This window comes from Hevea brasiliensis, chromosome 16, assembly GCF_030052815.1.
Source record: "Hevea brasiliensis isolate MT/VB/25A 57/8 chromosome 16, ASM3005281v1, whole genome shotgun sequence".
In the NCBI taxonomy this organism is placed as follows: Eukaryota; Viridiplantae; Streptophyta; class Magnoliopsida; order Malpighiales; family Euphorbiaceae; genus Hevea; species Hevea brasiliensis.
In genome coordinates this window covers 41,178,237-41,250,325 of record NC_079508.1, presented here as the reverse complement: position 1 = coordinate 41,250,325, position 72,089 = coordinate 41,178,237, and the positions used below count along the sequence as shown (strand labels likewise).

Sequence of the window (72,089 nt, the reverse complement as noted above, 5' to 3'; positions counted from 1 at the left end):
CTCAAAAGATATTTAAAACTTAATTTTATATATAAATAAAATTAACCTTAATGAATTTGAAATAAATAATATAGTTTTAGAGACTTAATAAATTTTTGTCTCAAACAGTTCATTATTAAAAAGCAAACAATATAATATTTAGACTAATAAGTTTTTATCTCAAAAAATTCATTAAAGATAAATAATATAACATTAATCTTTAATATAACATTTAGAAAGTAAAAAGTTTTTGCCTAAAAAATTCATTTTTAGGAAGAAAAAAAAGACTGAAATCATTTTACTTTAAATAATAGTTATTAGTAACAAATATTTTATTTGTCTTAAAGTATATGTCTCTAAAAGACAATACTATAGTAGTTCCTACATTTTTAGAATATATTTATTTAATCGTTGATATTTTAATAAATCTACATATTTTCCCTTCTTAGATGTATATGAATGTAAAAGAATCCATATTATTTTTTTTTATTTTTTTGTTAGTTATAAAATAATGTAATATAATATAATATAATAATAAAATTTTCAATTAAATTCTTTTAATTCAAATATATAATATACCAACAATATTGATAAAATAAAATGATAATTTTATAATTAAAATAATAAATATTATAATATATAAGGACTATTTTATAATATAAATTTATAATATTATTTTGATATTTTTTATATAATTAAGGATAAATTAAACAAAAAATTAGATGAATAGAATAATATGTAGTTTTATTTAAATGTCAAGGATCAAATAGATGAGTTTTAAAAATATATAAACTAATTTATAAATTTTATTAAATTATAAAGACTAAATTATAATTTATTTTAATTTTTTTTTATATAGAATATAAGCAATTTCCCTTCTTTATTAGTGAAACAAAGTTCACGATATCTTTTTTTTTTTTTTTTTTTTTTTTAATTTAATCTCAGAACCTTACCTGACAAGTGCTTCAAAGCATAGGATAGTAAACTATAATTTCTTCTAGATATTAAATGATAGAGGAGGAGCCAATAGATATCAAGGATGATTCTTTGAATGACTAGTGGGCTCTGTACTCCATTTGCTGCTTTAATCAGAAGAGAAGCCCCTTCAAAGTAGTTTATCATACCTTTATTTAATTTGAAAATTCAACTATGTATCTTATTTAAGACACTTTTTAATAATTTCTCACATAATTAAGTTAAATTAATTTATCAATTCAATTAATTAAATCAATCAAATCATATATAAAATAACCTTTTTATTTTATCATATTATAAATTTATATCAGTTCATTAATTCAGTCAAATGATTCAGTTTGGATGTCACAATTATGTCAATAAAGTTGCTTTAGATGATAACTAAAAGAAGAAAAAATGGGCACTCGCTTTGTCAGATGTATCACGGGTATATAGTATTAATAATTAACAATAATTACATAATAACAATATTTAATAGTTAATAATTATCATTATCATCTCTTTCTTTGATTTTGAGTTCTGAGTTAGGTCTTACTCGGGATCAATTGCGTATAAAAAAAAATTACGCTATTTTTTCACATAAATCAAATAATAATAATTTTTAAAAAGAGAAAAAAAAATTCAATTTATTTAAAATTCAAATCTCATCAATATAATATTTTCTCCCCAACATTAGAAAAAAAAAAGATAAACTTGCCTCAAGGAACACTATGTATATTATATCAATTATAATAAATGAAATATCACATGTGAATGAGTTTTAACCACTAAATATATATATCAATTATTGATTAATCAAGTATAAAATACTTGGAATATGTGTCGCTCATTTTTTTCATTAGTGCAATTAATTAATGAAATAAGACATGTCCCTCCAGAATGCATTTATTTTTTTTTTTTAATAAATTCTATACTGTAATTTATATTTTGTATGCAATAACATATTTTTTTTTACTCAAAAGCAATATTATGCTATATATATTATTACCACAATTCGAATTGCATTTTTTTTTATACTTGACTTTGATGAGTTTGAAAAGTTTATTTCTTTTTTAAATTTAAAAGGCTGTTTTTTTTAAAGTAATTATAAATATATTTTTATGATTGTACTATAATTTTGTAATTTTATGCCATACTTACACATTTATAGTTATATTATAATTGGTTTCTTTCATAGAAGTACAATTTAATACTCTATACATTTATATTGTTTCAACTCGATTGAAAATTTTTTTATGATAAATAGATAATTGTACAACTGTGCTGTTAGCACTCTAGGGATTAAGGGCCTGTTTGGATTAACTGTTGAATACAATCGATAATTTGTTAGTGATAAATATTCTTGTTAGGTGATAGTGATAGCGATAGTGATGATAATCGCTTTTATATTAAGCGTTTGGTAAAATTATATTTAGGTGTTGCTGTTAATATGTGAAATGACTAATAAGGGTATATATCATATAATTTATTTTATTATTTAAATAAATATAAAATTATAAATTTATTACATTATATTATTTATTTTATTATTAAATTAAATATATAATTATTAAATTAATATATTATATTGTTTAAATAAATATATAATTATTAATCTTTTATATTATATCATTTATTTTATTATTGAAATAAGAAAATAATTATTTTTTTAAGATAATTAAATAATTTTAAAAATATAGATAAAATAATAAAATAATTATTATTGTTAATAGAAAAATTTATAATTAATTTTAAGTTTTTGGATATAAATAAATATTTTATATTTTATGTTATTAATAAAAAATATTTTAACAAAGTTGAAATACGTTAATCAAAATGTTAAAATTATAAATAAAAAAATAAAAATATTAATAATATTAATTTTTAAGTTAAATAAAAAAGGATAATATGGTCAAAATAAAAAATAAAATCAGATCAGCTATCACCGGTGATGAAAACTCTAAAAATAGAGTGATACAACCGCGGTGATGGGTATCATATCAGCTGCCCATCAGCTATCAGCTCTATTTTTTTAAGCTTGCCAAACACCACAATTTATCTGTTTGGATGTCTATCAGCTGCACCCAACAGGTAAACCAAACACCCCCTAAGTCGCTAATACTGTTAACCACAGACTTGGCATGCTGATCAGATGATAAAAAGCAACTTTAGAATCAAATTGAATTATGAACTCTAAAACTTTCTAAATAGCCATTAATTTAGCTGCATTCAAATCTTCTATTGATTGGTCATGAAAACAGTTGTATATCGCGGAAGTGTGTAAACTGCAAAGAAAATAAAACAAACACATAAAATATAGATATTTATATAGTTCACCATCTCAATATAAGGCTATATCTATGGGCATGCCATCTTCCACTATCATCAATAATGAATCATCAATTATAAGTTCAAACTATGCTATCCATCAACCCAATTACGTCTAAGAGAACTCATATAACATCAAACTACTCATAGTAAATATATTAGTTAGTCCCTCTCAGTCTCCTCTAGACATAAATTAATATATTTATTATTATAACACTATACCACAAAGGGTTTTTTTCAACTATATGGGCAAGAGCCCTCTTACCAATAGACAAGAATCCATTCCTCTTAAATTCTATGTCCTTACACCACTTTAGGCTGAAGCCTCTCTCCACTGCAATAGGCAAGTGCCCCTCATCAATGGACATAGCCAAATCCTCAGCAATTGGCAAAACTCCTCTCTACAATGAGTGACAGCCTTACTTCATGAGCTGAAAGCTATTCTATTGAGGAATATTTCTCCTACTCAAATTAGAAAAAAAATTTCTCTCCAAATCCCATTAGGATTTTTAAGTCATAATTCTAACAATCTCCACATTGACTCAAAATCCATCAACAATTACAGACCTCAAATTCTTAGGTATCATGCAATCATCAAATCCTCATGCTTGAGCATAAACCCTTCAAATCATCAATTCTTCAATCTTCATCTTGGGTGTAACTTACTTTATTCTTAAAACAATCTTCATATTATCAACCATCTTGATTTTCATCAAGAGCTCCACCTTAAATTTAACTCTCCACTATCACAATTATTGCATGTGCAACTTTAACCGAACTCACCAAGATCATCTCTATGCTCTGATACCAATTTGTTGTGTACCACAGAAGCGTGTAAACTGAAAATAAAATAAAATAAACACACAAAATACTAATATTTATGTGGTTCACCCTCTCAACATAGGGCTACATCCAGGGCATGCCATCTTCCACTATCATCAATAATGAATCATCAATTACAAGCTCAAATTATATTACCCATCAACCCAATTACACCCAAGAGAACCCATGCAACATCAAACTGCTCATAGTAAATATATTAGTTAGTCCCTCTTAGTCTCCTCTAAATATAACCCAATATATTTACTATTACAACACTATACCATAAAGGGTGTTTTCAACTATATGGGTAAGAGCCCTCTCACCAATAGACAAGAATCACTTCCTCTTGAATTCTATGTCTTTACACCACTTTAGGCCGAAACCTCTCTCTCCACTACAATGGGCAAGTGCCCTTCATCAATGGGCAAAGCCAAATTCTTAGCAATTGGTAAAGCCCCTCTCTACAATGGGTGACAGCCTCACTCCATGGGCTGAAAGCCATTCTTTTCAATGGGTAAAAGCCAACTAACATTTTTCATTATTCTTCTATTTATAGTGTTAATTCCCTCGATCCTTATCTAATTAGGAGTCATACTCAATTTAGGAATAACACTAAAATAAGAGTTTTACTCATTATAGAAAATATTCGTTCATACTTTTCTCCCACTCAAATTAGAAAAAGTTCTCTCTTCAAATTCCATTAGAATTTTTGAGTCATAATTCTAACAAAAACATATATGGTAAGTTGCTTGATCAATCACGTAAAACCCTCTTATAGCACATCTATAATATTATAAATCTTTATCTGATTCATCAATTGAATCATACGATGCCAAAATAAGGTTGCTTTAGATAACTAAAAGAAGAAATTCAAATGTATCACGTGTATACAGTAATAATAATTAACAATAATTACATAGTAACAATAACTAATAACTAATAATTATCATTATCATCTTCTTCCTTTTTTATGATTTTGAGTTTTCGAATTCAATCTCACTTGAAATCTATCATAAATTAAAAAAAATTGGCGCTATTTTTTTCACATGAATCACATTATTATTATTATTATTATTATTATTATTATTATTATTATTATTAAAGGAAAAATAAAACTTATTTAAAATTCAAACCTCATCAATGTAATATTTTTCTCCTTAAAATTAAAAAAAAAAGTAAAAAAAAAAAAAAAAGATAAACTTGCCTAAGGAAAAATACTTATCTACACTAAATATATATATCAATTATTGATTAATTAAGTATAGAACACTTGAAGTATGTCACTCATTTTTTGCAATAGTGCAATTAATGGAATAAGAAATGTCCCTCCTAAATGTATTTATTTATTTTTTTTATAAATTTTATACTATAATTTATATTTTGTATACAGGTACACATTTTTATAGTCAAAAGTAATATATATATATATATATATATATATATATATATATATATATATATATATATATATATATATATATATATATTATCACATTTTGAACCGCATTTTTTTTTATGCTAGACTTTGATGAATTTGAAAAGTTGATTTTTTTTTCCTTAAATTTAATTATAATTTTTTTATGATTGTATTATAATTTTATAATTTTATACCATACTTACAAATTTATATTTATATAGTAATTGAATATTTCTTTTTAGGGGAAGTTATAATTTAATCCTATGTATTTTCGCGCTTTTTCATTTATAGGATTGAAGAAAGTTTGGCAACAAATCGATGATTGTGATACCACGCCTTAACATTTTAGGGATTAAGGGGGTGTTTGGTTTACCTGTTGGGTTCAGCTGATAGCTGATAGACACCCAAACAGGTAAATTGTGGTGTTTGGCAAGCTTAAAAAAATACAGCTGATAGCTGATGGGCAACTGATATGATACCCATCAGCTGCAGTTTGTATCAGCTCTATTTTTAGAGCTGTTTCTCATCAGCTGATAACTGATCTGGTTTTATTTTTTATTTTGACCATATTATCCTTTTTTATTTAACTTGAAAATTAATATTATTAATATTTTTATTTTTTTATTTATAATTTTAATATTTTAATTAATGTATTTCAACTTTGTTAAAATATTTTTTATTAATAACATAAAATATAAAATATTTATTTATATCCAAAAACTTAAAATTAATTATAAATTTTTCTATTAATAATAATAATAATTATTTTATTATTTTATTTATATTTTTAAAATTATTTAATTATCTTAAAAAAATAATTATTTTCTTATTTCAATAATAAAATAAATAATATAATATAAAAGATTAATAATTATATATTTATTTAAATAATATAATATATTAATTTAATAATTATATATTTAATTTAATAATAAAATAAATAATATAATGTAATAAATTTATAATTTTATATATTTATTTAAATAATAAAATAAATTATATGATATATACCCTTATTAGTCATTTCACATATTAACAGCAACAGCTAAATATAATTTTACCAAACACTTAATATAAAACAGCTATCATCAGCTATCAGTTATCGACTATCAGCTAACAGTAACAGCTATCAGCTAACAGCTATCAGTTGTATTCAACAGTTAATCCAAACAGGCCCTAAGTCGCTAAGACTATTAACAGCACTGAGCATGCTGACCCAAAGATAAAAAGGGATTTTAGAATCAAATTCAATTATTAAAAGTGACGACAGGCCAAAGGAGGAGTTATGAGTGCAGGATAACTCCAGAGCTTTCTGAATAGCCATTAATTCGGTTGCATTCAAATCTTTTGCTCCTGCCAGGCATGAAAAGATACATAAGAAATCGCTTGATGAATCATGTAAAACCCTCTTATAGCACACTTGTCGAGCTTAGCCAAAAATGAACCATCAACATTCCTTTTATACATTGCAGGTGGCGAACGCAGCTGATCTGATCCCATATGCAAAAATGATGGATTTAAGCCCTTTAACCAAATAGTGAGGCGATGGAGAACAAGAAAGCTAAGTGTGACAGCAGATGAGTCATTGCCATTAAAATTCTTATCATTCCTGGCTTGCCAAATAGTCTAGATGATAGCATAGAAGAGATTAACCCAAAAGGCGGACTGAAGAGTACCATGGATAAATGATTTCCTTTACTTTTGAAATTAGGGTACTGAACTCGGTATGTAAAAACTTAGCTCCTACCAATTTAAGAACCAACATCAAATATAATAGGACCTTTTGCAACTAAAAAAAATGTGTGAGAGAGTTTCCATTTCCTCTTGTCAATGAAGGCACATTCTATGGGGGCTGGATAATACTAATGTCACATAACCAATCTTTAGAGCTAATTCTCCCTTTACAAATTAACCACAGGAGAAGCTCCACTTTTGAAGGTGCTACGCCGGGCCATACTGATGGGGAAGAAGAAAGTTGAGCTACAGGTGAGTTGTTGAGACATTCATATAAAGATTTGACTGTGAAAGAGCCATTGGTATGGGGTGTCCACACAAGCTTGTTAATCCTTCCTCTATGAAGCTTAAAAGGCATTAATATGTTCAGTAAATCCTCTAAGAGCTGTGGTTCCCATTGAAAGAGAGTTCTTCTCTTGATAAAATTCCAATGCCAAGAATCATCACACCAAAAAAATCATCTGAGCAACTAAAGCCCTCCTAATTTGCAGATAGGGTGAACAACCTTGGAAACCTAAATTTTGAAGAGACATCTACTCCCCATCTATCATGCCAAAATAAGATTTTTTTTCACCATTCCCTAGTCCACACTAAATGCTATCTAGAATGGAGAAGGAACTGCTATTGTTTATGGCCAAACGATATATTGCTTTCCAAACTAAAGAGGCAGAATTCGTAGATATTAATGGAAGCCCATTTTTCATATGAAAATGGTCCCTGTAACAAAGTAATTAAAACCAAATAGAACTTGATTTCTGTTGAGCCCTATATAGCCACTTAATGAGAAAAGCTTAGTTTTGAGACAAGATGTCTCTAATTACAAGACCACCCCTTCAATAGGCAGCATCAAAGTTTTCCAGTTTACAAGATGAAGTTTTTTTCAGAAGAGTTACGTCCTGACTGGAAGAAATTTCTAAAGAGCTTTTCAATGCGTTTTGCCATTAATTTTGGAATTCTAAAGACTGAAAGAAAATAGATAGGTAAGTTTGATAAGCAATACTTAATTAAGTTAACTTCGCAGCCATCGAGGGAATTCTTCCCTTCCAAAAGGATAGCGTATTCTCAATTGACTTGATGACTGGGTTTCATGTGGAGAATTTTCTTCCATTAATGCTCAGTGGAAAGCCTAAATACCAAAATGGTAAAGAACTAATTTTATAGTGAATAACAGATGTTGCTTCCTCTAGTAATATCCCTCCAACATTGATCCCATACTAAACACTTTTGTGGAAGTTTACTTGTGAACCAAATATTTGATGAAAACAAAGAAGAGTTTTGGAGAAAGCCATAATATAATCAATTTAGGGTAGGCAGAAAAGGATTGTATCATTAGCAAATTGTTGATGAGAAATATTCATTTGACCCAAACCAACTCATATTCCACTAAATTTTCTCTTCTTGATGGCCTCATTGATTAGTAAAGCCTAAGGGTTCAGTTGCAACGATAAATAAAAAAGGTGAAAGTGGATCACTTGGGTGGAGACCATTTTTCATCTCAAATTCAATTGTTGAACTACCCTTAATCGATAAAGATACTCAAGCATGCCATAAACAAGCCATAATCCAAGCAACCAGCTTTTCACCGAAACCCATGTACTCCATTATTCTTCTAATATGGTCCCAACTATAGTGTCAAAGGCTTTATCAAAGTCAAATTTAAAGAGAAAGCATTCTTCTTTCAACTGCTTGTAATAGTCAACAATTTCATTGATAATGAGAAAGCTATCCATAATTTGATGACCATGGACAGATGCATTATGATACAGACTGATGATACTTGGCATGACATTTTTTATTTTGTTTGCTAAGACCTTTTCCAGAATTTTATATGTCGCAAGGTATTTTGCGGTCGCCTGGACGAACACTCACCGAAGTGGGAAAAGTGAGGAGTCGCCACTTTAATTTTGAGGGAAATTAAAGAAAACTATTTGTGAAAGTAAGTTAGAATAAAACCACTTTAAAAACAGAGATTCTAGGTTCGAGGTCCATGAATGGGTGGGAAAGGTGTTAGGCACCCCACCTCGTCCCTCAACGAGGGTAAGCAGATTTAACTTCGCGTTCTTCATAGTTAGGAGGGCTTGAATGGGAATGTTAATCCTTTTGACCGAAAGGAATGTTTGATTTTTCACTAATCCGGGTTACCCATATACATAAGTAAATGAGACGACCTTAGTGAGTTGCGGTTGCGTATTAATTTTATTTTAGGGGGAATTATCTTACGTATTTGTTGAAATTTAATTTGAAAATCGGATAAGAACTCTCCTCCGATCTCCTTTTAAATATTTATTAAAATTTTTAAGCTTGAAAATCGGATAAAAACTCTCCTCCGTTCTCTTTTTAAATATTTATTAAGAATTTTAAACTTGAGAATCGGATAAGAACTCTCCTCCGATCGCTTTTAGATGTTTATTAAAAATTTTAAGCTTGAGAATCGGATAAGAACTCTCCTCCGATCTCCTTTTCAATATTTATTAAAATTTTAAGCTTGAGAATCGGATAAGAACTCTCCTCCGATCTCCTTTTAAATATTTATTAAAATTTTAAGCTTGAGAATCGGATAAGAACTCTCCTCCGATCTCCTTTTATTTTAATAGGGATCGGATAAGGACTCTTCCGATCTCTCGAGACTTGATTATAGCTGCCCGTCACGAAATCCTAGGACTAAGGGCTTTGGCATTTAAAGATGCAGGAGCTCGGAATAAGGCTTCTTTTAATTCATTGGTATCTTGTATCTAATCAGGAGATATCAAAACGAATTTTCCGACCTTCCTATGTGGTCGCCTTACCAGTACCTTTTGATATCCGATCTATCCCATTTATCTATCTTAAAGTTCGGTTTACTCTGCCTTGTGTTGTTTTACTCAATTGTCTTTTGCATTATTCTAGTGATTCGGCCTTACTATTTTCCCGACTCATTGCTTAGACCTTTTACTATTTTTTAAAGAGACCCTTTAGATACGGTTACCTACATTTTACCCGACCCCTTATACATTACTCAAGACTAGAAGACTTGCGTTCAGAAATAACAAATATTAATAAAAAGAATGGACTGATCAACAAAGAAGTAAACCCGAGAGTAACCTTTTGGTATTCTTTAGCGCAATATAAACTTAGGAAAAAAAGAAAAAAGAACTACATATATAAAAGAACAAAGGAAATACGAAAAATGCAAACGAGCACTTAATAAAAGGGCAATACGAACACTCACCTGTAGGGAGCCGAATCTACTAAACTAAGCATTGAATCACAAAGCTTAATAGAACTGCAGGTTGGTAACCGGAAGATTAAGGTCCGCCTTGAAACGAAGGATGCTTTGCTAAAATGTAATCGGGTCGAAATAATACCCGAGTTTAAATGAGGTTGAGCCTAGACAATGGGAGTGGAACTAAATAAAACAAAGAGCTGAAAATGAGAGCACCACAGGATAATGAACGAAATGAAAATAGAGAGTTTCAGTATTCAAGAATCCCTTTTTGCAAGAAAATATTTTAGAAAACTGGTTTCCAAAGTTTTTCTTGTGAAAGCTTCAAAAATAGCAGAGTAACGAGTTGAATTGAGTTTCAGAGTCCTTCCGCTATATCCACTATCCTTTTTTCGTCCTCTCTTGAACAGTTTTTCATGCAGGTATTTATAGGAACCGGGTGCTCCCCATGAAGGGTCAGGATCTGTTTTAGGGGAGATGGAGGGTTAAGATTTTGAAGGACATGATCTAAGGGCTCAGGAATTAAAGAGAATCAGAATGAACGATTAAGATCCCTTCCGGAGTATTTGTCCTTTTCTCTCTTCTAATTTGACGGCCCAAAATTTCTTGTCAAGAGCGATCTGAGGGCTAGGAGTGAAAGGCGCTGATCTTGTCGTTTTCTTCTTTGATCTGAGGGCTCCGAGCTCGTCCTTACAACTAAGATCAACGGTGGAGATTAGGATGTACAGCGCTGTCCTGACGTACTCTGGCACATGTCAGTAGTGCGGGCGATTCTGGGGCGTGCGGTTGAGATTTCACCTGCAACGCTTTAACTACCTCGGCTCTGATTATGACGATAATCGGTAGGAGCTGTCTTATTCTCTTTGTCTTTCGACCTCCCTTCCTTTCCGGTCTTTCCAATGTGATCCTTTTCTGATCTCTCATATCGGGTTCCTCCCTTCTGATCTCCCCTGACACGCTCTCTCCCGATCTTTCATGCCGGTCTCCCTTCTACCGATCTTTACCACACCAGTCTTCCTTTTTATCGAGTTCGGTCAAGTCAAAGCATTTATTTCCCTCAATTCTCGAGGTGTCCGCTTCATTTTCTGCTTGCAATAACTGCTCAAATTTTCCTATATATACCTTCAATCGGGAAGCCCTACCTCACTTGACTTTCTCCCTTATTCTCTTCATTTTCCTTGTTCTAGCTGCTCCGGAAACAATCCCGGACAAAATGACCGCCTTTAATCTTTTTCCGATTGTCCTCTTTTTTCCTTGCCTGAAAATTTACGATCCCGGTGATCGAAAAATTATGATGACCTTATCTGATGACAGTGAGAGAACTGGACTAATTAACTAATTTGGATCGAGGACCTCGATCGCGCCGATCTCAAATCGTTCGCCTGATATAATCGGTGAACTGGTTTCGAGCAAGAAGACAGCTAATATTCCCCTCAACGCCGGTGACTGCTCTTTGGCGTTCATTTGGCTCCTCTCCACACTGGGTGTTCCGACAGCGGCTCGGTTTCGAGCGGTAACTTTGATGACGACCTCTCTCATTCTCATGAGAGTCATAGTCCCCCTAGCCGATTTCCTGGTCAAACACATCTTTTGACTCAGCCACGAGACTAGGCTTTGACATAGGCCTTTTAGATAGGATGTTCCACCGGTCTCTAAAGATCGCCCTTATGATGTAATTAGACCTTTAATGTAATCCGATCTTAGAGATCGCCCAAATGATGTAATTAGACCTTTAATGTAATTCGATCTCCAGAGATCGCCCAAATGATGTAATCAGATCTTTTCGAAAATAAAATTTATTTTGACAACTTTTTTTATTATTGCATTGATTATTTTCCGATCTCTGAAGTATTTATCCGATCCGACTCTTAATTTGAATGACACTTATCTGATCCGTAATTCGAAACACCTTAATCTGCCACTCTATAGTCAACCGATCTCTTTATGGAATCTCCGGAATATTCATGAGACGTGTCAGAACAGCTGGCGAGTCCCGCTATCCGATGCACTACCTGGAACATCGTGAGCATTAAATGCTCGAACGAGTATAAATAGGGGTGGGGTTAGCCAGTTGCTCCTTTATGTCATTTTCAGTCTCTCGTAAACAAATTCCAAATTCTCTCGTTTTCTCAAGTTCCTCCGACACCGATCAAGCTCCGGTAAGGGTTTTGATCTTTCTTTTAGTTTAAATTTTCCGTTTCCTTTGAAAATGAGCGATGCAGGGTCGAGCGATAAGCCCCCTTCCATTCAGTTCTCGTGGTCGTCCAATGAGGTAGAGGTGGTCGGACCAAGCGCGCAGCCTGAACTTCCTAGGGTCTCCGCTCCAGCTCGAGGACAACTAGCACCATCAAGGCATGTGCCTTCTTCGGGGAGGGAAAATCTTCCCATGGACGAGCTACCGTCAATCTTGCAAGAAACCGACCTGCAGTAGTTCAGCCAGGAGTACAACATCCGGCCTGATTCCTACGAATTGATTAAGTGTCACGGCGATCTTCATGCTGATCACTTCTTCGAGGAGAACGATATGATCATGGTCTACGAAGAACAATTAAAGGCCGGTCTGCGGTTCCCTTTGGACGACTTCTTCAAAGAAGTTTTGAAATACCACCAAGTGTGCATCGCTCAAGTTCACCCAAACTCGTGGGGGATCTTGGTAGCCTTCCGAGGCCTATACCGAGCTAAAGGGCTCCGACCCACGGCTAAGGTGTTCGCTGAACTACACCGGTTAACTCGTCGCAAGGACGACGAGTATTGGTTCTTCCAGGCGAAATCCCATTGTGGGTTTTTTACAGACCTACCTTCCTCCTTGAAGAATTGGAAGAACCGTTTTTTTTATCTTGAGGAGCAAAACTCCGAACAGCTTTGAGGGCTTCCCTTGAGTTTGTTGCATCGAGTCCTTTGATTACGAAGCACATCGCCCTAAATAGGGAAGAGGGTGCAATGGTGATGGAGTTTAAGGAACAGGAGTCCAGAGAGAAGTTCTCTTGTTTTGATGCGATGGCGGTAGAGCTACACCATTGGACTATGCAGCTGGTCACCGGTCAAGATCGCGGGCTTCAGCTCTCTAATCTCGGCATCGGTATTTTCCATATCTCAGATCTTTAGACCTTAGCGATCTCACTGACCTCTTCTTTGTGCAGGTATGGCAAGTGGCGAAGCTTCTAAGGATAGCCGGAAGCGGAAGAGAGAGATTTCTCGGAAGGTACGGGAGATGAAGCGTTCCGAGCTGCTTCAAACACCTGGTCATGAGCCCGGGGAAATACAGGGAGGCTCGTCTCAACCTTTTGGGCCTCCGGTTATAGAAGTAGTCCCATCACCTCCTCGCCGAGAAGAGCCGCCTCCACCTCCTCCAGTTGCTCCGAGTGCGGAAGGGGGTCCTTCCCAACCTCCTGTAAGGTCCCTTTCCCGCGGTGCCCAAGTGCTGATCCACTCGTTGGAGAAAAATCGTACGGTTCGAGAGAACCCTGGTTTCGCCAAGGTCTTGGCGTCCTCCATCTGTCTTCGAGAAGATCGGGATAGGCTGTCTCCAGATAACCTTGATGATATCTTGACCAGATCTATGAGCCTGAACGTGGAGTGTTTGGTGAACCAGCACATGGTCTGGGAGAAGGCTCATCGCCTGGGTAAGGAAGTCGAGAGGATGAGTCATGAGGTGTCTTCTCTCCGATCTCAACTTTCGTCCGCTCAGGACTACATATCTCAAATTGAGGGACGAATGAAGTTCTATGAGGACAAGCTGGCCGAGCAAGCTCATGTTCTGGCCGAGCGAGATCGTATTCTCGAGGGAGTTCAGGAGCTCCGAGCTGATGAAGCTGCTCATCTCGCTCATCTTGCTGAGGAGCTCAAAGCAAAAGAAGAAGAAATGGTGACCGGAGTGGCCAGCGCTTATGTGAATGCTCATAGAGATCTCCTGGCTGAGCTCAAGAAGCGTTATCCTGAGGAGGACTTCTCCTGGATGGCCAACCTGGCTCCCGAGGACGAAGGTGAGGATAGCGAAGAGGAGGCTGAAGGTGAGAGAGAAAATGAACAACATGTAGTTCCGGCTGAGGGCGATCCCCCAGCCGAATGACTTGTATAAATTTTGAAATGAAATGAAATGAAAGCTTCCCTTTTGTTCAATGATTGAATGTGATCGAAAAGTTTCTAAATTGCGTAACCACTTGATTGTTTGAACATATTAGAATGACAACTGAAAGTGATTTTCAATCTAAGTATAGGAGATCGGAAAACACAATATGCATGAGATCAGTTACGAAACGGGACTTAATTAAAATTAGAAACTTGGCTTCGAACACTTAAGATCGGGATCATCTTTAAACCGAGTTGAAACCTTTATCATTTTCAAATTTTTAAATGAGAGACCGGCAACAAGACTGGTGGTACGAAGGTCTTATGTTGGTTCAATCTTATTTGACAAGAAAGATCGGAAATATGATTAAATGATCAGGGGACTCGAGAATTGGTTTGAGGGATCGGTGAGGCTTTAAATGACCTGGAGACTTGGTATTAATTAAATTCCTTTTGAGGGGAGATCGGAAGTGTGGTCGGTTGTCAAAGGGGGATCAGCTTCAAAGTTTATTAATTCCGGGGGATCGGCCAAAATATGGTGTCAACATTATACAAGCCATGTAGAAGGCTTATAGGCCGAAAGTCTTGAACTTTTATAGCCCCAACACATTTAGGGACAAGAGAGATGAAAGACCAATAGGTATTGGAAAGGATGCTGAGGAGTGAAGTTCATTGATTAGATATAGTACTTCCGATTCTATGAGAGGCCAAGCCTTTTTATAATAGTAGAAATTCACCCCTACAAGGCTTGGTGCTTTTGAGGATTTGCATTGCCACATTGCCTTCTTTATCTCCTTGAGAGAAAAAAAAAAAGATCCTCTAGACTATGTGCTTTAGAAGAACTAAGATGAGAATAATGTAAAAAGGGGGCCTTACATAGCAACTGCTGAGTTCTACAAAATCTTTATCTGAAGTGCTCCAAGATGACCCACTTAATGGAAGACATATCAATGTAAAGTTGCCCATTTTTAGATATTGCATTGATTCTATTATTTCTCCATCTGTTTGCACCAAAGCCTTCTATCTTATTTCAATTGCTATATTGAATCAAGATTGTAATACTGTAACAACCCGATCCTTCCTCACCTAGTCAGCGCGCTTTTGGGAATGAAACCTCCCAAGGGACAAACAGCATCTCTCCCGTGTTTTGCCGATGTGGGATTTGCCTAGGGTGTTACAATCCACCCCCCTTATGGGACTCAGCGTCCTCGCTGAGGTTTGCCCCACCATCGTTCAAGGTTGCACGCGGAGCGGCTCTGATACCACAAATGTAATGGCCCGGCCCACTAGTGATATTGTCCGCTCTGAGCCGAAGCCCTCACGGTTTTAAAACGCGTTACTAGGAGTTACGAACCACCAACTTATAAACCCAGCATCTCTCCCGTGTTTTGCCGATGTGGGATTTGCCTAGGGTGTTACAAATACCCACACCTAGGGTAGTTAGAATCTACACCTAGAGGGTGAATGTCCCATGAAATCCAGAATAAAAGAATGACCAAGAGGAGTGATGTGTTTGGAAAAAGGGTAGGAAATGAGGGATCGAAGTGGAATAAGCTTGTCAAGGCCAGTTTGGCCTCTAAAGTTGGTATGGAGCATAATATATAAACTGAAGGGCTAGATTTCCCACTTGCTCTCTCCCTAATTTCTCCCCTTCCCTTCCATTTCCTTTGCTTTCCCTTTGCTTCTTTTATTCCCAAACCTTAAAACACATTACCTTAGCCTCTCCATGAAAGAGAACAAACCTAAAATCTCAAAAGGGGTAAGAAGTACCCTTTTCTCTCCTCCCTCAGGTGGTTTAAAGAAGAACTAGGAGAAACTCCTCCCTTGGAAACCATCACAAATGAGGTAAGCTTTGTTCTTCTTCTTTTTAGCTTGTTTAAAGGTTTTTGAGTAGTAGTTAGTAAAAGAATTAACTTTAAAATTGGTTTAATGTTATTTTAGGGTTTTATGTAAAATAAGGGATTTGAAGTTAAATATAAAGTATTAGTTTTATGTAAAATGATGTTATGAAGCTAGAATGAGAACCTTAGGACTAGATGTTCGAATTTGAGGGTTGAAACCCTAGCATTAACACTGTGGATGAATTCTAGGTAAACTTCGGTTCAGTTGCCAAACCATTAATGTTTGGTGGTCAATTTATGTGAATAATCACGTAACAATGCATGGTCAATGTTCAATCATCGAAGTCAAGGCTTTGGCTGCTAAACATGAATTGATTAAGAGCCTAATAGTTATGTTTAAGCCCTAAACTAAGATCTCCCTTGTAGCGACAAGGATTAGATTTTAGGACATCCTAGATTAACATTCATCTAATAGAACCAAGCTTGACAAGCTTCAACTCTTAAAGTCTTGTACTCCCACTGACCATCAATGATATGAACTCTTTTCTTCTTATAATTTCCACCAAAGTCAATTACATTAAAAACCCTTGGTATACTAAGGTGAAAAAAAAAAAATTTTGAGCACGCAAGCCCAAATAAATGAATTTAGAACCTAGGATTAATTATAGCAACTTTATAATACATACCCTTAGTAAATAATAAAATTAATTATTACAACCCCTATAAAATAAAAAAAAATAAACCAATCAAGTAGGTCAATCTTAGTCCATGATCATCTTTCATGCACTTCCATATTCAAGTCTTGAATAAAAACATTTTCAAATATCTAATATTAAAAATAATTATTTTCCTTTTGAATCTCATAAAAAAAAAACATGTTATTTTGGTTAGAATTATGATTAAGCACTTTAACCATAAAGAAAAATTAAGAAAAATTAAAAAATTTGAAAATTTTGGATTTTCCAACAGAACAAAGCCTGGGCGTGTTCGATAACACGGGCCATGTTCTAAAACGTGCCCCATGTTATTGGACATGCTAGGTAAAACATGGCCTGGGCATGTTCCATTACACGGCCCAAGTTATTGGACACGCCTAGGGCATATTTTCTTTTCTCTAGAATTTCCAATTCCAATAGAATGTTACAGGGCCCGTGCTCCAGAACACAGCTAGGCAGTGTAACAGTTTTAAAGCTCAAAATTTTTAATTTTCAACATTCCAAAATGAATTTTTCTTAATTCTCAATCAACATATAACATGAAATCAAGTTCCTAATGGCCAAATAGGATGGCTCCAATACTAATTGAAAGAAAAATAGTACTATGGGTGTAAAATTAGCAATTTTAAATTTTTAAGCCCTAATGCTTCATGCAACATACAAACTCTTTATACTATTGCAAAAGCACATATTTAGTTACAACACTTGTCACACCCCGGCTTAGGGGGCCCCAGCTCAAGCCCCTCTAGTGAGCCTTCTTGCCAGCGTACCCTTCTAGAGGCCGGACCTGCGACTCACAAGGTACTGTCCGCTTTGTGGAAATTAAATCCCTTAAGCCTGTGAGCTAGGATTCGAACCCTTATCACCTCACGGTTTTCCTCGCCTCTTACCAATTGGTGCAGCTCAATTGGTAAGAAAGCAATCGTGGTGATATGGGTTCGAATCTAACTCTGCGAAAGATTAACTCCACAAAGCGGGCGATCTTGTTGAGTGCGAGCGGCCTCTGAAAATGCTCTGGCAAACTCACTAGAGGCTTGAAACCTGCCGAGTGTTTAATAAAAGCGCCTTTTATTGTCACACCGGCAGGGGCCCGGCTCAAGCCCTCTAGTAAGCCTTCTTGCCGTGCCCTTCTAGAGGCGGGCACGCAACTCAAATCGATCTTGTCCGCTTTGGTGGAGTTAATCCCTTGGCTTCTGCAGAGCTAGGATTCGAACCCATATCACCTCACGGTTTTACTCGCCTCTTACCAATTGAGTGCGTGACAAGATGCGATTTGAGTTGCGGGCCGGCCTCTAGAAGAATGCTGCAAGAAGGCTCACTAGAGGGGCTTGAGCTGGGGCCCCCTAAGCCGGGGTGTGACAAAAATCTTATGCCTATCTAAATTGTTCTTGATAAATAAAGCTTCTGGCCAAGACACATAGACTTATTGAAAAAAGAGTTTCTAATTGAAAAGGTCTTGTTAATAAAAAATTGGAATTAAGATAAGGATATATGATTCTAAGCAATTAGGATTTGAAATAATCATTGAGATTTTATAACGGAGAAATTTTAGTGCATGGTATGTACGATCAATGTTCATGAGTTAAATATAAATTAATTCATCACTAGTTAGATAGTCATGGTATACTATACTAGGTGTCAACCATAATTTATGAAACTAGGAATGATAAGGGAATTTCACTCTAAGTATGGAATAGTTCCAATAACATTAAAGAGTTAATATTATTCTCATTACCTATTAGTAATGAACCTAAAAAGTCACACCATAAAAATAACATGATAAAAAATAATTAATTTCATTAATTAATTAAATAGTTTAATTAATTATTTATTTTTTTTTTTATTTGCAATTAGATTGCAAAGTCCCTAGTATGACTTGAAAATAATTTCATCAATGGAAGTATTCAAGTTAATATTTAAAGTGTTTAAATATAAATTTGATTAATTAATTTATTAGGTAAGATATTTTAATTTGGTTAAAATGACTTGAGAAGTCATAAGAGAGAAAATTAATTTATGGTTAATTAGTGTTTTTCATAACACTGATTAATTATTCTTTTAATTCCCTAATTAATATTAACATGACAAGTGGCCAAATTAAAATTAGAAACACATTTAATTGGTGAATTAGATTTGGACACTTGTAAAGTTGGTAATTATTAATGATCAACTACTAATTGACTTTAAGGGAATTAAAATCTCTAATTGTTAGAGATTGGAAAATAATTGAGTGAGTTAATCTTTTCCATCTTCCATTTTTTCGCTCTCAAGCCAAACTCTCTCATCTACTTTCTTATGCTTAATTCAAGAGACATTTGAAGTTGTTACTCTTGAGTTAAAGGTAGAGAAATTATTTCCCTATACCTTCATAAGCTTAAAACCAAGAAAAAACTTAAATTCTATCTTTGAGCAAGCTCAGCCAAGACAAGGAGAGGAAGCACAAAGGAGTTTTGGTTTAAGATTGGTGCTTTGGTCATCTTGGTTCAAGATTGGTGCTTTGGTCATCTTGTTTGTGTGGAAAGAATAGAGGATCGACTCTTTTCGATCTTAGCTTCTCGGATTTGGGGTTGAATTTGATTTTGCATCTGTTTAGGTAAAATCCTTAATTTTATCTTGCAATTTTTAGGTTTTAGTTTTCTAATAGCAAATAGACTTTTTAGCAATTGACTTACAAGTGTTGTCACACCCCGGCTTAGTGGGCCCCAGCTCAAGCCCCTCTAGTGAGCCTTCTTGCCAGCGTACCCTTCTAGAGGCCGGGCCTGCAACTCAAATCAGTACTGTCCGCTTTGGTGGAGTTAATCCCTTGGCTTCTGCAGAGATTCGAACCCATATCACCTCACGGTTTTACTCGCCTCTTACCAATTGAGCTGCTCAATTGGTGAGAGAAGCGGCTCGCCGTGGTGATAGGGTTGAATCTAACTCTGCGGCGAAGGGATTTAATTCCACAAAGCGGAATGATACTAATCGCGGTCAGGCCTCTAGAATGCTGTTGGCTCACTAGAAGGCTTAGTGAACCTGCCGGTGTGTTTAATAAAGCGCCTTTTTAATTGTCACACCCGGCAGTGGGCTGACTCAAGCCCCTCTAGTGAGCCTTCTTGCGTATTGCCCTTCTAGAGGCCGGGCACGCAACTCAAATCGATCTTGTCGCTTTGGTGGAGTTAATCCCTTGGCCTGCGAGCTAGGATTGAACCCATATCACCTCACGGTAGGCGAGTAAAGCGGTGAGGTGATATGGGTTCGAATCTAACTGCGATAACTCCACCAAAGCGATCTTGTTGAGTTGCGAGCCTCTAGAAAGAAGGCTCACTAGAAAGCTGAAGACTTGCCAGTGTGAATAAAAAGCGCCTTTTATTGTCACACCCGGCAGGGGCTGACTCAAGCCCCTCTAGTGAGCCTTCTTGCGGCGTGCCCTTCAGAGGCGGACTGCGACTCACAGTGCTTGTCGCTTTGTGGAATTAAATCCCTTAAGCCTGCGAGCTAGGATTGAACCCTTATCACTCACGGTTTTGCTTAGCCTCTCACCAATTGAGCTGCTCAATTGGTGAGAAGCAAACCGTGGTGATAAGTTCGAATCTAACTGCGGCGAAAATTTAATTCCACAAGGACGATACCTGTGATCGCAGTCAGGCCTCTAGAAGTGCGGCAAGAAGGCTCACTAGAGGCTTGGCTGAGGCTCCTAGCGGGTGTGATAAAAGGAATTTGGTATCAGAGCTGGACTCCCTCTAGTACAGTGTGTGGTGCGAGGACGCACCAGGCGGAAGCTGGTGGGCTTGTCATGACCCAGGGATGGGGTTGGGACATGCTTGTTCAACCAGCTACGCACTGGGGTAGAAACTTCGTGTCCCACATCGGAAACGGGAAGAAAAGATTTGGGCCATATATGTGGGAGCTTTCCTCACCTGGTCAGCGCGCTTTTGGGAATGAAACCTCTCAAGGGACAAATCCGTGAGGCCCATGGGCCAAAGCGGACAATACTAACTGGAGAAGGATCGGGCTGTTACAATTTTATTCCTATTTACTTAGGGCAACAGATTCCATCTTGACTAAACACCTATCTCCATATATAACTAGTAAGAGCCAACACACACCTGTATACCCATACCTAGTACAAGTATGTAAGCAGTATCAAACTCAAATCACCTATATACAAGATAACTGTATTATGTTAGGTTGAGAGATTATATGCACTATTATGATCTAGATGAAAATGTATTGATAAGAGTAAACTCTATGTACATGTCATCTTTGTGTCAGTGTTTTGGCCTACTTATCTTATAAGTGCCCATTGTATTTATCTTGACATCCTAATGTCAAATGGCATGAGACTTATCCTTCTATTTCTATTAGCATCTCATACTAATCTGTGGAAACAAATAAAGATGACAGTCTAACTAGATAGAACATGTCCAACATAGTATCCTCATCTGTGAACCAAAATTTCTAATACTTGCACTAGATTATTTCGTCCCTCGTATTCTTAATATTTTAAGAATGAAACATCTAAAAAGTTATTAAAGGATATTTTTAATTAAATTTAAACAATTTAAATTAAAAGAAAATATATATGCCATTAAATAGGAATTAATATTTACAAGATACAAATTATTAATTATGCTCTAGGGCATACTACTAATATATTCGGAATTTTTCTAAATCCCAATTCACCCAGAAGACCAAGAAAAAACCACTTTTACTTGCCCTTATAGCACTTTTGCCTATAGAAGGATGTCTTTTGGTCTTTCTAATGCTCCAGCCACTTTTCAAATATGCATGATGACTATTTTTTCTGATTTTATTGAAAACATTATGGAGGTTTTTATGGATGATTTCTCTATTTATAAAACTACTTTTGATGAGTGTTTAGTTAACCTATCCAAAGTGTTACAAAGATGTAAGGAGTCAAACCTAGTCCTCAATTGGGAAAAATGCCATTTCATGGTTAGAGAGGGCATAATTCTTAATCACCTTGTGTCAGAAAGAGGAATTGAAGTGGATAAGGCAAAGATCGAGATAATAGAGAGAACACCACCACTATTATCAGTCAAAGGAGTGCGAAGCTTTTTTTGACATGCTGGCTTCTATAGAAGATTCATCAAGGATTTCTCAAAACTAGCTAAGCCATTAACAAACTTGTTAAACTAAGATGTTACCTTTAACTTTGATGATAGTTGCCTGGACTCTTTTTGCAGGATAAAAGAAGCCTTGATTTCTACACCCATAATGAAACCACTAGATTGGGAGCTGCCATTTGAGGTGATGTGCGATGCAAGTGATTATGCACTAGGAGCAGTACTTAAACAAAGAAAGGACAAATAAGTAGGGGTGCTCATTCACTTTGAACCTAACCAAACCGAATCGAACTGCATCAAATTGTGCAAACCAAATTATATATTTTAGAAACTGAATCAAACAAAAATGAATGAAAAATCAAATAGAACCAAACCGTTCTATTTCCATTTGATTTGGTTCAAACCGATCGGTTTTGATTTTTAATTATTTTTTAATTTGGACTTTATTTTTAAGTTATTTGGTCTGATTTTGATCTTGGTTTGAACCTAATAACTATTAATCAATGAAATTTAACAATTTATATATATATATATATATATATATATATATATATATATATATAATTACATATAATTCATAAATTCCCCATAAAAATAAATCAATTCAAAAATCAATAAAACTATTCGATTTGGTTTGGTTTAATTGATTTTTTTTCTCTTTAAAATTGAATCAAATCGAAATAACTGAAATTTTTTTAATATAAAACCGAACTAAACTGAATTATCTTAAAAGCTGAATCGAATTACCGAATTAATGAAGTTCGGTTTAATTTATTCGGTTTGAATTGAATAATGCTCACCCCTATAAAAAAGTTTATGCTATTTACTATGTAAGCAAAACACTTGACGATACACAAATCAACTATGTAACCACAAAGAAAGAACTTTGAGTAGTGGTGTTTGCAATAGACAAATTCAAATCCTACCTAGTTGAATCCAAAGTCATTGTATACACAAACCATGTTGCTATTTGATACCTCTTGAACATAAAGCAAGCCAAATCAAGGTTAATTCGGCGGATTCTTCTTTTACAAGAATTCAACCTGGAAATCAAAGACAAGAAAGGGACTGAGAATGTGGTAGCAAACCACTTCTTCAGACTTAAGCAAGAGGAAAAGGGAAATCTTACAAAAACCAACCAATTGATGATTCTTTTCCAGATGAGCACCTCCTATCCATCTCTCAACCCCTATGGTGTGCAGATATAGTTAATTATCTTTTATGTAGAGTTTCCCACCAAATATGTCATACTAGTAGAAGAAAAAAAAAATTCTTACATGACATAAGGGACTATACTTGGGAGAAACCTCTGCTATACAACAGGTGCAATAATGGACTTATCAGAAGATGCATACCAGAGGAGGAAGTAGAAAGTGTGCTGCATATTACCATTCATCACCTTATAGAGGACACTTCAACACTTCTAAGATAACAGCAAAAATTCCACAAGCAGGATTCTATTGGCCAAACTTGCTTAAAGATATGAGAAATTTTGTGCTAATATGTAACTAATGTCAAAGAGCAGGAAATATTTTAAGAAGGAATGAGATGCCACTCCATGGAATAGTTGAAGTTGAACTATTCGATTTTGGGGTATAGACTTCATGGGTCTAGTCCCATCCTCATTTGGTAACAAGTATGTCCTTGTTAGTGTAGAGTATTTATCAAATTGGGTAGAAGAGATAGCCTCACTAACAAATGATGCAAGGGTAGTCATCAAGTTTCTCAAAAAGTATAACTTTACAAGATGTGGCACACCAAGGGCAATTATTGGTGATGGAGGAAGTCACTTTTGTAATAACCAGTTTGAATCTTTGCTAAAAAAATATAGAGTAACTCATAAAGTGGCAACACCATACCACCCTCAAACAGATGGACAAATGGAGATTTTGAATAGGGAATTGAACAGGATCCTTGAAAAGACAGTAAATCTCTCAAGGAAGGACTGGTCCCAAAAATTAGATGATGCACAATAGGCCTACCATGCTACCTTCAAAACACCTATTAGTACCACTCCCTTTTACTTAGTGTATGAGAAGTCATACCACCTCCCTGTTGAAATTGAACACAAAGCCTATTAGGTGATCCAGACCCTAAACTTTGACCTTAAAGCTGTTAGCGAAAAGAGGCTTCTACAATTAAATGAACTAAAAGAGATTAGATAAGGCGCCTATGAAAATGCAAGGATCTTCAAGGAAAGGACGAAAAGCTAGCATAACAGGCATATCACAAGGAGATAGATTAAAGAAGGAAAACTTGTTTTGCTTTTCAACTCCAGATTGAAGCTATTCCCAGGAAAGCTAAGATTTAGATGCTCTAGCCCCTTCAAGGTTCTGCAAGTCTTCCCATATGGAGTAGTAGAAGTGTGGAGTGAAACATTGGGAGCCTTAAAAGTCAATAGCCAAAGACTGAAGCCATACTTCTCAGGAGAACCAATTTAGAAATAAGCAATACACTCCTTTAGCAACCCACCTGCATAGCATTGAGCCAAAAGGAATAGTCAAGCTAAAGACTATAGACAAGCACTCCTTGGGAGGCAACCCATGACTTTAAAATTTTTCTTTAAGTTTACTTTTTTTTTTTTTTTTTACTTTCTTTAAGTTTTGTAAGAATCCCAAACTCTAACCCTGGACATTATAGGCAAAATACAAAGAGCGAAGAGGAAGGAATGGATGGAGACAAAGAGTTAAAACTGTGCAAGATGAGAAAATTTTAAAACTGAGGAAATATATCTGTTGCTAATCTCTATTATGTATTTCATTCAAACATTTAGAAATAAGTTAGCAAGGAAATTTGAAGAGAAATAAAAAAAAATCTGTGCATTTAAAGTGTTTAATTTTTGATCCAAGAAATTACATGGGGTACCCCATGCTTTGAAGCACACCCTATGTAACCTACTAAACACCAGTCACACATGAATTAAACATTCTAGTAAGTTACATAGGGTGCCCCATGCAAAGACACACGGGCAGTGTAACAAAATAGGAAAAGAATGGGAATTTTAAAGAAATAAAAGCTTACATGGGGTGATTAATGCAGTGGTACACAACCCGTGTAAGTTGAAGGGTTAAACATAAAAGGAGAAAAGAAGGACAGAAAGTTACACGGGTCACCCTCGTGTACAAGTACATGGGTTGTGTAACTTACTAGGGTTTAAAAAAAAAATAAAACAGAAGATGACACAGGGTGACTTGTGTAGTGGAACACGACCCTGTGTAATTCTGCACATAATGAATTTGAAAAGGCATGAAAATTTTGCACGAAATGGTGCACCCACCCCTTCGTCTCTTATTTAAATGTTTCCAAACTCCATTCCAAAACACAAAACCCTTCTCTCTTTAAGAAACTCTAAAAAAAAAAAAAAATCTCTCCCCTTCTTAATTTCTCCCATCCAAACCCTAACACATTCTTAATTTTCTCTCCCGATGGCTCCTATAAAGAGCAGCAAGCTGAATTTCCTTTTACTCTAGGTCAAGGAATGATTTCCTATCACCACCCTAAAGGCCAAGGACAAGACAAGCATGACAAGAAGCACCCCAACCTCAACTCTAGCCCTAACCACAGCCACAACCCTAACCCTAACCCCAGCCAGAGTTTTCTTTGGTCTAGTATTTTAAGGATGCCGCCCACTGTGATGTCTGTGCCAGGCTAAACAACATGAAGATCATATCCATAAAGTCTATGGATACAGCATTACTGGAGCAACTCGAGCTTAAAGAAGAAGTGGATAGGTTCTTATATAACATTAGATGCACGAGATTCACCCAACTATGCTACCTAACATACAGAGGCACAACTTTCGAGTTTTTGGGCAGTTTTTAGGCCACCCTATGGGCCACTGAAAAAGGAGATAGGAGCAGGATCAAGTTTAGACTCTTAGGAATGGATAGAGATATGAACACAGATGAGTTTAATACAGTGTTCAGGTTTGACAGTGAGGGACTCCAAGAGATCCCACAAAATAAACTGGAGTACGATAGCATCGCCTTCTAGAGGACCATCACTCTGAACACTGAGATATATAACTCTAGCCACTCTAAGTCCTCGGGATTGGTAAAACTAGCATTGAGATACCTATACAGGCTTGTAGCCCACACCATTATGGGCTATGGTGACAGCCTTGGCATGGTAAATGCCAATGAGTTCGTCTTCCTGTGGTGTATGGGAATGGAAGCAGATGCGACACCAGATACTTCCTCTGCTAGCACCTTAAGTAGATTTCTCATCAGGCCATAGGTCATATAGTGGTGCGAGGCCTCATCACAACACTTGCCCTGCATTGTGGATTTGTACCAGTGTATGTTAAGCTGTGCGCCATTGTAGGCACCACCAGGATAGACCATATTATTCGTATATTGTAACACCTTAGGCAAATCCCACATCGGCAAAACACGAGAGAGATGCTGGGTTTATAAGTTGGTGGTTCGTAACCCCTAATGACGCGTTTTAAAACCGTGAGGGCTCCGGCCCAGAGTGGACAATATCACTAGTGAGCTGGGCCGTTACATTTGTGGTATCAGAGCCGCTCCGCGTGCAACCTTGAACGATGGTGGGGCAAACCTTAGCGAGGACGCTAAGTCCCATAAGGGGGGTGGCTTGTAACACCCTAGGCAAATCTCACATCGGCAAAACACGGGAGAGATGCTGGGTTTATAAGTTGGTAGTTCGTAACTCCTAGTGACACGTTTTAAAACCGTGAGGGCTTTGACCCAGAGTGGACAATATCACTAGTGGGCCGGGCCGTTACATTTGTGGTATACAAATGTAGCGGCCCGACCTGTGTGATATTGTCCGCCTGAGCCCTCACGGTTTTAAAACGCGTCACTAGGAGTTACGAACCACCAACTTATAAACCCAGCATCTCTCCCGTGTTTTGCCGATGTGGGATTTGCCTAGGGTGTTACATATATCCATATGGCTATGCAAAAGGGTAGGGGACGCTTGCCTATTGATTGATGCACAGGGGAATGTCATTCCTCAGAGGCCAACAACAAAGCAAGGGGAGTCTTCCTAGGCACAGGGGTAGGCACAAGAGCAACAGTAGTAAGAAGAATTGGACCCCTTGCTTGAAAGATCACTAGATTCAAGTCCCTGCAAGCACACCACCACCTGCAGACACAGTTCTTGCATACTTACAGAAGATGGAGATGATAATAAATAATTGGATGAGGACCCTGAAGACTACTATACCAGACAGGATTAGAGCTATATAGGATAGTCTCCAGAAAGCCCACAATAAACTAGACATGATCCTTAAGAGGCAGGATGAAGGGGCACCTTCCTCACCATTACAAACTTTTTAGAATTAGGACAGTAGGCTAGGACATATTTTGATACATTATACAGGCTTAGGCCTTAGTTTTAGTAACTAACTAGTCCAGATGGTTAATTTTGTACAAACTATGCTCCTATGTTCATATGCCTTACCTTAATACATGTTTTCTTTGCTAATATCGTGTGTTTATTATTTTATATTTATTTAGCTTGCATAATATGTTGCCATTAAGGACAATGCCAAATTTGAGTTTGTGGGTGCAGTCATGCTTTACATTTCTTTTTAGTTATTTCACATTTAATAATTGCATTGCTTTATTTTGCCTTTATCATACTTGTGTATCAAAATTTTGAACTTTTTCAAATTTTTTTTTATCTTAGAACAATAACAAAAAACCTAATGATCTAATAATTGATTTTTTTTAGAAAGTGGAATGGATGCAACTGGATAGGCAAAAGGACTTCAATGTATTATTTGTGGAAAATTAATTGCCTAAGTGAAGTCAAACTAATTAAACCCCTTCATCGTCATTAGTTTGTCACATTGGACTAGTAAAATTAAGAATAAAATTTTAAAATATGAACAAGCCTAGATATGCCTCACCAACCCTAAAACATATCTCTTGGACCTATTATTGCGAAATCCTAGCATATGCTTGATAAAGAGATGATTAAGTCATTATTTGTTTACAAACTCATTATAGCCTTAGCCACCCTAAATCAAAATTTCACCCATTGCAGCCAATTTGAGCCTACATCTATTCCCTTATATGATTTCTTTGATGACCCATAACATTGCCCTAGCCCTTAGCCTAAACACTTATCCTACCCTATGAGGAAGCCAAAGTGCATAGGTGAATGGCATGCTAGGTGTATAAAAAAGGAGAAAAGATGGAATAAGGATGCAAAATCAAGAGAAGTACAAGTGTGTAGTAAATAACCATGAACTATATGTTGTTGATCTTATTAATAGTAGTTCAATATTTTGTCTTGCCTTTAGTGCTCTAACTAAGGGAGTTCCCCAAAGAAAGGCATAGACTCAGATGTCCTTAACTCTTAGTATTCCATTGGCACATCCAAGATAGAGGAAATCTTTGATTTCTTATTGAAGGAAAGTTCATCACACTCCTTGAAGATCACTATATCCCTACCAAAGAAGAAGTAAAGGGGATAGATTACTATAAGTACCATGACTCTTGGAACCATAATACTAATATTTATTAGGCCCTTAAAAGCATGATATAGGAACGCATCAATAAAGGGATCCTCAAGTTCCTTGAAAATAAGTCCATTTTCATATATGAGGATCCCTTTCATCTAGTGATAGCCATTAATACAGTCAATGTGGACTTAAGAAAGGTGACTAATGAATTAAGGAAGCTGTAGATTTAACTTAAGGCCACAAAGGTTCCTCAGCGTCCATGTGCACCATATCTTTTATTTCCCAAAAGAACTTACAAAGGAGCTAGTAAGCTTGAAAAATAAAAAAGAAAATCAAGTTTTGTTAGATATAAAAAGTTTTCAGATAGGTGTTAAGGAGTTTTGAAATGGGTATGAGTAGAGAGAGAAAGTGATGATGGAGAAGAATGGGTGTTATAAGGAAAGAGATGAGAAAGGCTTAAGTGTAAGAAATCAAAAATAAGAAAAAAAAAATGGAATGAAAATTGAAGAAATAAAAAGAAGAAGAAAAAGAAAAAGAAGAAGAAGAAGTTTTGGGGGAAATTAACTACGGGAAGTGATAAAAAAAGATAAAGATGATTTATTTGGTGGAAAAAGGTGAAGGTTTGCATCCAATGGGTAAAAGTTTGAACAAGTAAAAAGTATGTCTAATAGTAATGGCCTAGTAAATTTTGTCCTATAAATAGATGTAGAATAGCCTTTCTTTTAGGGTATAGGTTGTTTAAATTTTTAAAAATTCTTCCAGGAAATAAATTAGCTATAAACAAAATTATGAACTATATACACATTGAAATTGCCTATTGCCTAATTCATGTGCAAGGGGCAATCGTTAACACTAGAAATTAAATTTTTTGACATTAAAATTAATTTAATCACATTAAAATTAATTTTAGGCATAAGATTTATTTAAGTAACTTTTTTTAGATGCTATCTATTTTACTTAGTAATATAAAGGAGCCTAAAAGATAAAATTACGGGTAGTTTAGATAAAGTGGAAGCTTAAAAGAGAAATGAATGTGTAGGAGTAAAATAAGGAGATAAGCAAATAACCACCACCACGTACAAATGGGAAAATGTAAGGGAAATGGGGGATCTAAACTCTTTTAGGGTAGCTTATACAAAGAAAAAGCACCGCAATATAAAAGGGCCCACCAACCAACCAACATTAATAACACAAACTCAGTTGAGTCAATTTATCCTTTCCATTACTCTTCAATTTCAATTCTAAAGTCTCGTTTAAATTTTCAAGCATTGTCTTTTAATTTCAAACATTGTATTTACTTTTTTGACAATCAAATTTTAGTACATACACCTCTTTCAATTTCAATCTATATTTGTTTTGACTTGAATGAATAATTAATGGTGAAGTTGCATTCATTATAGCCAATTCCCTTTTTGTCTGATTTAGAAGTTAGAGAGTGCAGATTCACATTTGATTATCAACACTCATCTCCATTAACAACCTGTCATCGTTATAAAATAGGAAAGTAAACTTCTTATCAAATGACTACCTATTAAAGGCCAAGACCTATACAACAATATCCACCAACTGCATATCTAAATGCAATGCCATCCCAAGCAACAAACTTAGCCACTTGTCACTAAGACTCACAAGACACAACCCACCTTCTGCCACTTCAAATTCAACACCAGCACATATAATTATCTTAGCAAACTCAATTTTTTGATAGTCCATGCACTCCGCACTACTATGCTATTTCAGAAATTATTAATCCAGACACATAGAGCAAAATACATCAAACTTGAAGGACTAGAAAATGGATACAGCTGAACACTAATAGTTTAAGAAGTCTATTCCCTTATTGCTTGCTGCTATGTATTATCCAATTTTGCTAACCTCCCTCATTGAACAAAGCTAAGTCTACTTTGATTTGATTAACCATAAACTCCACTATGGCTTGATCTAGTTTAGGGAGTATAAACCCCATTTTTTACCCTAGGATGAATGGCTTTTCTCTAAGATCTAGCTTTGGACATGCATTCCCATCCTTCAAAAAAGAATTCACATGCATGGCATTCATTTGACCAATTTCACTATTAGTTAGTTCAACCACCTTTTCGCCCTCCTCTACAATGGGTGTTCCCATTAGTTTCCTTCCCCTCCTCTCCCCCCCCCCCCCTCGTCCCTCTTATAAACCTTTGGAGGAACCTCAAGAAGGTCAATGAGAAGAAACTTTTCCTTTATTTTTTTCCCTATGCCCCTGCTTTTATAGTCTTAAAAGTCTAAGGCATTTGGGGAGATATGCAACTAAAGACTAGGCTGGGTTATAGACATTCAAAGGGACAATAGTGAGAGGGTTTAGACTAGATGAAGATATGGGTGTGGACTTACAGCTGTTGCATGTAGTGCACTTAGAATTGATACCATCAGGTTAAGTGGGCCTAATGTTGATGGGTTCAACAGGAGGGTCGAGAAGGCGTTCAACAGGAGGGTCGAGAAGGCCATAACTAAATTCAAAATTGTCTAAATTAATTAGAGGGGGGATTTCAAAATTGTCTAAATTAATTAGAGGGGGGATATTTTTACAATTCTCAAGTTCCTTGGCACAGAGAGCGATTCCATTATCAACATCAAAACATGTAGCTGCTCTTGGGACTACTGTGATTACATTGTTTGATGCAACTTAACAAGTCATCATTTTTGCAAGGAATAACTGGTGTGCCATTACTATGGTATTTGGGAGACTAAAAATGAGAACCATGCATGTTAAGAGAGTTGTTGGATGCATAACTATTTTCATTAGAGAACTGAGAGCCAAACTAAGGAACAAGTGTCTCATGTGTGTCGACCAGCCAATTGTACAAGCCTTCTAAACGATCATTATCCATATCACCAACGTCTTCCTCATTTTGCTCTTATTGAGCATGGTGGCGAAAAATGGCTATTGTCGATGAAAGCACATTAAATTGCTCCTCTAAAGCCAAGATATTGTATTGAATTATACCAATATCCACCTCTATCATTTTGTTAATAGTACATGACCAACCAGTACATGTAAGCACTCTAGCTAAGTCAAAACAAGCTTTAGATTAGGTGGTGCTATCCAAGGAAATGGAAACTCTGCACTTGTTCCAATCCAGGTGAGGAAATTAGTTGTCCAAACACTCCATGGAACTCCAAACAGTCTAATCCACACAAGATATTTCTTGGGAATTATATTTTCCTACCATGGATGGATATCATAAAACCATTGATTGAGCTAATCTAAATTGTTTTCCAAGAAACCCTTTCATGAGATCAATTGATTTAAAAGTAAGCAATGCCATATCTCCAACTAGAGGATGAACTTTTATGGATAAAATGCCCTCTACCTTCATGTAAGCTTGAACATTAGGGAGGGAATGTATATTGTGTGTAGTTGCATGTAGAAATTTTACAAACAAAATGCCTTCTACCATCATGAATGTATATTACGTGTAGTTGCATGTAGACCTTTGTAACCATTCTTTATTTTCATTAAGCATATCCTCGATAGCTCAGTAGTAACGTACAAAATAAATAGGAATAAGCAGATTTTATGTGTAAAGTTTGCTTAGGTTAATTGTAAAATCTTTTGCTATTGTGTTTGTTCCCTAGTTTTTGACTAGCATCCTCCTTGGAATTTTGCTCCCATTGTTGTTGATATACATGGACTTCATCTCGAGGTTGTTCCTTAAAGGTTCCATAATTCCTTATGTGATTCCCTGTAAACCTTGAAAGGAATGCACGTAACTTGAAGATTCTGATCTAAATGTTGTTAAGGGCTTTAAGAATGTCTTCAAGTTGAGTCATGGAAGGGACATGCATAAAACCAAAGTTCCTTCCTGTGACGCCCCTTACCCGTCTATTGTATAGCCGAGTAAGAAGTGCCACATTCGGTGCCAGAGCACCCTATCTTATCTTGTCATGTCTATTGTAAATTTTAATGTCCTTTAAATCAGGTAATTTAAGTGTAGAATTTTTTTTTTTTATATCTTATTTTTGTGGAGACCCGAATAGATCCTCCTCTGTTTTATTAGCATCTGGCGGGTTCCACTATCACCTGTTAGCATATTTATAGTCATCTCACATATTTCTATATCATATTCTCTTTTATCATATCATTCACAACTATTTATGAGATCTCAAAATGAAGTGTCATCTATTGCATTCATATGGAAACTCATAGATAATAAATTATAAGTTTTCATTTCAAGTCAAAAAAAAAATACATCATAAACTAGTAATTACATCATGACTAGACATAATGAACCAAAATACTAGTCTACACATGGGCCCTACCAAAATACAAAAGACTGGTGAGGTGACTCTGATCGGTGGCAGATCTGGTCGGAACTCTGTCCAAATACTACTGTGGCGACTGCTGATCTTCAGTACCTACGCGATGGAAAACCAACGCGCTAAGCATAACGCTTAGTGGTGCATAATTTATAATAACAATGATTAAACAATTGAATTAATATTTACAAATCATAAATTCTGGGTCCTTTACATTTTTTTATTACACTTTGGAAATAATTAAAATTATTGGGATCTTTCTTGTTTACTTATTGTATATTTAGTATTATTTAATTATTATCAATGCCCAAGAAACCTATAACAAATTATAAAAGCTGGATACACGGGAGTATACGGGTTAGACAGCCATATGTCTACCTCAGATACATCCATAGGCACGAGGCCAGTATCGGGCATGAGACCATTGTCGAGCTTGTAAAGCCAGAAATAAAGTAGGCACAATGGCCAGTAAGTAGGCATATAGCCTGTAGAACAATCATACCAGACATATATTGTCAGTTCATGACATTCTCGGTAGGCAGTACTGCTATCTATAGTCCCTAATTGGTATACCAATTTATCCAAACTAAATAAATAAGTCTAGGTATACTATGGGCAATTAAACATTTTTAATTAATTTAGCACTATTCACTGTTAGTATTTTCTAGTACTGTTCATTAGTACCATTAATTTCATATTAATAGGACATTAGTCCCAATTTACATATTCATATCATTTTTAATATTTAATTTTCCTTATGAGTATTTTAATTATCATATATAGCATTTTTCCCATGAACCTTTCTTTAGGTTCATGTTGATGTGTTATCTTTATCTAGAAATTTGACTAGGTTAGGATGTCTATTTAGTCACACTTCCTTCATAACAATTGCTCCTCTATGTTTAAACTTGAATTTCAGTTTTTGAATCACTAAATTTGGAGTTATAGAACTCAAGTTATGGTCAAAATACCATAACTGGTCCCTTTTCCTCTAAGCTGTCCAGAATTTACAATTCCTGGTCAGTAAACTTTGACCAGTCATTTGATCATTTTATGGTCATTTTTAGACTTAGGTTCCCTCACAAGATATGTTCCTCTATGTCTTAGGGACTCCCAGGTATTCATAATTTTTCAAGCTTGGTATAGTGAGTTATAGTCAGTGCATTAACCTAGACTCTCAGTCCTATAAGGGCAATAACCAACTTCAGGGCAGTATGTTTGACCCTCTTTTTAGGGTCTTTACACTTAGAATTTGGCAAAGGTGTCTGAATCAATGTTGTAGCCCTAAGTATCATGTTTCTAGATCATATTGGCACATCTCAAATGGAATTTCCTAGTGGGAGTTATGGCCAAATGAACACACAGGTATCAAATGGCATTCTGGGTTTAACTTAACATTTTCTAGATTTCAATTCCTAACTTTGGCTAATATTTTCCCTAGGATGCAATGGTTTCTAGAGCTTGGTCAAAACATAAAAATTGTTGTGCTATGTCTTATAAAACTTTTTCCACTAGTTTCACTCAATTTGCAGCTTTGGAGACCAAGTTATGGCATTTTTGCCAAAACTGGTCAAGCATACCAAAGGAATAGTATTTTGGACTGGGTTGACAGTTTTAGTGACTCAACTTGTGCTAATAATTTGATTTGGTTAAAAGCAAAACTGGGTTAAGTGGTCTTCATGAAAAGTGTAGCCCTATGTCTAAAATTTCTATGGGTGAAATTTTAGGTCATTTGGACCAGTATAGAGAGAGTTATGACCAAATGAATACGTACTGTTCATTTGGTCATTTTCTGGGTTAGTAGTTTCAGTGACCCAATTTGTGCTACCAATTTGAATTGGTCAAAGGCAAAACTAGGTTAAGTGGTCCTCATGAAAAGTGTAGCCCTATGTCTAAACTTTCCATGGGTGAAATTTTAGGTCATTTGGACCAGTATAGAGAGAGTTATGACCAAATGAACATGTACTGTTCATTTGGTCATTTTCTGGGTTTGGTGCAGGGAAATCCGAATTTGGGCAATATTTAGGTCAAGTTTTGGACAGAATTTGGGCATGTTTCCTTCATGGAAAATGGGTTATTTTGGGTCTAGTTTCACCTCCAATTGGCTTCATACCAATTGAGGTCACACAATTTCATTTATGGCCTAAAATGTACACTGCCCTCAACAAACACAACCTGTAGAAAATAGCACTTCTAATTATTCATTTCTCCTCCAACTTCCTTGCTTCAATTTGACATTCAAGGCACTTCTAAATATCAACAACACATCTCAATAATCCCAATTGCATGGTATAATACAAAGATACCAAAGTTAGGCCAAACCCTAACTCATAATTTCAACCTCATAAAATCTCAATGTAAATCAACTTCTAATACTTATAATGCATCAACTAACATCATTAAATCACTTTATATACATCATAGTCATCAAAAAAACCATCACTCATCATGGGTACCAAAAATTCACTCCCCTCATAACTCACCTATTTCTTTTAGTTTCTTACAAATTTCACTTCTTTTTAACCTTAACTCAAGGATTAATAAAGGAAGAAAGGAAGATTAGGCACTAACCTCTTGGGTAACTTGTTAAACTTCAATTTTTCTTCTTCTTTTCACTATCAATGGCTTCCTTATGGAGTGGGCTAACTTTTTAATGAAGGGGTCTATGGGTTTTGGTGAGTGAAAGCTTGGGAAATCAAGCTTTAAGCTTGATAACAATGGTGGGGAGGGAGAGACCAAGGGAGACGGCAAGGAGAGAGAGAGAAGAGGAAGAAGAAGATGGTTGTTGGGGTTTTGTCTCTTGTGGTTATTTATATATATACATTTATGTGTACTTTATTGTTTTTAAATTTCATAAATCTATTTCCTTTCTCTTCTTTTCTTTCCTTTTCTTTTCTTTTCTTTTCTTCTTCTTTCTCTTCTCATTTTTCAAATTCAAATTTATAAAATTAATTTATATTAATTATTCTATTTCCAAATTTTAATTTGACATTTAAGTCAAAATTCACCTCTATGGGTGAAATGACCAAAATGCCTTTCATGGTGCTCATCGGATTATTTTTATTTTTTATACCAATTAATAAATTCTCTAAATTTTATTTTATTTCTCAAAATTTTTCCTATATTTTTTTAATATTTATTTCATTAATTTATGCCTCCTCACTATAGTTTAAGTGTAGTTCCAAATATCCTGACTGTCCGAACAGACATTAGTCGTCAGAACAGTAAAATGTACGGACTACCTACGGTGAGGGCGTTACAATTCTTCCCCTCTAAATAAAATTTCGTCCTCGAAATTTACACAGTGTAATTAATCGAGGGACCACTATCTCCTTGTCTTTTCACCTTTTTGTGTTATAATACTTTACTTTTTTGTTTTTTAGTCTATCTTATTAATCCTTATTCTACAATCTTATCCTTATCTCGATTTACTATTGAAAATACGTAGATCTACACAATAATCCCATGTCGTTACTGTAATCTGCAGCTTACAGCACAAACATCAAGAGCATTGCATAGTTAATGCGGTATATCCCAATAAACTAGCTCTTTTTTTTTTTTTCAACCAGTTCTATACTCATCTTCTTTCATCTCATATACAGCCTCCTTCTCATTTCCATCTATTATCTTTAACACGATCCTTTTCGGTTGATAATCTACAATCACCTGGTGACCTAAAGGGTTGGTGACAAGTATGTCATCTTCTGACCCATCTATTGGTATCCTCTTTCAACAGGAGGTACAATGCATATATAGGGGTGAACATAGTTAGGGTCTATCAATACATACTTAAAGGTATTATAATTAGGAAATGTACCTCTGATAACATCTACCGGATTTGGCTCCTCTTGAGCCATAGCGTACACGCGGGATGCTACTTCAGCCTCGGGGTGTTCTATAGTCTTAGAAGCTCTCTGTGATGTACCAGCTACCTCTGGTCTCATCGGTCTTCTACCCCTCTGTACTATCGGGGCAGACTTCTGAGTCTGTGGTGGAGCTGTGGGAGCACTCCTCCATGGGCAATCTCTCAAAAAAAAAAAGCTCTATGGACTCACATCTGAAACATCCACTCGTTAGTAATCTACACTTTCCTCTGTGGTTCTTCCTATAATGTGTACAAACTGGAATCGAGATTGATCTCCGTGCTATAGGACCCACAGAATTGTCAATTGATACACTCATCTGACCTCCTTTCCTTGAGGCAAATCGGAACCTCTGCCTCTGTCTCTACTCTGAATCTAATCCTGAGACCCCCTGGGTCTCTTACTCTCTGTAGCAGCTACGCTGGATTGGCCAGGTCTAGACCCTCTCTTGCACTGCCTGTCTCTCTTAAACTGCTCATAATTTCTAACTCTCTCTACTGGGGTCCTATATACTAGCTGGGGAGGTGGTGGCATAGCTCCAGTGACCTGACGGAGCAATCGAGTCATTTGCTCTAGGAAGGCCTATTGTGTCCTTACTAAAGTACCCAACGATGGTTCTGCTCTACTGCTACTGTGCCCCTGATTAAACGCAGGTGCAGGCGCGTGACTCTCTACTTCCTCCTCTATCGGTCTTGGAGGTCCGTGCTCTGAAGGATCAGATGTCATCAATCCTATAAAACAGACAAAGAACAGATCTGCATTAGTATCACCTCGACTCTATCTAAAGGCCCATGCATGTGATGCAACTATTTCTTTCTATCTATCTAGGTCTAGGACCGCTTAAACCTCTGCTCTGATACCACTAAATGTAACGCCCCTTACCCGTCTATTGTATAGCCGAGCAAGAAGTGCCACATTCGGTGCCAGAGCACCCTATCTTGTCTTGTCATGTCTATTGTAAATTTTAATGTCCTTTAAATCAGGTAATTTAAGTGTAGAATTTTTTTTTTATATCTTATTTTTGTGGAGACCCGAATAGATAGTCCTCTGTTTTATTAGCATCTGGCGGGTTCCACTATCACCTGTTAACATATTTATAGTCATCTCACATATTTCTATATCATATTCTCTTTTATCATATCATTCACAACTATTTATGAGATCTCAAAATGAAGTGTCATCTATTGCATTCATATGGAAACTCATAGATAATAAATTATAAGTTTTCATTTCAAGTCCAAAATAAAATACATCATAAACTAGTAATTACATCATGACTAGACAAAATGAACCAAAATACTAGTCTACACATGGGCCCTACCAAAATACAAAAGACTGGTGAGGTGACTCTGATCGGTGGCAGATCTGGTCGGAACTCTGTCCAAATACTACTGTAGCGACTGCTGATCTTCAGTACCTACGCGATGGAAAACCAACGTGCTAAGCATAACGCTTAGTGGTGCATAATTTATAATAAAAATGATTAAACAATTGAATTAATATTTACAAATCATAAATTCTGGGTCTTTTACATTTTTTTATTACACTTTGGAAACAATTAAAATTATTGGGATCTTTCTTGTTTACTTATTGTATATTCAGTATTAATTAATTATTATCAATGCCCAAGAAACCTATAACAAATTATAAAAGCTGGATACACAGGAGTATACGAGTTAGACAGCCATATGTCTACCCTGTATACATCTGTCAGGCACGAGGCCAGCTGTCTGGCACGAGACCCGCTGTCAGGCTTGTAAAGCCAGAAATAAAGTAGGCACAATGGCCAGTAAGTAGGCATATAGCCTGTAGAACAATCATACCAGACATATATTGTCAGTTCATGACTTTCTCGGTAGGCAGTACTGCTATCTATAGTCCCTAATTGGTATACCAATTTATCCAAACTAAATAAAGAAGTCTAGGTATACTATGGACAATTAAACATTTTTAATTAATTTAGCACTATTCACTGTTACTATTTTCTAGTACTGTTCATTAGTACCATTAATTTCATATTAATAGGACATTAGTCCCAATTTACATATTCATATCATTTTTAATATTTAATTTTCCTTATGAGTATTTTAATTATCATATATAGCATTTTTCCCATGAACCTTTCTTTAGGTTCATGTTGATGTGTTATCTTTATCTAGAAATTTGACTAGGTTAGGATGTCTATTTAGTCACACTTCCTTCATAACAATTTCTCCTTTATGTTTAAACTTGAATTTCAGTTTTTGAATCACTGAATTTGGAGTTATAGAACTCAAGTTATGGTCAAAATACCATAACTGGTCCCTTTGCCTCTAAGCTGTCCAGAATTTACAATTCCTGGTCAATAATCTTTGACCAGTCATTTGATCATTTTATGGTCATTTTTAGACTTAGGTTCCTTCACAAGATATGTTCCTCTATGTCTTAGGGACTCCCAGGTACAATTTCATAATTTTTCAAGCTTTGTATAGTGAGTTATAGTCAGTGCATTAACCTAGACTCTCAGTCCTATAAGGGCAATAACCAACTTCAGGGCAGTCTGTTTGACCCTCTTTTTAGGGTCTTTACACTTAGAATTTGGCAAAGGTGTCTGAATCAATGTTGTAGCCCTAAGTATCATGTTTCTAGATCATATTGGCACATCTCAAATGGAATTTCCTAGTGGGAGTTATGGCCAAATGAACACACAGGTATCAAATGGCATTATGGGTTCAACTTAATATTTTCTAGATTTCAATTCCTAACTTTGGCTAATATTTTCCCTAGGATGCAATGGTTTCTAGAGCTTGGTCAAAACATAAAAATTGTTGTGCTATGTCTTATAAAACTTTTTCCACTAGTTTCACTCAATTTGCAGCTTTGGAGACCAAGTTATGGCATTTTTGCCAAAACTGGTCAAGCATACCAAAGGAACAGTATTTTGGACTGGGTTGACAGTTTTAGTGACTCAACTTGTGATAATAATTTGATTTGGTTAAAAGCAAAACTGGTTAAGTGGTCTTCATGAAAAGTGTAGCCCTATGTCTAAAATTTCTATGGGTGAAATTTTAGGTCATTTGGACCATTATAGAGAGAGTTATGACCAAATGAATACGTACTGTTCATTTGGTCATTTTCTGGGTTAGTAGTTTCAGTGACCCAATTTGTGCTACCAATTTGAATTGGTCAAAGGCAAAACTGGGTTAAGTGGTCCTCATAAAAAGTGTAGCCCTATGTCTAAACTTTCCATGGGTGAAATTTTAGGTCATTTGGACCAGTATAGAGAGAGTTATGACCAAATGAACATGTACTGTTCATTTGGTCATTTTCTGGGTTTGGTGCAGGGAAATCCGAATTTGGGCAATATTTAGGTCAAGTTTTGGACAGAATTTGGGCATGTTTCCTTCATGGAAAATGGGTTATTTTGGGTCTAGTTTCACCTCCAATTGGCCTCATACCAATTGGGGTCACACTCATTTATGGCCTAAAATGTACACTGCCCTCAACAAACACAACCTGCAGAAAATAGCACTTCCAATAATTCATTTCTCCTCCAACTTCCTTGCTTCAATTTGACATTCAAGGCACTTCTAAATATTATCAACACATCTCAATAATCCCAATTGCATGGTATAATACAAAGATACCAAAGTTAGGCCAAACCCTAACTCACAATTTCAACCTCATAAAATCTCAATGTAAATCAACTTCTAATACTTATAATGCATCAACCAACATCATTAAATCACTTTATATACATCATAGTCATCAGAAAAACCATCACTCACCATGGGTACCAAAAATTCACTCTCCTCATAACTCACCTATTTCTTTTAGTTTCTTACAAATTTCACTTCATTTTAACCTTAACTCAAGGATTAATAAAGGAAGAAAGGAAGATTAGGCACTAACCTCTTGGGTAACTTGTTAAACATCAATTTTTCTTCTTCTTTTCACTATCAATGGCTTCCTTATGGAGTGGGCTAACTTTTTAGTGAAGGGGTCTATGGGTTTTGGTGAGTGAAAGCTTGGGAAATCAAGCTTTAAGCTTGATAACAATGGTGGGGAGGGAGAGACCAAGGGAGACGGTAAGGAGAGAGAGAGAAGAGGAAGAAGAAGATGGTTGGTGGGGTTTTGTCTCTTGTGGTTATTTATATATATACATTTATGTGTACTTTATTGTTTTTAAATTTCATAAATCTATTTCCTTTCTTTTCTTTTCTTTCCTTTTCTTTTCTTTTCTTTTCTTTTCTTCTTCTTTCTCTTCTCATTTTTCAAATTCAAATTCATAAAATTAATTTATGTTAATTATTCTATTTCCAAATTTTAATTTGACATTTAAGTCAAAAATCACCTCTATGGGTGAAATGACCAAAATGCCTTTCATGGTGCTCATCGGATTATTTTTATTTTTTATACCAATTAATAAATTCTCTAAATTTTATTTTATTTCTCAAAATTTTTCTTATATTTTTTTAATATTTATTTCATTAATTTATGCCTCCTCACTATAGTTTAAGTGTAGTTCCAGACATCCTGACTGTCCGAACAGACATTAGTCGTCAGAATAGTAAAATGTACGGACTACCTATGGTGAGGGCGTTACACTTCCCTTGTGATTTAGTTTGTTGTGTGTGAATGCCTCCACAATGTTGCCAAACTTATAAAAGGTTATCCTGAGTGCCTTAGCATCCCAATTGGAGAAATTTTCAAAATAGATAATGGGTAGCTTTTGTAACAGCCCGATCCTTCTCCAGTTAGTATTGTCCGCTTTGGCCCATGGGCCTCACGGATTTGTCCCTTGGGAGGTTTCATTCCCAAAAGCGCGCTGACCAGGTGAGGAAGGCTCCCACATATATGGCCCAAATCTTTTCTTCCGTTTAGATGTGGGACACGGTTTCCACCCGGTCGTAGCTGGTTGAACAAGCACGTCCCAACCCCATCCCTGAGTCGTGACAAGCCCACCAACTTCCGCTTGGTGCGTCCTCGCACCACACACCGTACTAGAGGGAGTCCAGCTCTGATACCAAATTGTAACAGCCCAATCCTTCTCCAGTCAGTATTGTCCGCTTTGGCCCAGAGCGGATAATATCACTAGTGGGCTGGGCCGTTACATTTGTGGTATCAGAGCCGCTCCGCGTGCAACCTTGAACGATGGTGGGGCAAACCTCAGCGAGGACGCTGAGTCCCATAAGGGGGGTGGATTGTAACATCCTAGGCAAATCCCACATCGGCAAAACACAGGAGAGATGCTGGGTTTATAAGTTGATGGTTTGTAACCCTTATTGACGCGTTTTAAAACCGTGAGGGCTTCAGCCCAGAGCGGACAATATCACTAGTGGGTCGGGCCATTACATTTGTGGTATCAGAGCGGCTCCGCGTGCAACCTTGAACGATGGTGGGGCAAACCTCAGCGAGGACGCTGAGTCCCATAAGGGGGGTGGATTGTAACACCCTAGGCAAATCCCACATCGGCAAAACACGAAAGAGATGCTGGGTTCATAAGTTGACAGTTCGTAACCCCTATGGACGCGTTTTAAAACCGTGAGGCCTAGTATGGGCTAGGCCAAATGTCACGGGTCGATCCTTCTCCAGTTAGTATTGTCCGCTTTGGCCCATGGGCCTCACGGATTTGTCCCTTGGGAGGTTTCATTCCCAAAAGCGCGCTGACCAGGTGAGGAAGACTCCCACATATATGGCCCAAATCTTTTCTTCCCGTTTCCGATGTGGGACACGAAGTTTCCACCCCAGTACGTAGCTGGTTGAACAAGCACGTCCCAACCCCATCCCTGGGTCGTGACAAGCCCACCAACTTCCGCTTGGTGCGTCCTCGCACCACACACCGTACTAGAGGGAGTCCAGCTCTGATACCAAATTGTCACGGGTCGATCCTTCTCCAGTTAGTATTGTCCGCTTTGGCCCATGGGCCTCACGGATTTGTCCCTTGGGAGGTTTCATTCCCAAAAGCGCGCTGACCAGGTGAGGAAGACTCCCACATATATGGCCCAAATCTTTTCTTCCCGTTTCCGATGTGGGACACGAAGTTTCCACCCCAGTACGTAGCTGGTTGAACAAGCACGTCCCAACCCCATCCCTGGGTCGTGACAAGGTTTGCCCCACCACCGTTCAAGGTTGCACACGGAGCCACTCTGATACCACAAATGTAATGGCCCGGCCCACTAGTGATATTGTCCGCTCTGGGTCGAAGCCCTCACGGTTTTAAAACGCGTCCATAGGGGTTACGAACTGTCAACTTATGAACCCAGCATCTCTTTCGTGTTTTGCCGATGTGGGATTTGCCTAGGGTGTTACAGCTTTGGAATGTTGGCATTAGGTTAGTGATGGCTAGGGAATGTGGTGAAAGAATGCTTAGGACAATTTTGGGGGAATGGTTCATCGTAAATCAAGGAGAGAAGGTGGTAGTTGTGTGTTTCCAATCTCCTTTGACTAGCCATGAAAATTAGTTTTGTTGGGAGCAAAATAAAGCTAGTGAGGTTGTGATCACAATTAAATATGGTACTTTTAGGAAAGTTTAACAAATTAGCTAGAATTGATACGCGTTCATAAGTGTACAAAATCGCACAAATAATGTAATGATAAGAGAATATAGTTCCTACAGAGATTGCTTTTAAGCACCAAAACTTCTGTCAATTTTACAATATCTAGATGATCAATATTTAATTAAATGGAACAATTAATTCTAAAGTTAAAACTAAAATGAAATTGAAAAGCAAATGAAAATCAAGTCAAATTAAAATTTAGAGAATAAAATTCAAGAGATGAAATTAGTAGGGTATATCTAACTTTGCTTAGCATAACTGTAAAATCCCAAATATCCCTCTAATAATCCAACTTTAACTATTAATGCATGGATAAATATCCCTAATATTTTCAATAATCTCTCTCAAGCATACTTAAAGATACTAATTAAAACCCACAATCAATTTCTCAATAATAAAGCAAATCTTAATTAGTTCTTTAAGTTCAATGGTTATTTCTAGAAAAAAATCCTATAGGTCAAGCCTTCTGCTCTCGCTCCGGTTTTTATTCTTGTATTACTTGCTATTAAATCAAATTCATAATCTTCCCTCTTAGTATAAATCATGAATCAAATGATTCAAGATTCAAAAATAGAAACCCAAAAGCATTAAGTTCAATCGCAAGCAAATGCATTAATAGAGAAAATTAAACAAATTATTGGTATTTGCAATAAAGTAAGCTACTTCAAAAACCCTAATATAAAATTTAGTTACTCATCATCTCAAGAGTAAAACTCAAAACCATGAAACAAAAATCCATAATCATCTAACAAGTGTATGTGTAAAATGGAACTAAAATAATAAGGGAAAAAGGAAATAAAACTTTAAAAATATGTAGATGGATGTTCTCCTTTAAGTTCCCAAACCTCCCTTCTTAAGATCTTTCATTTCCAGCAATAATGGTGGGTTTTTGGGTGTTTTGAAAGGCTAAAGGATGACTCACTTTAGCTAAAAGAGATTCTGCAACTAAATACGACTCTAAATTCTTCCCTTTCTCTACTGACATGTCATGAGCTCATTTGAAAATGAAGAGCTACAAAGCAATAAACATAGCTGGCTATGCACCTTTTTAAAGTATCATAAGTAAGCCGTGAACAACACTACTTAAAATGGGTCATGATTCATCAATTCTTTTAACAACTGAAATATGGCTTTTGTTTTAAGAAGTTCCAGTACATGTCCACCACCAAATCTTTGAATTTCTTTTTTTTTTTTTTTAAAAAAAATTTATGGCTAATTAGATGAAACTCTTTTTCTAACACACAAATAGATTGGAGAGGAAAAATGGCCTAAAATCAAATGAACAAATGTGGCACATGGCATTAAAAGGCAATAAAACATGGTAAACAACAAAAGTAAACATATGGCCTAAATGAAAATTAAAAGTAATTAAAATTTTATTAAAATTAATGAAAACTTAATAAAATTAATAAAACAATAAATAAAATAAAAACACTCTAAAATTTATAAAATTAGCTATAATATTAACAAAATATTTTATAAAATCTTAATAATATTTGATGTGTGTTATGGAAAGTCAATCATTATATTATTTCTGTGTATATTCTGTATTCTGTATTCCTATTTAGGATTTCTTATTTAGGATTTCTTCCTAATTAGTATAACACAATTATAGGAATCAATTGTATATAAATACCCATGTACAGATTAATTGAAATATATGTGAGAATCATCTCTTTCTACATGGTATCAGAGCAGGTCATCTATCTAGGGTGATTATTTGTTCTCACCACCCAGCTCAGGAGAGACCTTGGCCGCCGACCGGCCGTTTCGTCTCCGATCAACATTGCCAGCGTCGCCTCAATCCCCTCATTCCACCACTGTGTGCTGTTGCCTGATCCAGTACACCATTAAAGGACTTCTGAGGTTTGGCTCTCAGATCCTATTTCGGTATTTGCTTGATTTGTGATTTTGGATTATTTTGTTGCTGTCAGCACTTTGGATTAGCGTTTCGGTTAGTTTTCTTTGTCTCAACAAATGGCAGACAATAAGAATGTTATTTCTGATGTGATTCCGATGATGACTAAGATCACGGAACACAAACTTAATGGTTCGAATTATCTGGAGTGGAGTAAGGTCATTAGGGTCTATTTGCGTAGCATTGATAAGGATGATCACCTTACTAAAGATCCACCTACTGATGATACACAACAAACTTGGCTAAGGGAGGATGCTCGGTTGTTTTTGCAGCTTCGGAACTCGATTCACAGTGAGGTAATTAGTTTAATTAATCACTGTGAATTTGTTAAGAAATTGATGGATTACTTAGATTTTATGTATTCTGGTAAAGGGAATATCTCCCGTATTTATGATGTTTGTAAGGCATTCTACCGTGCTAAGAAAGAGAATAAGTCTCTCACGGCTTATTTTATGGATTTTAAACGGGTATATGAGGAACTTAATGTATTGTTGCCTTATAGTTACGATGTGAAAGTTCAAAGAGCCCAACGGAGCAACTGGTTATGAGTTTTCTTGCAGGCCTTCCTTCAGAGTATGAGACTGCTAAATCTCAGATTCTTTCTAGTTCTGAGATTTCCTCTTTGCATGAAACATTCACACGGGTCCTTCGTACAGAGAGTACCCAATCTTCACAGCCTGCCAGTAGTGCTCTTATTAGCCGTAATCCAAATGGACAACAGGGTAATAGAAGAGGAAGTAGAGGAGGAATTACAGGCAACAGAAGTAATCAGCGTAATGGAGAGGCTAGTTCTAATTAGGACTCAAGAGGAGTCATTTGTTATTATTGTCATGAGCCTGGCCATACAAAATATAATTGTCCGCAACTTCAGAGGAAAAATCAGCAATCACAGATGGCAAATATGGCAGCAGAGGATTCTACAGTATCTTCCTCTGAGAAAACTGTTTTGGTATCCGCAGAGGATTTCGCACAGTTTTCCCAGTATCAGGCATCTTCACTGCGATCGCTGAGTCAGGTAAATCCACTACATGCCTTGTGTCTTCCTCATCCAAATGGGTTATTGATTCTGGTGCAACAGATCACATGACAGGTAATTCTAGTCTTCTATCTACTTTTCAGTCTAATCCCACTTCCTCTACTGTTACTTTAGCTGATGGTTCTACTTCTTGTGTCATGGGTTCTGGAACTGTGAATCCGACTTCGTCAATTTCTTTGTCATCTGTTTTGTGTCTACCAAATTTCTCTTTTAATCTACTTTCTGTTAGTAAACTTACTCGTACCTTAAATTATTCTATTTCTTTTTTTTCTTATCAGTGTTTGTTTCAGGATCTTACGACGAAGCAGATTATTGGTAGAGGACGTGAGTCAGGTGGTCTCTACATTCTGGAAAATCATGTACCGCGATCGCTTGTTTGCTCCAGTACCTTAACACCTCTTGAAGCTCATTGTAGATTGGGTCATCCTTCTTTGTCTACCATGAAGAAGTTGTGTCCTCAGTTTTTGTATTTATCAATACTAGAATGTGAGTCGTGTCAGTTTGCAAAACATCATCGTTTGCCTTCTGTGTCTAGAGTCAATAAACGGGCTTCATCCCCTTTTGAGTTAGTTCATTCTGATGTTTGGGGTCCTTGTTCTGTTACTTTTAAAACTGGATTTCGTTATTTTGTTACTTTTGTTGATGATTACTCTCGTGTTACCTGGTTATATTTAATGAAGAATCATTCTGAGTTGTTTTCTATCTTTTGTGCCTTTTGTAATGAAATCAAAACTCAATTTAATATTTCTGTGCGCATATTAAGAAGTGACAATGCTAAAGAATATTTTTCAGCATAATTTCAGCCTTATATGACACAAAATGGCATTCTTCATCAGTCTTCCTGTGTGGATACCCCATCCCAAAATGGCGTGGCCGAAAGAAAAAATCGGCATCTTCTTGAGGTAACTCGTGCTCTTCTTTTCGGATGAAAGTTCCTAAACACTTTTGGGCGGATGCGGTTTCTATGGCATGTTTTTGATCAATCGTATGCCTTCTTACATTTCTTAATGGGGATATTCCTTATAACGCTTTGTTCCCTACAAAATCTTTGTTTCCGTTGAACCCCGTATTTTTGTTGTACTTGTTTTGTACGTGATGTTCGTCCATGAGTTACTAAATTGGATCCAAAGTCTCTCAAATGTGTCTTCCTTGGGTACTCCGGATCCAAAAAGGGTACCGTTGTTTCTCTCCTACTCTTAATCTTTATCTTGTTTCTGCAGATGTAACAATTTTTGAGTCCACTCCATTTTTTCTCAATCATCCGTATGAGAGTCAGGGGGAGGAAGATGATATCTTAATATATACTGTCCAACCAATGTCTAGTCCTCTCTCACAGCCTATTTCTTCCGTCTCTATACCTAATCGGCCTCTGTTGTTCATGTTTATTCCAGGAGATTGGAGATTCGACTCGAGATCCTCCACCGCCTACTGCTGGGAGATCCTGCACTCATACACGATCATGATTCGATCTAGACTTACCCATTGCTCTTCGTAAAGGTAAACGTTCATGTACTTACCCTATCTCTTCTTTTGTTTCTTATAATCAATTGTCTTCTTATTCTCGGTGTTTTGTTACTTCTTTAGACTCTATTCCCATCCCTAATACTGTTGGTGAGGCGCTGTCTCATCCTCGGTGTGTCTTTGCTATGAAAGAGGAAATGGAGGCTTTAGATGCTAATGGTACATGGGAACTGTTGCCTTTGCCCACTGGTAAGAAAGCTAGTGGTTGCAAATGGGTATTTACAGTAAAGGTAAATCCTGATGGTTCTGTGGCTAGATTAAAATCACGCCTTGTAGCAAAAGGATATGCTCGGACATATGGGGTTGATTACTCGACACTTTTTCTCCCGTAGCTAAACTTACTGCTCGCTTGTTTATCTCTTTAGCGACTACATATGATTGGCCCTGCACCAATTGGATATCAAGAATGCCTTCCTTCATGGTGATCTTCAGATTTAGGTGTATATGGAGCAACCACCGGGTTTGTTGCTCGTGGGGAGTTGGGTAAAGTTTGTAGGCTTCTAAGTCTCTTTATGGCTTGAAACAAAGTCCTAGGGCCTGGTTTGGGAGATTCAAAGGAAGCAAAGACAGAATTTGGTATGCAAAAGAGTAAGTGTGATCACTCAAGATTTTATAAGCAACTGAGGTGGTCTAATTCTCCGGTAGTCTATGTGGATGACATTATCATTCTGGGAGTGACTCTGCAGTATTTCATCTCTTAAAACCTTCCTCCAAACCAGTTTGGACCAAAGACTTGGGATTATTAAAGTATTTTTGGGTATTGAAGTTATGAGAAGTAAGAAGGGTATTTTCTTGTCTCAAAGAAAATATGTCCTTGATCTATTGACAGAGACAGAAAATTAGGTGCTAAGCCTTGTAGTGCACCAATGACTCCAAATTTACAAATCAAGTAGGGGATAGTGAGTTGTTTGAAGATCCGAGAGATACAGGAGATTGGTAGGAAAATTGAACTACCTTCATCACTCGTCCTGACATTGCTTATGCCGTTAGTGTGGTAAGTCAGTTTATGTCTTCCCCAACTGTTGCTCATTGGGAAGCCTTGGGACAAATCTTGTGCTATTTGAAGGGAGCTCCAGGAAGAGGTTTGTTATATGGTAATCATGGGCATTTAAATGTTGAATGTTTTTCAGATGCCGAAATTTGGATCTAAGGTTGATAGGAGGTCAACCATCGGATATTGCGTTTTTGTTGGAGGAAATTTGGTGTCTTGGAAAAGCAAGAAGCGAGTGTAGTTTCTCGATCTAGTCTTGAATCCGAATACAGAGCCATGGCACAATCAGATGTGAGGTAATGTGGATATTTCAATTACTAGATGAGACAGTTTTAAGACCCCACTGCGAAATTGTGGTGTGATAATCAAGCTGCTCTCCATATTGCTTCTAATCCGGTATTTCATGAGCGGACCAAACATATTGAGATTGATTGTCACTTTGTTCGTGAAAAGATTCAACAACAGATCATCTCAACAGGACATATCAAAACTGGAGAGCAGTTAGGAGATATTTTCACAAAAGCTCTGAATGGAGCTAGGATTGACTACATTTGTAACAAGTTGGGCATGATTAACATCTATGCTCCAACTTGAGGGGGAGTGTTATGAAAAGTCAATCATTATATTATTTCTGTATATTCAGATTCTGTATTCCTATTTAGGATTTCTTATTTAGGATTTCTTCCTAATTAGTATAACACAATTATAGGAATCAATTGTATATAAATACCCATGTACAGATTAATTGAAATATATGTGAGAATCATCTCTTTCTACAATGTGATTTTCACTCCATTAAATACCTCCAAACCTAATTTTTTTCTTGTCCCCAAGCAAAGAAAAATCAAGACCACAATGGGGAAAATTGATATAACCTAAAACTTGCAAAACATTGTTTCACTTTTGAAAAATCACTCAAAAAAGAATAACCCAGTCAAGTGTTGAAATTTAATTACCTCAATCAAAACTTTGAAAATTAAATGTACAGGTTAACCAATCCAAACCTGCTCATGCTCTAACCAATACAAACCTACCCATGCTCAAATGAAATGTTATATATTCAATAACTACTTTGCTTTCTTTGAATTATAATAAAACAATTTAGCTCAACACTCCAACCAAACATATAATTTTATTAACCTATTTCCACTAGTGAGATAGTATACTTAGGAGATTCACATAACTCAATAGACACATAAAAACATTTAAGAGAATAAAGCAATTACACTGAATCAAAACATGCCAAAATTCTTAAATTCAATTCCTTTTTTATTTTTATATGTTTCTTTGTATCATTTTTTCTTTCTTTCTTTTCTTTTTCTGAAGAGCTTTTTAGTACTCTTCCCTAAATTGTCAGTTGTCTTTTTACGCAAATGACAACATTTGTTATGAAGACACCTAGTTACTCAACAATTCACAAATTCAAGGTGCTTTACATACTCATAATCCATGTTAGACTTGTGACTCAAAATCCTAGTGGGATATGGAGAGATATCTTTTTCTAATTTAAGTGAGAGAAATATTCTTCAATAGAATAAAGGAATATTTCTTATATAGAGTAAGAATCCTATTTTAGTGTTATTCCTAAATTGAGTGAGATTCCTAATTAGATTAGAAATGTGAGGGTTAACACTGTAGATAGGAGTGTGGTGAAAAGGTTATTTAGCTTTGCTCACTACTAAGGAGTGGCTTTTACCATTGTGAAGAAAAGCTATTACCCATTGGGGAAAGTGGCACTTGCTTATTGCAGTCCAATAGAGGAAGAAGGCTTCGGCCTAAGGTGGATAAGGGTATAGTCAAAGAGGAAAGGGCTATTGTATATTGTAATTGAAGGCACCATTTATTGTGTATAATACAATTAAAGTAGTAAATATATGAGATTATGTCTAAAGGAGACTGAGAATGATTAACTAATATATTTACTATGAGTAGTTTGATGGGTTCTCTTGTATTCAATTGTGATTATGGGTAGTTAGCTTTGAGCTTGTAATTGATGTATTATTATTATTATTATTATTATTATTATTATTATTATTATTATTATTATTATTATTATTATTATTATTATTATTATTATTATTATTATTATTATTATTATTATTATTATTATTATTATTATTATTATTAATTGTAGAAGATGGTATGCCCGTGAAAGTAACCCATGTGGAAAGGGTGAACCATATAAATATTGGTGTTTTGTATGTTTGCTTTTTTTTTTTTTTCTTTCTGTAATTTACATGCTTTTTGTAGTGAATTTGGTTATAGGTAGAGCTATTGCAACAAGTAGAAGTCGCACACACAACATGGAAGATGTAAGCTCAAGATAATGAAAGTCGAAATAGAGGTGGAGCTCTTGATGTAAAAACAAGAAAGTTAATGACGCAAAGATTTCAATAGGGTTCAAGGGCTTTGTGATATATATATATATATATATATATATATATATTATGAAAGAAGTAAGTTATACCCAAGGTGAATATTGAAGAGATTGATGATTTGAAAGGTTCAAGCTCAAGCATGGAGATGTGGTTATTGAGGACACCTATGAATTTCGAGGTATGTAATGGCCGATGAATTTTGTGTCAAGGTGGACATTATTTGATTTGAAGCTCAAAATCCTAGTGGGATATGGAGCGATTTTTTTTCCTAATATGAGTTGGAGAAATATTTCTCAATAAGATAGAGAAACATTTCTAATGCATAGTAGAAATCTTTCTAAATTGAGTGGGTTTCCTAATTAAATTAGGATTAAGGGTATTAACACTATAAATAAGAGTGGTGAAAAGGTTATTTGGCATTGCACACTACTGAGGAGTGGCTTTCACCCTTTGTGAAGAAAAGGCTTTGCTCATTGAGAAGAGTGGCACTTGCCTATTATAGTCCCATGAAGAAAGAGAGGCCTTGGCCTAAGATGGAGAAGGGCATAGTCTAAAAGGAATGGGCTATTGTCTATTATAGTTAAAGACACCATTTGTGATGCCTATTGTAGTTAAAGTAGTAAATATATTGGGTTATATCTATAAGAGATAAAGAGAGACTAGCTAATGTATAACTAATATATTTATTATGAGTAGTTTGATGTAAGGGCTCTTGGGTGTAATTGGAATTATGGGTTGTTAGCTTTGAGCTTTCAATTGATTATTTATTATTATTGGTAGTGAAAGATGCGATGCTCGTAGATGTAGCTCTATATGGCAAGGGTGAACCATGTAAATATTAGTGTTTAATGTGTTTGCTTTTTTTTTCTTTATAGTTTATATGCTTCTGTGGTGCACAACAATCCAAATTGTCGTTTGACTCAAGAATAAACATGGGGCTCATGAATGCTCCTTGTTACTAACAACTACAATTAGCGGAGTAGACTGTGTAATTTTATTATACTGGCTCCTTTTTTTCTTTCTTTTTATTTTATAAATATAACTATATATACAAAGTAAAATGAAATAAGATTCAAACGTGCTTTAAACATGTGATTGATTCATTCTCACTTTAAAAATCAATTTGCCTTAATTTCATAATCTCTTCAGTATACTATCCAAAATTTGCTTTCATAGACATAATATATAAAATAACATATTAGGTTAGAGAAGCAAAATAATTATCTCATGCATATAACCTCATTTAAACAATTCATAAATCTAAAACAATTAAACTATAGATTTAATCCTTAAAATCAAATTGAAATAACTAAAACCAACAATGAGCAAAAGTTTTTGTCTTTTGAATTTCTCAATCAATAATGCAATAATATTTCACAAAATTCAACACAAAATAATGAAAACAATAAACCAAAATAAAACAAAAATATGCATCCCCAAACCTTATCCAGCCATTGTCCTCAAAGACAGCACATAGCAACACAAGCCCACACAAATGTCACATTCATACTTAATCATGACCATTCAACACCACTATCACAAATTAAGTACAAATTCATTCTCTCCAATTGCACAGTTTAGCATTCTTCTGAAAATGCCATCACTTATTCAACACACAACACACTTGCCTTTAATAAAATTCATCACTTTTAACTTCAATAATATCAAGAAAAAACCAATTACTCATTCATTAATGAAATACTCAAGAATATCAGCACCTCACACATGAGAAATCAATCTTTAATTTAATTCAACACAAAAGATCATCTCATCAAATAATTTCAAAGCAAAGTTTAGAGACACTCCCCTTCATAGCATGCCCTATTTTCATTTAAGCTTATGCTTTCCACAACCCTTATTTCTTACTTTAATTTTCCTCTTTGCTTTGAATATACGTATAAGCAGATAAAGACACCAATCAAGATTTAGGGACACAAATTAAGTTAAAGATAAACATAAACTTGAACAAAATTTGAAAGAAGCTATAAAAAGAAAAGATATCACTTGGGTTGTTTCCTAAGAAGCGCTTATTTTAGGCCTTTAGCTTGACCACTTGCAGAAGAGCTTATCAAAGAGTAAGCTCTACCCAAAATAGTTGACATATAACAATACATACGGGTCTTGGTTTGAGACGCCCTCAAGATTGGCCAGATTTGGAAAAATTTTGCTCCTAGCATGAATAACATGTGGCTTTGATTGATACGCTTAGGAAAAGTACTCTAATTTTTCCTTGAACTCAGTGAGGACATAGCATGGTGAAGGTGGTGTCATTGGGAGGTAAGGATTCTTGAGTAGTGTATATGGTAGTACCATCAATGAGCTTAAATTGATGGTCTCACGTTTTTCATCATCCACCAGCTTTGTTTGTGGCTCTTCTTCATAAAGGAATTCTCCTGATAATTCTACTTCACCAGAATCTTGCTTTTTTCACTTTAGGCTCTATCTCTTCACATTATTATTCACCATTGGACTAGCAAAGTTCTCATTCTCCACTTTAGATTGGTTATCAAAATTTTTCAACTAAGCAAATGCCTCTTTAAATCACAAATTCTTCTTGTAATTGATGCTCAATTTCCTACAAAGTGTTCTCATTATTCAAGTCACTTTCCCCACCTTGTTTATTTAAGTCCTCCTCATAAAGCTCATTAATCACCTTGATTGATACCTCATTTTTCTTCATTGATGTTTCAAGATCTTCCACTTTAACTACCAACTATATAGGCTCAATCCTGTGTCTTCTTGATTCTCCAATAGTTGGTGTAAAAGATTGGGCATACACAGGGGTAATGGTGACTCCAGCCTTGAAATTCAAGATCCCAATGCCAATGATAGTCAAAATCTTCCCTATCATTAAATAAGTAAAGGGTATCCTCAAAACTTCTTTAAAGAATGTGATCATTGGTCACCCATGCTCCATTTATTTACCTAATTCCTTTTAGCTTCATCTAGACTATTGTAAAAACATAGTGTCATATTCAAATTTGAAAGATCATGATTGGCCAAACTTTGTACCAATTCAAAATATCTTCCCCAAACAACATAAAATGGTTCACCATGTTGTTGAGCAAAAACTATGACGAAATATTGAATAAACCTTTCAAGGTTCATCATAAGAAAAACAAGTAGAAATAAAATTAGAAATATTTTCAAAGACATATATATATAAGAAATAAAAATGTCCAGATTAAACAAACAACCAATCTTGTAATAACAAGCAAACAATTCCTCAGCAATGATGTAAAAAACTTGATACACGTCCACAAGTACACAAAATCACACGAGTATTATAATGATGAGAGATATTGCCTTTAAGTACCAAAACTTATGCCAATTTTACTAATATCTAGATGATCGATATTTAATTAAAGGGGACAATTAATTCTAAAATTAAAACTAAAATTAAATTTAAGAGTAAATGAAATTCAAGTCAAAATAAAATTTAGAAAATAATATTCAAGAGATAAAATTACTAGGGTATATCTAACTTCACTTAGCTTAATTGTCATATCCCAAATATCCTATCTAATACTCCTACTTTAATCATTAATGCATGGATAAATAACACTAATATTTTCAAAAATCTCTCTCAAGCATTATTAAAAATACTAATTTAAAATCCACATTCTATTTCTCAATAGTAGAGCGAATCTTAATTAGTTCTTTAAGTTCAATATGGTTATTTCCAAAAAAAATCCCATCGATCAAACCTTCTGCTCTTACTCCAGTTTTTATTCCTATGTTACTTGCTATTTAATCAGATTCATGATCTTCCCTCTCAATACAAATCATGAATCAAATCATTCAAGAATCAAATATAAAAACCCAAAGGCATTAAGTTGACTAACAAGCAAATGCATTAATAGAGAAAATTAAATAGAGCGTTGGTATTTACAATAAACTAAGCGACATCAGATACCCTAATATAAAATTTAGTTACTCATCATCTCAAGAGTAAAACTCAAAACCATGAAATAAAAATCAATAATCATCTACGAAATGTATGAGAAAAATAAAACTAAAACAATAAGGGAAAAATAAAATAAAACTCTGAAAATATGTAGTTGCATGTCCTCCTTCAAATTCCCAAATCTACTTCTTAAAATCATTCATTTCTAGCAACAATGGTGGGTTTTGTGTGTTTTGAAAGGCTAAAGGATGACTCCCTCTAGCTAGAAGAGATTCTACAACTAAATACTACTATAGAGTCTTCCCTTTCTCTACTGACATGTCATAAGCCCATTGAAAAATGAAGAACTGCAATGAAGCCTGCGCAGCTGGCCATGTGCCTCTCCCAATTCTCATAAGTAAGCCATGAACAACATTGCTTGAAATGCATCATGATTAATAAATTCTTTTAACAAATTCAAAATAAGGCTTTTATTTTAACAAGTTTCTGCATGTGTCTACCACCAAATCTTTGAAATTTTTTTTTTTTAATTTTTAAGTTTATGGCCCATTAGCCAAAACTCTTTTTCTCATGCACAAATTGATTGGAGAAGCCAAATGGCCTAAAATCAAATGAACAAATGTGGTACATGGCATTAGAAGATAATAAAACATGGCAAACAACCAAAGTAAACGTTTCACCTATATCAAATTTAAAAGTAATTAAAATTTTATTAAACTTAATAAAAAAATTAATAAAAACAACAAATAAAATAAAAGCACTCTAAAATTTATATAATTACCTATAATATTGATAAAATATTTTATAAAATCCTATTAATATTTGATGTGGTTTTCACTCTATCAAGAATAATGACCACAAATTTTGTTTCAATCTAAAAGTTTTTTCATTTGATTTGTGGTGATTTCTGATGGTGGAAATGGGTATTTATATAATTAAAATGGCAGTGGAACTGGTAGGAAGTCAATTTAGGCAATGGGTCTATCAAATTTTAGTCAAAATTAATGAATTTTGTAGTCAAATCAATGTCAGTGGGTTTTCAACCTTGCTATAGTGATCATCCACTATTGCTACAGTAATAATCCAGTGTTGCTATGGTAGCCCGTTATTAAATCAGCAGTGACAGTTGCTACAGTACACATTGGTGGCTGTTACAATGACATCATTAAAAAAAAAAAATCTCAAAACTTTACAAAATTTACTAGAAATTCTATATAGCTCAGAAAAATATGAAACTTATGCTAAAAATTGATGAATTTTGCAATCAAAATCAATGACTGGAGGAGTTTTCCACATTGTTACAATGATCATCCGTTATTACTATGGTTCATATTGTAACATTAACAGTGATGGTTGCTATAGTAACTACTGGCAGCTAGCATAGTGACTTCATAAAAAATATATTCAAACTTATAAAATTTACTAAACATTCTATAGAGCTCAGAAAAATATGAAACTTATACCAAAAATTCTAAAAAAGTTCAAATGACAAAAGCAGGAGAATAATTTTGTGAGGGCTTAGAGTAAGTTTTCTGTTGATATATTTCAGGTCTCATCACTCTAACTATACCAAGAGAGTTATGCCTCTCGAAGTATTACCTAACCAAATTTTACCAATACAAGTTAATTTTACAATATTTTGGCCATTTATGTGCTTGTTTGACCTAGTTTTCGACTCTAAATTACAAATCACCATTTTGTGGTGCCAAGAACTCATTTGGCTTTCAACTAAAAAATCTGTTTCAAGGTGTTAGAGGCCAATTTTGAAATGAGTACCCTTTTAGAAATTTAGGAGTATATTTCAAGAGCAAATTTTAACTTAAAGATGACCTTAATTGGTTGAGCCTTTCTGGAGAAAGATGACCTTAATTGGCTGAGCCTTTCCGGAAATAAATGAGTTTTGTTAAAAGTCTTCTCACTAAACTTATATGGCACTTATTCATGCACATTAGGTTGCCTAGCTTTAATTTTTCTTAGTGCTTAAAGCAAGAGCAGAAAAATTGATAATTTTCCAATTCACTTCCCTCTTAGACATCCTTTTTGAGAAAACATGCTCCATAGAAAATGATCTCCAATCCAATTAATTGAAACTTTAAGACATTACACCACACAGTAACAAATACAAGCAAAATACCTGCATATCTATGAGAGGATCTTAAGCCTCACTAACAAGGTAGTAAAACTAGTTCTACTACATATCCAAATTTGCAAAGCAACATAAGGTTTGAAACCTTTCCTAGAGCTTGAACTGAAATTTCCACAACAATTTATTTGTTCCATATATATTTCTTTCCTATGGTGTGGACGAAGCAACTGCAAAAACTTCAGGCTTAAGCAACTATAGGATTGACTAGCAAAGTACCTAGGATATCCTTGAGTGAAGTTTTGGAGTTTGTATAACTATCTTCATCCTTGTAAACAACATCCGTGACCCTTGCTCTGTTTAAAATACACATCAGAAGAGGCTTCGGAATTTTTACAGTTTCTTTTAGGAGCTCCTCATTGAGGTCCTTCCACAAATTTGAGATTAGTTTATTCAACTCATCATATGCCTGCTGATGTGCTACACCATATTGCTTCATATAGCATTCCACAGCTGAAGCAACATGTCCTCTTTCTTGCTCAAATTGCACATATGTTGCAATTGCAGCATTAAGAAATATTGAGCCATCATTTCAACACAACAAAGATTAATATGAGTTTTTAGAAGGAAAAAGAAAAACATTTATTTACCTTACCTTTCAAATAGATTTAATTAGATGAGAAATAATTTCTTATCTATTATGTAAAAATAATGACTTAACGGTAAAAAAAAAAAAAATCACTAATTTTGAATTTTGCAATTATATCCAATTCTTTTAATTGTAGGAATTTTATATTAAGTGTAATTTACTATTTAGTCCTTACATTTTAACAAAACTAACTACTTAATCCTTTGTTTAAAACTACACTATTTAGTTCATATATTTTACTTATGTTATTTAGTCCATCAATCAATTTTTCTATTGGTCAACAGATTCTAATGCTAGTCAAACTATTATTTATTCTTTTTATTTTAATGAAGCTAATTAATTGGTCTCTATATTTTGAAAACCACATTAGTTAGTCCTAGTAATTTGGTTTTGTTAACTCTTTAGTACTTTTTTTTTTTTTTTTACGCTTGAACTACCTGGACCCTCTCTCTCTTATTTCTTTCTTACCCTCTCTTATTACTCTCACCCTATATTTCTTCCCCTCAATACCCACACCCTTCTTCGGCCTCATTCTCTCCATGTTTTCCATCTTTTGATAGAAAATGGTATAAGTTGTTTGTCTAAAAGTTTTATCAATCTCAAAGGTATCCATGTAATCAAGATAATAACCTAGGAAAATCATTTTCCAAAAATAAAAAGTAAAAATAATATCTAAGGAATTTAATTAAAATACTTGAATAATTTTGAAAAAAATGTAAATTCAGATTTAGCCTATACATAGCAAATTTTTCATTTACATTTAAGAATATGTTTTTCAAAATATAATGACCAATTAATTAGTTTTACTAAAACAGAAGACTGAATATATAATAACGTTTTTCAAAATACAAGGATCCACAAATTAGTTTCACCATAATAGATGAATTAAATAGTAATTTGACTTGTATTAATATATGTTGACTAACATAAAAATTAATGGATAAACTAAAAAAATTAATGAACGCAAAATACAGGAATTATATTTTTTCAAAATACAATAACTAAATAATTGATTTTTTTTTTAAATAGAATACCTGAATAATAATTTTTCTTATCTTAATTTTAAAGATTAGTTATAAATTTGCTCAATGGTCAAAACTAAAGATAAAAATACTTACAAGCATAGCGGTTGATTGTGACGAAAATATAAATTTTTTTTAATTGGGAAACCTTCATATATGAATCTATAAATTTTTCAAAAATAATTTTTTAATTGTAATTATGTAGACCCACAATAATAATAATAATAATAATAATAATAATAATAATAATAATAATAATAATAATAATAATAATAATAATAATAATAATAATAATAATATGTTCATTCTAGTCGACTACCAGTTAAGCGCATTGAAATTCAATTTTGGTCATTAGATAAATTTACAATTAATCTTTAAAATTATGATAAAAATAATAAAATATAATTAAAAAAATTCAATAAATTGTAGAAGCTTTTTTCGATCATCGGGCAAAAAATAAATAATAATTTGTTGGAAAAACTCATTCTAAACCTTTGAATTTTTTAAACTTTGCTTATTGAACCTATATTCTTCAATTTTTTTTTGTTTTTTTTTACCATTGAGAAAAAAAAAAATCAATTTGAGGATATTAAATATTTACTTAAGAGCATATAATTTTGTTTGTTACTGTTAAATGCATCTCCTAATTTGAAGAAGATATCAAGTTCAAGACTCTTTTTCATTTATCGATTAAAGCTCAATTACATCACTATACTTATTCGGAAAGTTTAATTCAATTTATTTTTAACTTTTTTGTCTAATTTAACTCAAAAATTACATACAAAACTCAAAATCATCTATGTGCATAGAAATGGATTTTGATTTTGCCTGATAATTTTTGTGGATAATTGCCATACCTCGTGGGACCTGATGTCACCTATGAGCCTGGAAAGACCTGATGCAGCATATAGAAGTTTAGGTTCAGTGGAAAGCCAATCAAAGACCTCTTTTGAAGCCACTTCCCCCATCCCACAGAAGGATAACGTTACCAAGATAGGGTAACCAGAGCTGGTCACAGCAGCAGAAAGATATTCTTCTAGTGTTGGCATATAATCACTGTTGAACCACCTTGCTTCAGTGACATAGGCTCTCACTTGCTTCTTGGCCTGCGAATTAATCGAAAGGCTGAGGTGATCCCGTTGTGTTACAATCACTTGACTTTCGTTCAAATTACAATAATATATATATATATATATATATATATATATATATATATATATATATATAAGGTAAAAGTTTACTGCTTCCTTTGCGTAGTGAATGCAGAATGCCCTCCCTTCCTTTGTAGTTATTGCCTCTATTTCAGCATAGAAATCTAAAAATGCTTCAAAATACACCTTCATCTAATCCGGAAGTTGATCTTTCGTGCTAATATCCCGCCTGAAAAATCAATATTATATTAAGTGTCCAGTTCCATCAAACCAGTTCAGTATTGGGCTAATGCTAAATTCTGCAAAAATGTTGCTCAAGAAATTAAGCTTCTAGACAAACCTCTCAAATGCTTTGGTGAAGAGCTCAAGTTCTTCAATTGTACCATGCACATCATAGAAATCATCCATAACAGACAACATAGAAGCACCTTTAGACAATACTTTTGTGGCAAAAACATGTTGTGGCTCAGAAAACGTTCCTAATGCCCAGAAAGAGCTTTCGATCACTCTGTCTCGAGCGAAAGGTAGTTTTGTTGTGAAGTCCAGATCTATCCACCACCTAAAATTCAGAAATGAACAAACAATATTCTTTTTAATTAATTAGCTCCTATCTACACAGAGATTAGTACTTAAAATAGCTTAGCTTACTTTGTGATGATGTTCATGTCTTTTTGATGGATCGTCTGCACTATATTGTAATCCAACTTTGCCAGCTTCAGTAAAGGCTCAATATGTGTCTCGTCTTGCTGGTAAATAGAGAAATAATCTCGACTCTTTTTTTGGTACCCCTCTGCGCATAGGCCACCTTAAGGCATGGCTAACTTGGTCAGCAAGAGGAGAACCAAATAGGGTTGCCATTATTAGGTGAGTTTTGGTGAATTCAAGAGCTTCATTTAGTATATCTTCTCCTTGCACGCTAAGATATGAAGCTTCATACAAGCTTAACAAGCCCTGTACATCATTGATTAAATCTTCCTTAAAGTTACCTTCCATATCCTTGAACTAGATGAAAACATCTGATTCACCCACAAAGAGAGCAGCCTGACAATGAGTAAATGGTGAAGAATACGCATGCGTCCTAATTTAGAAACGGAGATGGAGATTTCTTTTAAGGGACTTACCAGACGAAACATTATAGCTCTGTTGTCTTAGAAGACGAAATCGAAGAGCAACAGTACAGAGATTCCCATCATCTTTAAAGTCTTGATAAATTTGCTTCAATGCTTCTTCTATTTCTCCTTCAAAATGGTAAGAAATCCCAAGTCGTTGAATAGCATCTAACAAATTCAGCTTTTCTGTAGATTTATGATCAGTAGCAGAGGTAAGCATCCACCTCACTTCTTCTTTCAGGATCTTGGCTTGTTCAGTCCAAGCATTTACCATCTGTGCAAAGACAGAAATTTTATGCATTAGAATTTCCCCTTTTTTTTTCCTTGCAATTTGAACTCCTAATTGATTTGCCCCTTACAATTACCTCATTATCGGATACGTGCTTGATGAAGTAGTCACCCCAGACGGTTGGATGAAACTGTGCTGTTCGGCGAACTTGAGCTCTTTGGGTTGCAGCTTGAAGGGACATGTTTGTGTTTGGAAGAAGAGGCGGCAAGGTATAGAATAGTGTCAAAGAACTTGGTGTTTGAAGGATTTCAGACTACAAGATCTATGTGCAGATAGTCATATATATAGAGAGAGGATAAAATTAATGGAGTACCACCACTGCAGCTTTAAATAATATTTGAGGTTGTTGTTGAAATTATTATTAAAAAAAATACATTTTAAACATATTAGTTATGAAATATTAAAAATTAATTTAAAATTAATTTTAATATATTCTGAACATAAAATTAAAATATAAAAAATAATTAAATTATTTTTAAATTATTTTTATATAATTTAAAATAAAATTTTTAAATAGCCCTATCGTAATTCTAAAATTAGTTTTAGAGAGTGTTTGACTCATTTTATAACTTAATTTAATAAATATTTAAAATTTTAAATAATTACGCGTTTAATTAAAATTTTTATAATTAAATATATTTAGTAGGTCACGAAGATAAAAATAATTAAATTATTTTTATATAATTTATATGATTTTTTAAAATTAATTTTTTTTAAATAGCCCTATCGTAATTCTAAAAATAGTTTAAATTAGTTTTAGAGAGTGTTTAACTCATTTTTTAACTTAAGTTAATAAATATTTAAAATTTTAAATAATTACGTGTTTAATTAAAATTTTTATAATTAAATATATTTTGTAGTTCATAAAGATACTTATTAGGTAAAGTAATTCATAAAGATACTTACTATTAAAATATTAAAAAAAAATCTTAAATGAGGTATATAGTTATATTTCAAAAGTAAATGAAAGCATGATAAAGTAATTTGAAGGGATTCTCTAACGATGACTAAAGCAGCAAATGGAGCAGAAAAGCCCACTAGTCATTCAAGTATCATCCTTGATATTCTTTAAATAGTTAATTTGTTTGATCACTGATCAGTGCGCTTTTTGTAATGGGAATGGCCTTTGTACGCAATGGAGAAGCTTGCTTGCTACCAAAACAAGCCATGATCCTTTCTCTATCCGCTATGTCAAACTAATTTTGTGATCTCCATCTTACCTTGTTAAGGCTTTTCAGTGAATTCTATTTTTAATAAAAACAATATTTAAGAAAAGTACATGATTAAATTAGTTTATAAATATATATAAACTGAATTTATAAGTCTAATTAAAAATGTAATAAACAAAGAAATCAACTAATTTTTAGAGTATATAAATTAATTTTATTAACTTATAAATTAAGAAAAACACTAATGCTCCCAATCCGACCCCTCCTCCCCTCAACCTCCACCAAAAACACCATTGTAAACCATCGTCAAAACCTCCAAGTTCAAACTCATGATGATCAACAAAACCTCCGAACAATGTGCTTTGAGAACTTTCCCCAAAATTCTGATGCTAAGTTGATGCGTGTGTCCGCAAGTATACGGATCGTATCAAGTAATAAAGTGATAAGTCAAGTATCATTCTCACGAGGATTTGCCGTTTGAGTACCAAATTAAGAATGAAGCGATTATTTAGGCTAATAATTGATGAATAAATGATAAATGTAAATGAGCAAACTAAATTAATAAATCTAATTAAAATAGGTAAAGAGCAAGCAAATAAATTCTAAATCTAGATGCAATTAAACTAAATTAATAATAAGTAATTTAAATCAAAGTCTAATTATGATGATAATGATTCCAGAGTTGAGGGTTCATGTGTAAATTAATTGGAATTTGTCTTGGGTATTCCAATTTTAAGGGAAAATAGAGTTTTAAGGTGATTAATTCTAAATTCATGTCATATCTTTTTCAAGTAAACTAAAGTGTGTTTTAAAATAACCCAACCTACTTTCGTACGATATTTGATTAATTTAAAACTCATTAAGTTTTGTAACCAATCATTAATTCCTCTTAACACCCTAGTTTATTTCTAAATCTAGGTGATTTTAAGTTCCAATCCTTAATTATCTATCAATGATCTTCACTTTTTAGTCCTCCAATCAAAGATTAAAAACTAGACCCAATGGGATCCAACATTAGGTAAGTCATAAAACACACAAGGAAAAGTGTAACGCCCTCACCGTAGGTAGTCCGTACATTTTACTATTCCGATGACTAATGTCTATTCGGATAGTCAGGATGTCTAGAACTACACTTAAACTATAGTGAGGAGGCATAAATTAATGAAATAAATATTAAAAAAACATAGAAAAAATTTTGAGAAATAAAATAAAATTTAAGAGAATTTATTAATTGGTATAAAATAATAAAAATAACCCGATGAGTACCATGAAGGGCATTTTGGTCATTTCACCCCTAGAGGTGAATTTTGACCTAAACGTTAAATTAAAATTAGGAAATAAAATAATTAACATAAATTAAATTTATGAATTTGAATTTGGAAAATGAGAAGAGAAAGAAGAAGAAAAGAAAATGAAAGAAAAGAAAAGAAAGGAAATAGATTTATGACATTTAAAAAAAAAATTTAAGTGCAATAATTATAGAATATATATATAAGACACAAGAGATTAAAATTCACCAACCACAAGTTTCTTCATCTTCCTCTTCTCTCTCTTTGAGCCGACACCATGGAAGCTTTCTCTCCCTCCATTTTCTTCTTTCTCAAAGCTAGATTTCCCAGCTTTCTCCCCATAAAACCTTAACCTCCTTCACAAAAAAATACTCCCCATATCCTAAGGAAGTTTTAGATACCCATTTGAAGAAGAGAAATTGAAGTTTGCAAGTTGGTTCACAAGGTAAGTGCAAAAATACCACTCCCTCTCTTTTTTAAATCTTGTAAGAATGATGAGATGAGTGAGTATTCCATGAAAATGAAAACAAATAAAAAGGAATTGAAGAACCCTAATTTTGGCAACCATGAATCTTGTGAGGTTTGCTATTTTTAAATGATGAAAATGGTTCCATAAGGATGTTTGAATAGTTGATATGATAAGAAGTGTAAAAGAGTTGAGTTTATGTAAATTGGGTGATTGGAATTAGGGTTTATGTATATGATGTGGGAACTTTATGTAAATTCTTGAAATTGATTTGGTTGAGTTGAGATTGATGCTTATAGAAGTGCCATATATGCTTATTTGGAGTTTGGAAGAATGAGGAGATTGAAATTGGGAGTGTGAAATTTTCTGCAGTTTGTGTTATTATTGAATCCAGTAGCTTTTTATTGCCATATCTCCCTTTGCGTTGCCCTAATTGGTATGAGACCAATTGGAGGTGTTTTGGGACATCCAAACCTTCATTTTTCAAGAAGGAACCCTACCCAAATTCTGTCAAAAATCATGACCAATTCTCTACCCAAACCCAGATGACCAAACACTGAAACCCAGAAAATGACCAAATGAACAGTACATGTTCATTTGATCATAACTCTCTCTATACTGGTCTAAATGACTTAAAATTTCATCAATGGAAAGCTTATACATAGGGCTACAATTTTCATGAAGACCACCGAACCTAAAAATACCAAAAACCAAACCAAATTGCTAGCCCAAATTGGGTCACAAAACTGCCCAGAATTAGGTTACCCGGAAACTGCTGGTCCTAACCTCACCCTACCAATTTTGGAAAAATGACCATAACTTGGTCTACAAGAACTCAAATGTAATGAAACCAGTGGAAAAATGTCCGCAAGACACAGAGCTACAAAATTGGTGTTTTGACCAAAACCCAAAAAATAATAGAACTAGGTCAAACAGTTAGAAAAAGTCACTGTATCAAAACCTGCAATCTGACCAAACTTCACTTGACCCTAGAGCAGTCTTTTAGTCATAACTCCCACTAAAAAAATCCAATTAAGATGTGCCATAACTTTTCAGAAACCTAAGAAACAGGGCTACAACTTTATTTTAGGAACCATCTTAAAATTATGAATTTAAGAATCTCAAAAAGTGACCTGCAATCGCTGTCCTGAACTGAGCCCCTGTTGGCACAGGGTACATAAACCCAGGTCAGTTAATTGGCCATAACTAATTCCACAAAACTTGAAAAATTATGAAATTGTACCTGGGAGTCCCTAAGACATATAGGAACATATCTTGTGAAGGAACCTAAGTCTAAAAATGACCATAAAATGATCAAATAACTAGTCAAAGTTTATTAACTAGGAATTGTAAATTCTGGACAGCTTAGAGGAAAGGGACCAGTTATGGTATTTTGACCATAACTTGAGTTCTATAACCCCAAATTTAGTGATTCAAAAACTGAAATTCAAGTTTAAACATAGAGGAGCAATTATTATGAAGGAAGTGTGATCAAATAGACATTTTAACCTAGTCAAATTCCTAGATAAAGATAACACATTAAAATGAACCTGAAGAAAGGTTCATGGGAAAAATGCTATGCATGGTGATTAAAATACTCATAAGGCTAATTAAATATTAAAAATGATATGAATATGTAAATTGGGACTAATGTCCTATTAATATGAAATTAATGGTACCACTGAACAGTACCAGAAAATAGTAACAGTGAATAGTGCTAAAATAATTAAAAAAATGTTTAATTGCCCATAGTATACCTAGATTTATTTATTTAGTTTGGATCGATTGGTGTACCAATTAGGGACCACAGATAGCAGTACTGCTTACAGAGCAAATCATGAACTGACAATATATATCTGATATGATTGTTCTACAGGCTATATGCCTACCCATTGGCCATTATGCCTACTTTATTTCTGGCTTACAAGCCTGACAGCGGGTTTCGTGCCCGACAGCTGGCGTCGTGCCTGACAGATGTATACAGGGTAGACATATGGCTGTCTAACCTGTATACTCCCGTGTATCCAGCTTTTATAATTTGTTATAAGTTTCTTAGGCATTGATAATAATTAATTAATACTGAATATACAATAAGTAAACAGGAAAGATCCCAATAATTTTAATTGTTTCCAAAGTGTAATAAAAAAATGTAAAAGACCCAAAAATTATGATTCACAGATATTAATTCAATTGTTTAATTATTGTTATTATAAATTATGCACCACTAAGCGTTATGCTTAGCGCATTGGTTTTCCATCGCGTAGCAGTAGCAGCAGTAGTAGTGCTCACACAGAGACCGATCAGATCTACCAGTGTTTACTAGTCACCTCTACAGTTATATTTTGGTAGGACCCATGTATAGACTAGTATTTTGGTTCATTATGTTTAGTCATGATATATTTTATTTTGGACCTGTAATTAAACTTTGAGATTGAAATGAAAACTTGTAATTATTATCTATGAAGTTCTATATGAATGCAATAGACGATACTTCATTTTTAGATCTCATAAATAATTGTAAATGATATGATACAAGAGAATATGATATGGAAATGTGTGAAATGAATATGGACATGTTAATAGGTGCTAATAAAACAGGGGAGGCTCTGTCTTGGTCTCCACAGAAATAAGATATATATATAAAAAAAAAAATTCTACACATAGATTACTACTTTTAAATGATATTAAAAGTTTACAATAGATATGATAAAACAAGATAGGGTGCTCCGGCACCGAATGTGGTGCTCCTCACTCGGCTACATTGTAAACAAGTGAGGGGCATCACAAAAAGAATCAAAGCTCATATTTATATAAAATATGGAAATAACCAGTCCAAATCCATAAATTAATCTAAAACATATTTTCTAACTCTGAAATCCAAAGAGTTTACTCACTCGTATTGGTATTTACAAAAGAGATTTATGGAAAAGTAAACAAAAACATGATAAGGGGACTAAAAATAGAAAAAACCCAGATAGAGGGACTAAAAACTCTGAGTCTTGGAGCTTCCAGAAATGGCTGCAGCAGCTCCTCTTCTACAGAATTGATGGCGCCCTTTTCCCTTCTATCTTTGTAATTTTTCTTTCTTTTCTTTCTTATTGTTTCCTCTTGTCACTTCTTTAACAAAAACTAGAAAAATGATGCTTTTATATGATCCCAAAAGTTGCCCTAAAAATAGATAAGAGCCAAGGAGTGGATAGGAAATGAGATGTAGAAATATCCAAGTCAGCAGAGTTATTCACATTTTGAGCAGTCTGCTTAGGGTACTGTTTATCCTAAGCAGCTTCTTCAGCAATTTTCAGCCTTTGGTTGCACTGTCTGCTTAAGGTTAAACAGACCCTCAGCAAATCTCAGCAGGTTTGGAATAAAATGAGTTTTTCTGCTCATGCTTGACTTTCAGCTTGACCTGTGTTGCACCTTAAGCACTGCTGCTTACCCTAAGTAGGATTTCAAGCTTGATCTTAAGCAATTCTCGACAGGTTATGGGATGAAAGCCTGAATGTGTAGGATTTAAGCTGTGCTTGACTTGCGGCTTGCCCAGGCTTAAGGTTAAGCAATATGACATACCCTGAGCAACATCATAAGCAAAGTCTCAAGCAAATTTCGACTAACTTGATCTTTCAAGGATTGATTTCTTCAACTTTTCTCCATGCTTAGGGAACTCTAAATTTCTTCAAATCACTTCCTAATGCACCCATTGACCCTCAACTTGCCACAAAAACCTATTAAAAACAACAAAATTACAAAAATCAAATATAAAATAACTAAAGTTAACAAATAAGCTAAAATAAAGCTAAAAACATAAAATATACTAAAATATAAGGGCAAAATGGATGTAAAACTACTCTAAAATGCCTATATAAAATGAGCGCAACAAATTCTCCCAAACTCAAACCTTTGCTTATCCTCAAGCAAATTAAAAATAATTAATGCAATTTGGGTATCTTCCTTTAAATTCATGAAAATTTCTTATCCAAACTCTCAAGCTTACCTTTAGCCACCAACAAACCATATACCCACTTTCAAGGTACAAAGAATTCAATCCTTACCAAAGTTATCACCACTTAGCCTTGGGTCAATTACCCATATCATTAAGCCCAAACCAATCAATCATAAAGAATAATCATGCCTAAATAGACTATAGAGCAATCCATAAACTAAAGTGTCTCAAATAATGATGGAAGTAAATGAATGGATGAATGATATCCCAATCCCATAGGCAATTCTCCTATTCCAATCTCCACTAATGTAGCAAAATACCATCAAAAGATCAAAAGGACTTTCAAGGGTTGTAATAGGGCTAAGGGGGTGATAATATGGCTAATAAGGAAATGACAAAGGTAACAAAGCATGAGAATAATCAAATTATTAAAAGATCAAGACACACAACCATTTATTATTTTTTTTTTATCAAATGGGAGAAGAAACTTTACAACTATTTACCAATGCTAGCATATAATTTTGAAACTTTTAGAGGGACTACATAAATAACATTAACTTTGAATTACAATTTTCCCTTTTAATTCACCCCCAAACTCATTTCTTTGTGTACTTGGGTGGTGAATTACTTTACATACCATAATTAAATTTGCTAGCCTTTTTACTTTAGTTACTTCTCCCAACTAATTATAATATATTCTTTTTCTTTTTTTTATTTTATTTTTATTTTTTTTTTTAAGTGTATCTATCACTCAAAGAATTATTCTCATAGAGGGTAGGTAAGTGTTTAGGTTTATGGCTAGCCATTAATGTGGGTTCCAAAGAAATGAAAGGGATAAATGTAGGCTCAAATTGGTTCCAAAGGAAAATTTTAAAGTGAGGCTGGCTAAGGCTAAAATATGATTTTAAAATTCAAAGAATGCCTAGATCATTTCTTTCTCAAGTGCATACTATGATTTCGCTTTGAAAGGTTTAGAAGCATTGTTCTAGGATTGGTGAGACATCAATTAGCTACTTTTTACCCTAGAGTTTTCTTAAGGCACTCAAACTTAATGCAATTGATTGGGTGGCCCTTGGCCAAGAAGATATAAACTAAGGCAAGAATCTAATAACCTTGCACCTATCCAAAACTTTCAATCCATCAAATTCTTCTAAAAGTAAGCTCAACTGCTCTTCAAAGCAATTCTCAATCCTCTAAGGACAAGGTAAAAATTCATTTTTATAATATGCATGATCCTAAAATGAATGCATAAATCAAATTAAAACTAAGTGTAATCTATATGAAAACTATATGTCAGTGTATGTGTGTGAGTATAGACATATGTGTGGTATAAGTATAAGTGTATGTATTAACTATGAATGAATGAATGAAATGCAATAAATGAATGAATGAAAATTTAAAAAAAGAATTTGCAAAAATTTTGCCCTCACCCCCAAACTCAAATGAGACATTGTCTTCAATGTCTAAAATGAATGCAAATATGGGCAAAATTATGTGAACTAATCAATTGATGAAATATATATAATTGGGAATTAGATCAATATAAGCTCAAGAATTCCAAAATTAAGCTCAAAATGATATTAACAATGAAGGTTTAGAGAGAAAAATGTAAAAAAGTATCCCAAATATATGAATTTACAATGCTTAAAAAGTTGCTTAAGATGTTTCTTAATCTGTTGCTTAGGGTTAAGCAAGAGGTGCATATGGTTTAGCAAGATCGTAAGCACTAGCAACATGCTAAAAATATAAAGAACAACAAGTAAGCCATTATCTCATGATGAAATTAAACCTATTTGGCTGAAGGTAAACTGTATCACTCATCAATATCAACAAAATTAGAACTGAATAAAAGATAAAGTGCAAAAAGATGAAAAGGTGTAAAATAAGAGCATTCATAAAATAACCATATTCATATCAGAAGATAAAATAAAATAAACTAAACTAAAGGAAATGAGTGCAAATATAATCATAAAAACTAATTACCAAAGTTTAAAGATTAAAACAAACAGATTACAAAATAAACTTAAAACTGAAATGAAGAACTAAAACTACTACTATACTACTGCTGTTGTTTAGGCTCTGCTGTCAAGACTGTACTTTTGTTCAATTTGCTGTTGTGGGTCTATTGGTGGCACAAGGGATTTTGCTAGGGTAAGCACAAAATTACTTAAGGTTAAGCATGACTTGCATAGGGTAGTTGCTTAGGTTAAGCATGTAGCAATTGCTAAATTAAAGATTCTAGTGTTGCTTAGGGTCTACACAAATTTGCTTAGGGTATAGCTTAGGGTAAGCAATATCATCAGCAAATTTCAGTAAGTCTTGGGAAAAATTATGATTTCACTTACCAAAAATAGTCAAAATGCTATGGAATTGTAACACCCTAGGCAAATCCCACATTGGCAAAACACGGGAGAGATGCTGGGTTTATAAGTTAGCTATTCGTAACCCCTAGTGACGCGTTTTAAAACCGTGAGGGCTTCAGCCTAGAGCGGACAATATCACTAGTGGGCCGAGCCATTACATTTGTGGTATCAGAGTCGCTCCGCGTGCAACCTTGAACGATGGTGGGGCAAACCTCAGCAAGGACGTTGAGTCCCATAAGAGGGGTGGATTGTAACACCCTAGGCAAATCCCACATCGACAAAACACGGGAGAGATGCTGGGTTTATAAGTTAATGGTTCGTAACTCTTAGTGACGCATTTTAAAACCGTGAGGGCTTCGCCCAGAGCGGACAATATCACTAGTGGGCCGAGCCATTACAGGAATGCTATTATAATCCTCAGCAATTATTAAATACACATAAAAAAAAATTTAAGATTTAAAGCTCATCATCTCTCAAAAACTTATCAAGCATGATATATTTATGGGGAAATGAAAGACAAATAGCTCAAATTAGGCACAAATTGTAGATCACCCTTGCAAACTTAATGAAATGGACCTATTCCTAAGCTTACAACTAAAATACATTTTCAGTAGCATTTGAGACAAATTCCAAGCATTCAAAGATTGCAGAAAAGACATAGAAATTGACTTTTAAAGCAACATGAATAGTAGCATGAACAGTAACATAAATAGTAACTTAAACAAAATTATGCAAATTCTAACAAACTATAAAAACTATAGATACACTAAAAGGTAAAACTCAATAAATACTATTTTTGCACTTCAATAAAGCTCATGCCTGTCCTAAATATCACAATTGATTCTCATTCAAGTTTTATTCAGCCAAATATAAAAAGGCATATATTTGAACATGTATCATCACTCAATTTTCCAATATCAGCAATGTGACACAAATTCAAGAAAGTTACTGTTCATAGAGAAACAAAAATGCATAATTTCTTCCCTTAAATAGCTGCATTGCATTGCATTTGTAACGCCCTCACCGTAGGTAGTCCGTACATTTTACTGTTCCGACGACTAATGTCTGTTCGGACAGTCAAGATGTCTGGAACTACACTTAAACTATAGTGAGGAGGCATAAATTAATGAAATAAATATTAAAAAAATATAGGAAAAATTTTGAGAAATAAAATAAAATTTAGAGAATTTATTAATATGTATAAAAAATAAAAATAATCCGATGAGCACCATGAAAGGTATTTTGGTCATTTCACCCCTAGAGGTGAATTTTGACTTAAATGTCAAATTAAAATTTGGAAATAGAACAATTAACATAAATTAATTTTATGAATTTGAATTTGAAAAATGAGAAGAGAAAGAAGAAGAAAAGAAAAGAAAAGAAAAGGAAAGAAAAGAAAAGAAAGGAAATAGATTTATGAAATTTAAAAACAATAAAGTACACATAAATATATATATATATATATATATATATATATATATATATATATATATATATATATATATATATATATATATAACCACAAGAGACAAAACCCCACCAAC

General features: G+C 34.5%; 1 pseudogene; it reads right to left on the bottom strand.

Moving 5' to 3' along the window:
* Positions 1-57,345: 57,345 nt before the first annotated feature.
* LOC131174613 (probable terpene synthase 3) lies at positions 57,346-61,499 on the bottom strand (annotated as a pseudogene).
* Positions 61,500-72,089: the final 10,590 nt, after the last annotated feature.